Below are 72,089 nucleotides of genomic sequence, written 5' to 3'. Positions count from 1 at the left end.
GATGTAGAAATATTTTTTTCACATTTTATTTCCTTGTAAAAACAGGTAAATCAATAGGGATTTTCGTACGGATAAGTACCCAGTGAACGGCTCGTTTAGCTTTATATATTGATCCGGGTGGGCGTTGTATTGGTTTTTCGGAAGTGCTAGCCCTGTAATAGAAAAATTTAAATGGTTGGGAAAGGCCATGGGATGTAGAAATATTTTTTTCACATTTTATTTCCTTGTAAAAACAGGTAAATCAATAGGGATTTTCGTACGTATAAGTACCCAGTGAACGGCTCGTTTAGCTTTATATATTGTTCTGGGTGGGCGTTGTATTGGTTTTTTGGAAGTGATAGACTTGTAAGAGAAAAATTTAAATGGTTGGGAAAGGCCATGGGATGCAGAAATATTTTTTTCACATTTTATTTCCTTGTAAAAACAGGTAAATCAATAGGGATTTTCGTACGTATAAGTACCCAGTGGACGGCTCGTTTAGCTTTATATATTGGTCCGGGTGGGCGTTGTATTGGTTTTTCGGAAGTTTTAGCCCTGTAAGAGAAAAATTTAAATGGTTGGGAAAGGCCATGGGATGCAGAAATATTTTTTTCACATTTTATTTCCGTGTATAAACAGGTAAATCAATAGGGATTTTCGTACGTATAAGTACCCAGTGAACGGCTCGTTTAGCTTTATATATTGTTCCGGGTGGGTGTTGTATTGGTTTTTCGGAAGTGATAGACCTGTAAGAGAAAAATTTAAATGGTTGGGAAAGGCCATGGGATGTAGAAATATTTTTTTCACATTTTATTTCCTTGTAAAAACAGGTAAATCAATAGGGATTTTCGTACGTATAAGTACCCAGTGAACGGCTTGTTTAGCTTTATATATTGGTCCGGGTGGGCGTTGTATTGGTTTTTCGGAAGTGTTAGCCCTGTAAGAGAAAAATTTAAATGGTTGGGAAAGGCCATGGGATGTAGAAATATTTTTTTCACATTTTATTTCCTTGTAAAAACAGGTAAATCAATAGGGATTTTCGTACGTATAAGTACCCAGTGAACGGCTCGTTAAGCTTTATATATTGTTCCGGGTGGGCGTTGTATTGGTTTTTCGGAAGTGATAGACCTGTAAGAGAAAAATTTAAATGGTTGGGAAAGGCCATGGGATGCAGAAATATTTTTTTCACATTTTATTTCCTTGTAAAAACAGGTAGATCAATAGGGATTTTCGTACGTATAAGTACCCAGTGAACGGCTCGTTTAGCTTTATATATTGTTCCGGGTGGGCGTTGTATTGTTTTTTCGGAAGTGATAGACCTGTAAGAGAAAAATTTAAATGGTTGGGAAAGGCCATGGGATGTAGAAATATTTTTTCACCTTTTATTTCCTTGTAAAAACAGGTAAATCAATAGGGATTTTCGTACGTATAAGTACCCTGTGAACGGCTCGTTTAGCTTTATATATTGATCCGGGTGGGCGTTGTATTGGTTTTTCGGAAGTGTTAGACCTGTAAGAGAAAAATTTAAATGGTTGGGAAAGGCCATGGGATGTAGAAATATTATTTTCACATTTTGTTTCCTAGTAAAAACAGGTAAATCAATAGGGATTTTCGTACGGATAAGTACCCAGTGAACAGTTCGTTTAGCTTTATATATTGTTCTGGGTGGGCGTTGTATTGGTTTTTCGGAAGTGTTAGACCTGTAAGCGAAAAATTTAAATCTTTGGGAAAGGCCATGGGATGTAGAAATATTTTTTTCACATTTTATTTCCTTGTAAAAACAGGAAAATCAATAGGGTTTTTCGTACGTATAAGTACCCAGTGAACGGTTCGTTTAGCTTTATATATTGGTCCGGGTGGGCGTTGTATTGGTTTTTCGGAAGTGTTAGCCCTGTAAGAGAAAAATTTAAATGGTTGGGAAAGGCCATGGGATGTAGAAATATTTTTTTCACATTTTATTTCCTTGTAAAAACAGGTAAATCAATAGGGATTTTCGTACGGATAAGTACCCAGTGAACGGCTCGTTTAGCATTATATATTGTTCCGGGTGGGCGTTGTATTGGTTTTTCGGAAGTGATAGACCTGTAAGAGAAAAATTTAAATGGTTGGGAATGGCCATGGGATGCAGAAATATTTTTTTCACATTTTATTTCCTTGTAAAAACAGGTAAATCAATAGGGATTTTCGTACGTATAAGTACCCAGTGAACGGCTCGTTTAGCTTTATATATTGGTCCGGGTGGGCGTTGTATTGGTTTTTCGGATGTGTTAGCCCTGTAAGAGCAAAATTTAAATGGTTGGGAAAGGCCATGGGATGTAGAAATATTTTTTTCACATTTTATTTCCTTGTAAAAACAGGTAAATCAATAGGGATTTTCGTACGGATAAGTACCCAGTGAACGGTTCGTTTAGCTTTATATATTGTTCCGGGTGGGCATTGTATTTGTTTTTTGGAAGTGTTAGCTCTGTAAGAGAAAAATTTAAATGGTTGGGAAAGGCCATGGGATGTAGAAATATTCTTTTCACATTTTATTTCCTTGTAAAAACAGGTAAATCAATAGGGATTTTCGTACATATAAGTACCCAGTTAACGGTTCGTTTAGCTTAATATATTGATCCGGGTTGGCGTTGTATTGGTTTTTCGGAAGTGTTAGCCCTGTAAGAGAAAAATTTAAATGGTTGGGAAAGGCCATGGGATGTAGAAATATTTTTTTCACATTTTATTTCCTTGTAAAAACAGGTAAATCAATAGGGATTTTCGTACGTATAAGTACCCAGTGAACGGTTCGTTTAGCTTTATATATTGGTCCGGGTGGGCGTTGTATTGGTTTTTCGGAAGTGTTAGCCCTGTAAGAGAAAAATTTAAATGGTTGGGAAAGGCCATGGGATGTAGAAATTTTTTTTTCACATTTTATTTCCTTGTAAAAACAGGTAAATCAATAGGGATTTTCGTACATATAAGTACCCAGTGAACGGTTCGTTTAGCTTTATATATTGTTCCGGGTGGGCGTTGTATTGGTTTTTCGGAAGTGTTAGACCTGTAAGAGAAAAATTTAAATGGTTGGGAAAGGCCATGGGGTGTAGAAATATTTTTTTCACATTTTATTTCCTTGTAAAAACAGGTAAATCAATAGGGTTTTTCGTACGTATAAGTACCCAGTGAACGGTTCGTTTAGCTTTATATATTGGTCCGGGTGGGCGTTGTATTGGTTTTTCGGAAGTGTTAGCCCTGTAAGAGAAAAATTTAAATGGTTGGGAAAGGCCATGGGATGTAGAAATATTTTTTTCACATTTTATTTCCTTGTAAAAACAGGTAAATCAATAGGGATTTTCGTACGGATAAGTACCCAGTGAACGGCTCGTTTAGCTTTATATATTGTTCCGGGTGGGCGTTGTATTGGTTTTTCGGAAGTGATAGACCAGTAAGAGAAAAATTTAAATGGTTGGGAATGGCCATGGGATGCAGAAATATTTTTTTCACATTTTATTTCCTTGTAAAAACAGGTAAATCAATAGGGATTTTCGTACGTATAAGTACCCAGTGAACGGCTCGTTTAGCTTTATATATTGGTCCGGGTGGGCGTTGTATTGGTTTTTCGGATGTGTTAGCCCTGTAAGAGAAAAATTTAAATGGTTGGGAAAGGCCATGGGATGTAGAAATATTTTTTTCACATTTTATTTCCTTGTAAAAACAGGTAAATCAATAGGGATTTTCGTACGGATAAGTACCCAGTGAACGGTTCGTTTAGCTTTATCTATTGTTCCGGGTGGGCATTGTATTGGTTTTTTGGAAGTTTTAGCCCTGTAAGAGAAAAATTTAAATGGTTGGGAAAGGCCATGGGATGTAGAAATATTCTTTTCACATTTTATTTCCTTCTAAAAACAGGTAAATCAATAGGGATTTTCGTACATATAAGTACCCAGTTAACGGTTCGTTTAGCTTAATATATTGATCCGGGTGGGCGTTGTATTGGTTTTTCGGAAGTGTTAGCCCTGTAAGAGAAAAATTTAAATGGTTGGGAAAGGCCATGGGATGTAGAAATATTTTTTTCACATTTTATTTCCTTGTAAAAACAGGTAAATCAATAGGGATTTTCGTACGTATAAGTACCCAGTGAACGGCTTGTTTAGCTTTATATATTGTTCCGGGTGGGCGTTGTATTGGTTTTTCGGAAGTGATAGACTTGTAAGAGAAAAATTTAAATGGTTGGGAAAGGCCATGGGATGCAGAAATATTTTTTTCATATTTTATTTCCTTGTAAAAACAGGTAAATCAATAGGGATTTTCGTACGTATAAGTACCCAGTGAATGGCTCGTTTAGCTTTATATATTGTTCCGGGTGGGCGTTGTATTGGTTTTTCGGAAGTGTTAGACCTGTAAGAGAAAAATTTAAATGGGAAAGGCCATGGGATGTAGGGAAAGGCCATGGGATGTAGAAATATTTTTTTCACATTTTATTTCCTTGTAAAAAAAGGTAAATCAATAGGGATTTTCGTACGGATAAGTACCCAGTGAACGGTTCGTTTAGCTTTATATATTGGTCCGGGTGGGCGTTGTATTGGTTTTTCGGAAGTGTTAGCCCTGTAAGAGAAAAATTTAAATGGTTGGGAAAGGCCATGGGATGTAGAAATATTTTTTTCACATTTTATTTCCTTGTAAAAACAGGTAAATCAATAGGGATTTTCGTACGGATAAGTACCCAGTGAACGGTTCGTTTAGCTTAATATATTGATCCGGGTGGGCGTTGTATTGGTTTTTCGGAAGTGTTAGCCCTGTAAGAGAAAAATTTAAATGGTTGGGAAAGGCCATGGGATGTAGAAATATTTTTTTCACATTTTATTTCCTTGTAAAAACAGGTAAATCAATAGGGATTTTCGTACGTATAAGTACCCAGTGAACGGCTCGTTTAGCTGTATATATTGTTCCGGGTGGGCGTTGTATTGGTTTTTCGGAAGTGACAGACCTGTAAGAGAAAAATTTAAATGGTTGGGAAAGGCCATGGGATGCAGAAATATTTTTTTCACATTTTATTTCCTTGTAAAAACAGGTAAATCAATAGGGATTTTCGTACGGATAAGTACCCAGTTAACGGTTCGTTTAGCTTTATATATTGATCCGGGTGGGCGTTGTATTAGTTTTTCGGAAGTGTTAGCCCTGTAAGAGAAAAATTTAAATGGTTGGGAAAGGCCATGGGATGTAGAAATATTTTTTTCACATTTTATTTCCTTGTAAAAACAGGTAAATCAATAGGGATTTTCGTACGTATAAGTACCCAGTGAACGGCTCGTTTAGCTTTATATATTGTTCCGGGTGGGCGTTGTATTGGTTTTTCGGAAGTGATAGACCTGTAAGAGAAAAATTTAAATGGTTGGGAAAGGCCATGGGATGCAGAAATATTTTTTTCACATTTTATTTCCTTGTAAAAACAGGTAAATCAATAGGGATTTTCGTACGTATAAGTACCCAGTGAACGGCTCGTTTAGCTTTATATATTGTTCCGGGTGGGCGTTGTATTGGTTTTTCGGAAGTGATAGACCTGTAAGAGAAAAATTTAAATGGTTGGGAAAGGCCATGGGATGCAGAAATATTTTTTTCACATTTTATTTCCTTGTAAAAACAGGTAAATCAATAGGGATGTTCGTACGTATAAGTACCCAGTGAACGGCTCGTTTAGCTTTATATATTGGTCCGGGTGGGCGTTGTATTGGTTTTTCGGGAGTGTTAGCCCTGTAAGAGAAAAATTTAAATGGTTGGGAAAGGCCATGGGATGTAGAAATATTTTTTTCACATTTTATTTCCTTGTAAAAACAGGTAAATCAATAGGGATTTTCGTACGGATAAGTACCCAGTGAACGGTTCGTTTAGCTTTATATATTGTTCCGGGTGGGCATTGTATTGGTTTTTCGGAAGTGTTAGACCTGTAAGAGAAAAATTTAAATCGTTGGGAAAGGCCATGGGATGTAGAAATATTTTTTTCACATTTTATTTCCTTGTAAAAACAGGTAAATCAATAGGGATTTTCGTACGTATAAGTACCCAGGGAACGGCTCGTTTAGCTTTATATATTGTTCCGGGTGGGCGTTGTATTGGTTTTTCAGAAGTGATAGACCTGTAAGAGAAAAATTTAAATGGTTGGGAAAGGCCATGGGATGCAGAAATATTTTTTTCACATTTTATTTCCTTGTAAAAACAGGTAAATCAATAGGGATTTTCATACGGATAAGTACCCAGTGAACGGTTCGTTTAGCTTAATATATTGATCCGGGTGGGCGTTGTATTGGTTTTTCGGAAGTGTTAGCCCTGCAAGAGAAAAATTTAAATGGTTGGGAAAGGCCATGGGATGTAGAAATATTTTTTTCACATTTTATTTCCTTGTAAAAACAGGTAAATCAATAGGGATTTTCGTACGTATAAGTACCCAGTGAACGGCTCGTTTAGCTTTATATATTGTTCCGGGTGGGCGTTGTATTGGTTTTTCGGAAGTGATAGACGTGTAAGAGAAAAATTTAAATGGTTGGGAAAGGCCATGGGATGCAGAAATATTTTTTCACCTTTTATTTCCTTGTAAAAACAGGTAAATCAATAGGGATTTTCATACGGATAAGTACCCAGTGAACGGTTCGTTTAGCTTTATATATTGATCCGGGTGGGCGTTGTATTGGTTTTTCGGAAGTGTTAGCCCTGTAAGAGAAAAATTTAAATGGTTGGGAAAGGCCATGGGATGTAGAAATATTTTTTCAACATTTTATTTCCTTGTAAAAACAGGTAAATCAATAGGGATTTTCGTACGGATAAGTACCCAGTGAACGGCTCGTTTAGCTTTATATATTGTTCCGGGTGGGCGTTGTATTGGTTTTTCGGAAGTGATAGACCTGTAAGAGAAAAATTTAAATGTTTGGGAAAGGCCATGGGATGCAGAAATATTTTTTTCACATTTTATTTCCTTGTAAGAACAGGTAAATCAATAGGGATTTTCGTACGTATAAGTACCCAGTGAACTGCTAGTTTAGCTTTATATATTGGTCCGGGTGGGCGTTGTATTGGTTTTTCGGAAGGGTTAGCCCTGTAAGAGAAAAATTTAAATGGTTGGGAAAGGCCATGGGATGTAGAAATATTTTTTTCACATTTTGTTTCCTTGTAAAAACAGGTAAATCAATAGGGATTTTCGTACGGATAAGTACCCAGTTAACGGTTCGTTTAGCTTTATATATTGATCCGGGTGGGCGTTGTATTAGTTTTTCGGAAGTGTTAGCCCTGTAAGAGAAAAATTTAAATGGTTGGGAAAGGCCATGGGATGTAGAAATATTTTTTTCACATTTTATTTCCTTGTAAAAACAGGTAAATCAATAGGGATTTTCGTACGTATAAGTACCCAGTGAACGGCTCGTTTAGCTTTATATATTGTTCCGGGTGGGCGTTGTATTGGTTTTTCGGAAGTGATAGACCTGTAAGAGAAAAATTTAAATGGTTGGGAAAGGCCATGGGATGCAGAAATATTTTTTTCACATTTTATTTCCTTGTAAAAACAGGTAAATCAATAGGGATTTTCGTACGTATAAGTACCCAGTGAACGGCTCGGTTAGCTTTATATATTGTTCCGGGTGGGCGTTGTATTGGTTTTTCGGAAGTGATAGACCTGCAAGAGAAAAATTTAAATGGTTGGGAAAAGCCATGGGATGCAGAAATATTTTTTTCACATTTTATTTCCTTGTAAAAACAGGTAAATCAATAGGGATGTTCGTACGTATAAGTACCCAGTGAACGGCTCGTTTAGCTTTATATATTGGTCCGGGTGGGCGTTGTATTGGTTTTTCGGGAGTGTTAGCCCTGTAAGAGAAAAATTTAAATGGTTGGGAAAGGCCATGGGATGTAGAAATATTTTTTTCACATTTTATTTCCTTGTAAAAACAGGTAAATCAATAGGGATTTCCGTACGTATAAGTACCCAGTGAACGGTACGTTTAGCTTTATATATTGGTCTGGGTGGGCGTTGTATTGGTTTTTCGGAAGTGTTAGCCCTGTAAGAGAAAAATTTAAAAGGTTGGGAAAGGCCATGGGATGTAGAAATATTTTTTTCACATTTTATTTCCTTGTACTAACAGGTAAATCAATAGGGATTTTCGTACGGATAAGTACCCAGTGAACGGTTCGTTTCGCTTTATATATTGGTCCGGGTGGGGGTTGTATTGGTTTTTCGGAAGTGTCAGCCCTGTAAGAGAAAAATTTAAATGGTTGGGAAAGGCCATGGGATGTAGAAATATTTTTTTCACATTTTATTTCCTTGTAAAAACAGGTAAATCAATAGGGATTTTCGTACGTATAAGTACCCAGTGAACGGTTCGTTTAGATTTATATATTGTTTCGGGTGGGTGTTGTATTGGTTTTTCGGAAGTGTTAGCCCTGTAAGAGAAAAATTTAAATGGTTGGGAAAGGCTATGGGATATAGAAATATTTTTTTCACATTTTATTTCCTTGTAAAAACAGGTAAATCAATAGGGATTTTCGTACGTATAAGTACCCAGTGAACGGTTCGTTTAGCTTTATATATTGTTTCGGGTGGGTGTTGTATTGGTTTTTCGGAAGTGCTAGACTTGTAAGAGAAAAATTTAAATGGTTGGGAAAGGCCATGGGATGTAGAAATATTTTTTTCACATTTTATTTCCTTGTAAAAACAGGTAAATCAATAGGGATTTTCGTACGGATAAGTACCCAGTGAACGGTTCGTTTAGCTTTATATATTGGTCCGGGTGGGCGTTGTATTGGTTTTTCGGAAGTGTTAGCCCTGTAAGAGAAAAATTTAAATGGTTGGGAAAGGCCATGGGATGTAGAAATATTTTTTTCACATTTTATTTCCTTGTAAAAACAGGTAAATCAATAGGGATTTTCGTACGGATAAGTACCCAGTGAACGGTTCGTTTAGCTTAATATATTGATCCGGGTGGGCGTTGTATTGGTTTTTCGGAAGTGTTAGCCCTGTAAGAGAAAAATTTAAATGGTTGGGAAAGGCCATGGGATGTAGAAATATTTTTTTCACATTTTATTTCCTTGTAAAAACAGGTAAATCAATAGGGATTTTCGTACGTATAAGTACCCAGTGAACGGCTCGTTTAGCTGTATATATTGTTCCGGGTGGGCGTTGTATTGGTTTTTCGGAAGTGACAGACCTGTAAGAGAAAAATTTAAATGGTTGGGAAAGGCCATGGGATGCAGAAATATTTTTTTCACATTTTATTTCCTTGTAAAAACAGGTAAATCAATAGGGATTTTCGTACGGATAAGTACCCAGTTAACGGTTCGTTTAGCTTTATATATTGATCCGGGTGGGCGTTGTATTAGTTTTTCGGAAGTGTTAGCCCTGTAAGAGAAAAATTTAAATGGTTGGGAAAGGCCATGGGATGTAGAAATATTTTTTTCACATTTTATTTCCTTGTAAAAACAGGTAAATCAATAGGGATTTTCGTACGTATAAGTACCCAGTGAACGGCTCGTTTAGCTTTATATATTGTTCCGGGTGGGCGTTGTATTGGTTTTTCGGAAGTGATAGACCTGTAAGAGAAAAATTTAAATGGTTGGGAAAGGCCATGGGATGCAGAAATATTTTTTTCACATTTTATTTCCTTGTAAAAACAGGTAAATCAATAGGGATTTTCGTACGTATAAGTACCCAGTGAACGGCTCGTTTAGCTTTATATATTGTTCCGGGTGGGCGTTGTATTGGTTTTTCGGAAGTGATAGACCTGTAAGAGAAAAATTTAAATGGTTGGGAAAGGCCATGGGATGCAGAAATATTTTTTTCACATTTTATTTCCTTGTAAAAACAGGTAAATCAATAGGGATGTTCGTACGTATAAGTACCCAGTGAACGGCTCGTTTAGCTTTATATATTGGTCCGGGTGGGCGTTGTATTGGTTTTTCGGGAGTGTTAGCCCTGTAAGAGAAAAATTTAAATGGTTGGGAAAGGCCATGGGATGTAGAAATATTTTTTTCACATTTTATTTCCTTGTAAAAACAGGTAAATCAATAGGGATTTTCGTACGGATAAGTACCCAGTGAACGGTTCGTTTAGCTTTATATATTGTTCCGGGTGGGCATTGTATTGGTTTTTCGGAAGTGTTAGACCTGTAAGAGAAAAATTTAAATCGTTGGGAAAGGCCATGGGATGTAGAAATATTTTTTTCACATTTTATTTCCTTGTAAAAACAGGTAAATCAATAGGGATTTTCGTACGTATAAGTACCCAGGGAACGGCTCGTTTAGCTTTATATATTGTTCCGGGTGGGCGTTGTATTGGTTTTTCAGAAGTGATAGACCTGTAAGAGAAAAATTTAAATGGTTGGGAAAGGCCATGGGATGCAGAAATATTTTTTTCACATTTTATTTCCTTGTAAAAACAGGTAAATCAATAGGGATTTTCATACGGATAAGTACCCAGTGAACGGTTCGTTTAGCTTAATATATTGATCCGGGTGGGCGTTGTATTGGTTTTTCGGAAGTGTTAGCCCTGCAAGAGAAAAATTTAAATGGTTGGGAAAGGCCATGGGATGTAGAAATATTTTTTTCACATTTTATTTCCTTGTAAAAACAGGTAAATCAATAGGGATTTTCGTACGTATAAGTACCCAGTGAACGGCTCGTTTAGCTTTATATATTGTTCCGGGTGGGCGTTGTATTGGTTTTTCGGAAGTGATAGACGTGTAAGAGAAAAATTTAAATGGTTGGGAAAGGCCATGGGATGCAGAAATATTTTTTCACCTTTTATTTCCTTGTAAAAACAGGTAAATCAATAGGGATTTTCATACGGATAAGTACCCAGTGAACGGTTCGTTTAGCTTTATATATTGATCCGGGTGGGCGTTGTATTGGTTTTTCGGAAGTGTTAGCCCTGTAAGAGAAAAATTTAAATGGTTGGGAAAGGCCATGGGATGTAGAAATATTTTTTCAACATTTTATTTCCTTGTAAAAACAGGTAAATCAATAGGGATTTTCGTACGGATAAGTACCCAGTGAACGGCTCGTTTAGCTTTATATATTGTTCCGGGTGGGCGTTGTATTGGTTTTTCGGAAGTGATAGACCTGTAAGAGAAAAATTTAAATGTTTGGGAAAGGCCATGGGATGCAGAAATATTTTTTTCACATTTTATTTCCTTGTAAGAACAGGTAAATCAATAGGGATTTTCGTACGTATAAGTACCCAGTGAACTGCTAGTTTAGCTTTATATATTGGTCCGGGTGGGCGTTGTATTGGTTTTTCGGAAGGGTTAGCCCTGTAAGAGAAAAATTTAAATGGTTGGGAAAGGCCATGGGATGTAGAAATATTTTTTTCACATTTTGTTTCCTTGTAAAAACAGGTAAATCAATAGGGATTTTCGTACGGATAAGTACCCAGTTAACGGTTCGTTTAGCTTTATATATTGATCCGGGTGGGCGTTGTATTAGTTTTTCGGAAGTGTTAGCCCTGTAAGAGAAAAATTTAAATGGTTGGGAAAGGCCATGGGATGTAGAAATATTTTTTTCACATTTTATTTCCTTGTAAAAACAGGTAAATCAATAGGGATTTTCGTACGTATAAGTACCCAGTGAACGGCTCGTTTAGCTTTATATATTGTTCCGGGTGGGCGTTGTATTGGTTTTTCGGAAGTGATAGACCTGTAAGAGAAAAATTTAAATGGTTGGGAAAGGCCATGGGATGCAGAAATATTTTTTTCACATTTTATTTCCTTGTAAAAACAGGTAAATCAATAGGGATTTTCGTACGTATAAGTACCCAGTGAACGGCTCGGTTAGCTTTATATATTGTTCCGGGTGGGCGTTGTATTGGTTTTTCGGAAGTGATAGACCTGCAAGAGAAAAATTTAAATGGTTGGGAAAAGCCATGGGATGCAGAAATATTTTTTTCACATTTTATTTCCTTGTAAAAACAGGTAAATCAATAGGGATGTTCGTACGTATAAGTACCCAGTGAACGGCTCGTTTAGCTTTATATATTGGTCCGGGTGGGCGTTGTATTGGTTTTTCGGGAGTGTTAGCCCTGTAAGAGAAAAATTTAAATGGTTGGGAAAGGCCATGGGATGTAGAAATATTTTTTTCACATTTTATTTCCTTGTAAAAACAGGTAAATCAATAGGGATTTCCGTACGTATAAGTACCCAGTGAACGGTACGTTTAGCTTTATATATTGGTCTGGGTGGGCGTTGTATTGGTTTTTCGGAAGTGTTAGCCCTGTAAGAGAAAAATTTAAAAGGTTGGGAAAGGCCATGGGATGTAGAAATATTTTTTTCACATTTTATTTCCTTGTACTAACAGGTAAATCAATAGGGATTTTCGTACGGATAAGTACCCAGTGAACGGTTCGTTTCGCTTTATATATTGGTCCGGGTGGGGGTTGTATTGGTTTTTCGGAAGTGTCAGCCCTGTAAGAGAAAAATTTAAATGGTTGGGAAAGGCCATGGGATGTAGAAATATTTTTTTCACATTTTATTTCCTTGTAAAAACAGGTAAATCAATAGGGATTTTCGTACGTATAAGTACCCAGTGAACGGTTCGTTTAGATTTATATATTGTTTCGGGTGGGTGTTGTATTGGTTTTTCGGAAGTGTTAGCCCTGTAAGAGAAAAATTTAAATGGTTGGGAAAGGCTATGGGATATAGAAATATTTTTTTCACATTTTATTTCCTTGTAAAAACAGGTAAATCAATAGGGATTTTCGTACGTATAAGTACCCAGTGAACGGTTCGTTTAGCTTTATATATTGTTTCGGGTGGGTGTTGTATTGGTTTTTCGGAAGTGCTAGACTTGTAAGAGAAAAATTTAAATGGTTGGGAAAGGCCATGGGATGTAGAAATATTTTTTTCACATTTTATTTCCTTGTAAAAACAGGTAAATCAATAGGGATTTTCGTACGGATAAGTACCCAGTGAACGGTTCGTTTAACTTTATATATTGTTCCGGGTGGGCGTCTTATTGGTTTTTCGGAAGTGTTAGACCTGTGGGAGAAAAGCTGAAGAGGCTGGGAATGGCCATGGGATGTAGAAATAATTTTTTCACATTTTGTTTCCTTGTAAAAACAGGTAAATCAATAGGGATTTTCGTACGGATAAGTACCCAGTGAACGGTTCGTTTAGCTTTATATATTGTTCCGGGTGGGCGTCTTATTGGTTTTTCGGAAGTGTTAGACCTGTGGGAGAAAAGCTGAAGAGGCTGGGAAAGGCCATGGGATGTAGAAATAATTTTTCCACATTTTGTTTCCTTGTAAAAACAGGTAAATCAATAGGGATTTTCGTACGGATAAGTACCCAGTGAACGGTTCGTTTAGCTTTATATATTGTTCCGGGTGGGCGTCTTATTGGTTTTTCGGAAATGTTAGACCTGTGGGAGAAAAGCTGAAGAGGCTGGGAATGGCCATGGGATGTAGAAATAATTTTTTCACATTTTGTTTCCTTGTAAAAACAGGTAAATCAATAGGGATTTTCGTACGGATAAGTACCCAGTGAACGGTTCGTTTAGCTTTTTATAGTGTTCCGAAAGGGCGTTGTATTGGTTTTTCGGAAGTGTTAGACCTGTGGGAGAAAAACGGAAGTGACTGGGAAAGGCCAAGGGATGTAGAAATATTATTTCACATTTTATTTCCTTGTAAAAACATGTAAATCAATAGGGATTTTCGGAAGGAATAAGTACCCAGTGAACGGTTCTTTTAGCTTTTTATATTGTTCCGGGAGGGCGTTGTATAGGTTTTTCGGAAGTGTTAGACCTGTAAGAGAAAAACTGATGTAGCTGGGAAAGGCCATGGAATGTAGAAATATTTTTTGCACATTTTATTTCCTTGTAAAGGCAGGTAAATCAATAGGGATTTTCGTACGTATAAGTACCCAGTGAACGGTTCATTTAGCCATATATATTGTTCCGGGTCCGCATTCTGTTGGTTTTTGGAAGTGTTAGACCTGTGGGAGAAAAATTTAAATGGTTGGGAAAGGCCATGGGATGTAGAAATATTTTTTTCACATTTTATTTCCTTGTAAAAACAGGTAAATCAATAGGGATTTTCGTACGGATAAGTACCCAGTGACCGGTTCGTTTAGCTTTATATATTGTTCCGGGTGGGCATTGTTTTGGTTTTTCGGAAGTGTTAGACCTATGGGAGAAAAACTCAAGTGGCTGGGTATGGCCATGGGATGTAGAAATATTTTTTTCACATTTTATTTCCTTGTAAAACAGGTAAATCTATAGGGATTTTCGTACGGATAAGTACCCAGTTAACGGTTCGTTTAGCTTTATATATTGGTCCGGGTGGGCGTTGTATTTGTTTTTCGGAAGTGTTAGCCCTATAAGAGAAAAATTTAAATGGTTGGGAAAGGCCATGGGATGTTGAAATATTTTTTTCACATTTTATTTCCTTGTAAAAACAGGTAAATCAATAGGGATTTTTGTACGTATAAGTACCCAGTGAACGGTTCGTTTAGCTTTATATATTGTTCCGGGTGGGCGTTGTATTGGTTTGTCGGAAGTGTTAGCCGTGTAAGAGAAAAAATTAAATGGTTGGGAAAGGCCATGGGATGTAGAAATATTTTTTTCACATTTTATTTCCTTGTACAAACTGGTAAATCAATAGTGATTTTCGTACGGATAAGTACCCAGTGAACGGTACGTTTAGCTTTATATATTGGTCTGGGTGGGCGTTGTATTGGTTTTTCGGAAGTGTTAGCCCTGTAAGAGAAAAATTTAAAAGGTTGGGAAAGGCCATGGGATGTAGAAATATTTTTTTCACATTTTATTTCCTTGTACAAACAGGTCAATCAATAGGGATTTTCGTACGGATAAGTACCCAGTGAACGGTTCGTTTCGCTTTATATATTGGTCCGGGTGGGGGTTGTATTGGTTTTTCGGAAGTGTCAGCCCTGTAAGAGAAAAATTTAAATGGTTGGGAAAGGCCATGGGATGTAGAAATATTTTTTTCACATTTTATTTCCTTGTAAAAACAGGTAAATCAATAGGGATTTTCGTACGTATAAGTACCCAGTGAACGGTTCGTTTAGCTTTATATATTGTTTCGGGTGGGTGTTGTATTGGTTTTTCGGAAGTGTTAGCCCTGTAAGAGAAAAATTTAAATGGTTGGGAAAGGCTATGGGATATAGAAATATTTTTTTCACATTTTATTTCCTTGTAAAAACAGGTGAATCAATAGGGATTTTCGTACGTATAAGTACCCAGTGAACGGTTCGTTTAGCTTTATATATTGTTTCGGGTGGGTGTTGTATTGGTTTTTCGGAAGTGCTAGACTTGTAAGAGAAAAATTTAAATGGTTGGGAAAGGCCATGGGATGTAGAAATATTTTTTTCACATTTTATTTCCTTGTAAAAACAGGTAAATCAATAGGGATTTTCGTACGGATAAGTACCCAGTGAACGGTTCGTTTAGCTTTATATATTGTTCCGGGTGGGCGTCTTATTGGTTTTTCGGAAGTGTTAGACCTGTGGGAGAAAAGCTGAAGAGGCTGGGAATGGCCATGGGATGTAGAAATAATTTTTTCACATTTTGTTTCCTTGTAAAAACAGGTAAATCAATAGGGATTTTCGTACGGATAAGTACCCAGTGAACGGTTCGTTTAGCTTTATATATTGTTCCGGGTGGGCGTCTTATTGGTTTTTCGGAAGTGTTAGACCTGTGGGAGAAAAGCTGAAGAGGCTGGGAAAGGCCATGGGATGTAGAAATAATTTTTCCACATTTTGTTTCCTTGTAAAAACAGGTAAATCAATAGGGATTTTCGTACGGATAAGTACCCAGTGAACGGTTCGTTTAGCTTTATATATTGTTCCGGGTGGGCGTCTTATTGGTTTTTCGGAAATGTTAGACCTGTGGGAGAAAAGCTGAAGAGGCTGGGAATGGCCATGGGATGTAGAAATAATTTTTTCACATTTTGTTTCCTTGTAAAAACAGGTAAATCAATAGGGATTTTCGTACGGATAAGTACCCAGTGAACGGTTCGTTTAGCTTTTTATAGTGTTCCGGAAGGGCGTTGTATTGGTTTTTCGGAAGTGTTAGACCTGTGGGAGAAAAACGGAAGTGACTGGGAAAGGCCAAGGGATGTAGAAATATTATTTCACATTTTATTTCCTTGTAAAAACATGTAAATCAATAGGGATTTTCGGAAGGAATAAGTACCCAGTGAACGGTTCTTTTAGCTTTTTATATTGTTCCGGGAGGGCGTTGTATAGGTTTTTCGGAAGTGTTAGACCTGTAAGAGAAAAACTGATGTAGCTGGGAAAGGCCATGGAATGTAGAAATATTTTTTGCACATTTTATTTCCTTGTAAAGGCAGGTAAATCAATAGGGATTTTCGTACGTATAAGTACCCAGTGAACGGTTCATTTAGCCATATATATTGTTCCGGGTCCGCATTCTTTTGGTTTTTGGAAGTGTTAGACCTGTGGGAGAAAAATTTAAATGGTTGGGAAAGGCCATGGGATGTAGAAATATTTTTTTCACATTTTATTTCCTTGTAAAAACAGGTAAATCAATAGGGATTTTCGTACGGATAAGTACCCAGTGACCGGTTCGTTTAGCTTTATATATTGTTCCGGGTGGGCATTGTTTTGGTTTTTCGGAAGTGTTAGACCTATGGGAGAAAAACTCAAGTGGCTGGGTATGGCCATGGGATGTAGAAATATTTTTTTCACATTTTATTTCCTTGTAAAACAGGTAAATCTATAGGGATTTTCGTACGGATAAGTACCCAGTTAACGGTTCGTTTAGCTTTATATATTGGTCCGGGTGGGCGTTGTATTTGTTTTTCGGAAGTGTTAGCCCTATAAGAGAAAAATTTAAATGGTTGGGAAAGGCCATGGGATGTTGAAATATTTTTTTCACATTTTATTTCCTTGTAAAAACAGGTAAATCAATAGGGATTTTCGTACGTATAAGTACCCAGTGAACGGTTCGTTTAGCTTTATATATTGTTCCGGGTGGGCATTGTATTGGTTTGTCGGAAGTGTTAGCCGTGTAAGAGAAAAAATTAAATGGTTGGGAAAGGCCATGGGATGTAGAAATATTTTTTTCACTTTTTATTTCCTTGTACAAACAGGTAAATCAATAGGGATTTTCGTACGGATAAGTACCCAGTGAACGGTTCGTTTACCTTTATATATTGGTCCGGGTGGGCGTTGTATTGGTTTTTCGGAAGTGTCAGCCCTGTAAGAGAAAAATTTAAATGGTTGGGAAAGGCCATGGGATGTAGAAATATTTTTTTCACATTTTATTTCCTTGTAAAAACAGGTAAATCAATAGGGATTTTCGTACGTATAAGTACCCAGTGAACGGTTCGTTTAGCTTTATATATTGTTTCGGGTGGGTGTTGTATTGGTTTTTCGGAAGTGTTAGCCCTGTAAGAGAAAAATTTAAATGGTTGGGAAAGGCTATGGGATATAGAAATATTTTTTTCACATTTTATTTCCTTGTAAAAACAGGTAAATCAATAGGGATTTTCGTACGTATAAGTACCCAGTGAACGGTTCGTTTAGCTTTATATATTGTTTCGGGTGGGTGTTGTATTGGTTTTTCGGAAGTGCTAGACTTGTAAGAGAAAAATTTAAATGGTTGGGAAAGGCCATGGGATGTAGAAATATTTTTTTCACATTTTATTTCCTTGTAAAAACAGGTAAATCAATAGGGATTTTCGTACGGATAAGTACCCAGTGAACGGTTCGTTTAGCTTTATATATTGTTCCGTGTGGGCGTCTTATTGGTTTTTCGGAAGTGTTAGACCTGTGGGAGAAAAGCTGAAGAGGCTGGGAAAGGCCATGGGATGTAGAAATAATTTTTTCACATTTTATTTCCTTGTAAAAACAGGTAAATCTATACGGATTTTCATACGTCTAAGTACCCAGTGAACGGTTCGTTTAGCTTTATATATTATTCCGGGTGCGCATTCTGTTGGTTTTTCGGAAGTATTAGACCTGTAAGAGAAATATTTAAATGGTTGGGAAAGGCCATGGGATGTAGAAATAATTTTTTCACATTTTGTTTCCTTGTAAAAACAGGTAAATCAATAGGGATTTTCTTACGTCTAAGTACCCATTGAACGGTTCGTTTAGCTTTTTATATTGTTCCGGGAGGGCGTTGTACTGGTTTTTCGGAAGTGTTAGACCTGTGGGGAAAAAACCCAAGTGGCTGGGAAAGGCCATGGGATGTAGAAATATTTTTTTCACCTTTTATTTCCTTGTAAAAACAGGAAAATCAATAGCGATTTTCGTACGGATAAGTACCCAGTGAACGGTTCGTTTAGCTTAATTTATTGTTCTGGGTGGGCGTTGTATGGGTTTTTCGGATGTGTTAGACCTGTGGGACAAAAATTTAAATGGTTGGGAAAGGCCATGGGATGTAGAAATATTTTTTCACATTTTATTTCCTTGTAAAAACAGGTAAATCAATAGGGATTTTCTTACATCTAAGTACCCAGTGAACGGTTCGTTTAGCTTTATATATTGTTCCGGGTGCGCATTCTGTTGTTTTTTCGGAAGTGTTAGACCTGTAAGAGAAAAATTTAAAAGGTTGGGAAAGGCCATGGGATGTAGAAATATTTTTTTCCCATTTTATTTCCTTGTACAAACAGGTAAATCAATAGGGATTTTCGTACGGATAAGTACCCAGTGAACGGTTTGTTTACCTTTATATATTGGTCCGGGTGGGCGTTGTATTGGTTTTTCGGAAGTGTCAGCCCTGTAAGAGAAAAATTTAAATGGTTGGGAAAGGCCATGGGATGTAGAAATATTATTTTCACATTTTATTTCCTTGTAAAAACAGGTAAATCAATAGGGATTTTCGTACGTATAAGTACCCAGTGAACGGTTCGTTTAGCTTTATATATTGTTTCGGGTGGGTGTTGTATTGGTTTTTCGGAAGTGTTAGCCCTGTAAGAGAAAAATTTAAATGGTTGGGAAAGGCTATGGGATATAGAAATATTTTTTTCACATTTTATTTCCTTGTAAAAACAGGTAAATCTATAGGGATTTTCGTACGTATAAGTACCCAGTGAACGGTTCGTTTAGCTTTATATATTGTTTCGGGTGGGTGTTGTATTGGTTTTTCGGAAGTGCTAGACTTGTAAGAGAAAAATTTAAATGGTTGGGAAAGGCCATGGGATGTAGAAATATTTTTTTCACATTTTATTTCCTTGTAAAAACAGGTAAATCTATACGGATTTTCATACGTCTAAGTACCCAGTGAACGGTTCGTTTAGCTTTATATATTATTCCGGGTGCGCATTCTGTTGGTTTTTCGGAAGTGTTATACCTGTAAGAGAAATATTTAAATGGTTGGGAAAGGCCATGGGATGTAGAAATAATTTTTTCACATTTTGTTTCCTTGTAAAAACAGGTAAATCAATAGGGATTTTCTTACGTCTAAGTACCCATTGAACGGTTCGTTTAGCTTTTTATATTGTTCCGGGAGGGCGTTGTACTGGTTTTTCGGAAGTGTTAGACCTGTGGGGAAAAAACCCAAGTGGCTGGGAAAGGCCATGGGATGTAGAAATATTTTTTTCACCTTTTATTTCCTTGTAAAAACAGGAAAATCAATAGCGATTTTCGTACGGATAAGTACCCAGTGAACGGTTCGTTTAGCTTAATTTATTGTTCTGGGTGGGCGTTGTATGGGTTTTTCGGATGTGTTAGACCTGTGGGACAAAAATTTAAATGGTTGGGAAAGGCCATGGGATGTAGAAATATTTTTTCACATTTTATTTCCTTGTAAAAACAGGTAAATCAATAGGGATTTTCTTACATCTAAGTACCCAGTGAACGGTTCGTTTAGCTTTATATATTGTTCCGGGTGCGCATTCTGTTGTTTTTTTGGAAGTGTTAGACCTGTAAGAGAAATATTTAAATGGTTGGGAAAGGCCATGGGATGTAGAAATAATTTTTTCACATTTTGTTTACTTGTAAAAACAGGTAAATCAATAGGGATTTTCTTACGTCTAGGTACCCAGTGAACTATTCGTTTAGCTTTTTATATTGTTCCTGGAGGGCGTTGTATGGGTTTTTTGGAAGTGGTAGACCTGTGGGAGAAAAACGGAAAGGCCAAGGGATGTAGAAATATTTTTTCACATTTTATTTCCTTGTAAAACCAGGAAAATCAATAGCGATTTTCGTACGGATAAGCACCCAGTGAACGGTTCGTTTAAATTTTTATATTGTTCCGGGAGGGCGTTGTATTGGTTTTTCGGATGTATTAGAGCTATGGGAGAAAAACTCTAGTACCTGGGAAAGGCCATGGGATGTAGAAATATTTTTTGCACATTTTATTTCCTTGTAAAGGCAGGTAAATCAATAGGGATTTTCGTACGGATAAGTACCCAGTGAACGGTTCATTTAGCCATATATATTGTTCCGGGTCCGCATTCTGTTGGTTTTTCGGAAGTGTTAGACCTGTGGGAGAAAAACTCAAGTGGCTGGGTATGGCCATGGGATGTAGAAATAATTTTTTCACATTTTGTTTCCTTGTAAAAACAGTTAAATCAATAGGGATTTTCCTACGGATAAGTACCCCGTGACCGGTTCGTTTAGCTTTATATATTGTTCCGGGTGGGCGTTTTATTGGTTTTTCGGAAGTGTTAGACCTGTGGGAGAAAAACTGAAGTGGCTGGGATAGGCCATGGGATGTAGAAATATTTTTTTCACATTTTATTTCCTTGTAAAAACCGATAAATCAATAGGGATTTTCGTACGGATAAGTACCCAGTGAACGGTTCGTTTAGCTTTTTATATTGTTCCGGGAGGGCGTTGTATTGGTTTTTCGGAAGTGTTAGACCTATTGGAGAAAAACGGAAGTGGCTGGGAAAGGCCATGGGATGTAGAAATATTTTTTTCACATTTCTTTCCTTTTAAAAACCGGTAAATAATAGGGATTTTCGTACGGTTCAGTACCCACTGAACGGTTCGGTTAGCTTTGTATATTGATCCGGGTGGGCGTTGTATTGGTTTTTCGGAAGTTTTAAACCAGTGGGAAAAAAAATTAAATGGTTGGGAAAGGCCATGGGATGTAGAAATTTTTTTTCCATATTTTATTCTTTGTAAAAATTGGTCAATCAATAGTTATTTTCGTAAGTTTAAGTACCAAGTGAACGGTTCGTTTACCTTTATATATAGTTCCGGGTGGGCGTTGTATTGGTTTTTCGGAAGTGTTAGACCTGTGGGGGAAAAACTGAAGTGGCTGGGAAAGGCCATGGGATGTAGAAATATTTTTTTCACATTTTATTTACTTGTAAAAACAGGCAAATCAATAAATATTTTCTTACGGATAAGTACCCAGTGAACGGTTCGTTTAGAATCATAGAATCATAGAGTTGGAAGGGGCCATACAGGCCATCTAGTCCAACCCCCTGCTCAACGCAGGACTAGCCCTAAGCATCCTAAAGCATCCAAGAAAAGTGTGTATCCAACCTTTGCTTGAAGACTTCCAGTGAGGGGGCGCTCACCACCTCCTTAGGCAGCCTATTCCACTGTTGAACTACTCTGACTGTGAAAAACATTTTCCTGATATCTAGCCTATATTGTTGTACTTGAAGTTTAAACCCATTACTGCGTGTCCTCTCCTCTGCAGCCAGCAGAAACAGCATCCTGCCCTCCTCCAAGTGACAACCTTTCAAATACTTAAAGAGGGCTATCATGTCCCCTCTCAACCTCCTTTTCTCCAGGCTGAACATTCCCAAGTCCCTCAACCTATCTTCATAGGGCTTGGTCCCTTGGCCCCAGATCATCTTCGTCGCTCTCCTCTGTACCCTTTCAATTTTATCGATGTCCTTCTTGAAGTGAGGCCTCCAGAACTGCACACAGTACTCCAGGTGTGGTCTGACCAGTGCCGTATACAATGGGACTATGACATCTTGTGATTTTGATGTGATGCCTCTGTTGATACAGCCCAAAATGGCATTTGCCTTTTTTACCGCTGCATCACACTGCCTGCTCATGTTTAGTTTACAATCCACAAGTACCCCAAGGTCTCGTTCACATACAGTGCTACCTAGAAGCGTATCCCCCATCCAGTAGGCATGCTTTTCATTTTTCTGACCCAGATGCAGAACTTTACACTTATCTTTATTAAATTGCATCTTGTTCTCATTTGCCCATTTTTCCATTGTGTTCAGATCTCGTTGAACTCTGTCTCTATCTTCCGGAGTATTTGCCAGTCCTCCCAATTTGGTGTCATCTGCAAACTTGATGAGTAGTCCCTCCACCCCCTCATCTAGATCATTAATAAATATGTTAAAAAGTACCGGGCCGAGCACCGAACCCTGAGGTACCCCGCTACTCACCTCTCTCCAGTCTGATGAAACACCATTGACAACAACTCTTTGAGTGCGGTTCTCTAACCAATTCCCTATCCACCTAACGATCTGAAAATCCAGATTGCAGTCCTTCAACTTATCCATCAGAACATCATGGGGAACCTTGTCAAAAGCTTTACTAAAATCCAAGTAAATGACATCAACCAAATTTCCCCGATCCAGCAAACCTGTTACTTGGTCAAAAAAAGAAACTAGGTTAGTATGGCAGGACCTGTTGGAGACAAATCCATGCTGACTTCCTTGGATCACCAAATTGTCCTCCAGATGTTTGCAGATCGCTCCCTTTAATATCTGCTCCATTATCTTCCCCACAACAGAGGTCAGACTCACTGGTCTGTAGTTTCCCGGGTCATCCTTCCTCCCTTTTTTGAAGATCGGAATATCGTTTGCTCTTTTCCAGTCTTCTGGGACATCTCCAGTCCTTAAAGAGGTTCCGAAGATGATGGACAAGGGCTGTGCAAGTTCTCTGGAAAGTTCTTTGAGTACTCTCGGGTGCATTTCATCTGGACCAGGGGATTTGAACTCATCCAGTGCAGCTAAATGCCTCTCGACAACCTCTCTATCCATGTTAACCTGCCACCCAGACACTATCCTTTGGCTACAGCCATCTCTAGATGTGCCTAAACACTTTGACCTGTGGGAAAAAACAGATGTAAAATAGGCACTAAGCCTTTCTGCTTTCTCTGCATCTTTCGTTAGAGTTTGTCCATCCGCACCCAACAGCGGGCCTATTGCCTCCTTTACTTTACGTTTGCTCCTCACGTAACTGAAAAATCTTTTCTTGTTACAATGTGCTTCCCTGGCCAATCTTAGCTCACTCTCAGCTTTGGCCTTTCTGATGATTGATCTACAGTGCCTAGTAACCTGTAGGTACTCTTCTTTAGAGCTCTGTCCTTCCCTCCATTTCCTGAACATTTTCCTTTTCTTTCTTAGTTCCTCTTGAAGTTCTCTGTTCATCCAAATAGGCTTCTTAGAGCTCCTGCAATGTTTTCGTATTTCTGGAATAGTCATTGATTGAGCATGCAATAGCTCTTGTTTGAGTAGCGCCCACCCTTCACATGCTCCCTTCCCTTCCAGCATTCTCGTCCATGGTACGACACTCATCATGTCTCTGAGTTTATTAAAGTTTGCCCTACGAAAATCCAACATCCGCGTCTGGCTACAAGCTTCCTTGGCTCCCCATCTCAAAAGGAATTCTATGAGGACGTGGTCACTTCCCCCTAGGGTCCCCGCCTCCTTCACCTCATCCACCAACTCTTGCCTGTTGGTCAGTATTAAGTCCAGTATGGCTGAACCTCTTGTGGGTTCATCTACCATTTGATAAATGAAATTGTCAGCCAGGCAGGTCAGAAACTTGCATGACTGAGGACGCTTTGCAGAGTTTGTTTCCCAGCACACATCTGGGAAATTGAAGTCACCCATGATGACAAGGTCCTGCCGTTTGGATATTTTCTCAAGCTGCTCACAAAGTGCAGCATCCACATCCTCTCGTTGGTCAGGCGGTCGGTAGCAGACACCAACCACCACACTGTTTGTTTTCCCCTCGCTTATTTTCACCCAGATGCTTTCCACTGCAGATATGCTCTCCTTCACTAGAATTTCCTGACAGGTAAGCCCTTTCCTCACATACAGTGCCACTCCTCCACCTCTTCGATCTATTCTGTTTTTTCTGAACAGTTCATATCCATCCACCATTACATTCCAGTCATGAGAATCATTCCACCAAGTTTCTGTGATGCCTACTATATCATACCTTTCCATCAGCATCAGAAGTTCCAGCTCTTCCTTTTTATTGCCCATGCTTCGGGCGTTAGTATAAAGACATCTGAATCCTTTTACTTTTGGTTCCCTATGAGTTTAGCTTTATATATTGTTCCGGGTGGGCGTTGTATCGGTTTTTCGGAAGTGTTAGACCTGTGGGAGACCTGTGGGAGAAATATTTAAATGGTTGGGAAAGGCTATGATATGTAGAAATATTTTTCCACAATTTTTTCCTTGTAAAAACAGGTAAATCAATAGGGATTTTCGTACGGATAAGTACCCAGTGAACGGTTCGTTTCGATTTATATATTGTTCCGGTTCGGCATTCTATTGGTTTTTCGGGAGTGCTCATGGCAGCCATTTTGTAGCTGACTCCTACCTTTCTCATGGCATCCATTTTGTAGCTGACTCCTACTCTTCTCATGGCAGCCATTTTGTAGCTGACTCCTACCCTTCTCACGGCAGCCATTTTGTAGATGACTCCTACCCTTCTCATGGCAGCCATTTTGTAGCTGACTCCTCTTCTTCTCATAGCAGTCATATTGCAGATGACTCATGGCAGCCATTTTGTAGCTGACTTAGTTGACTCCTCCCCCTTCTTTGGCAGTCATTTTGTAGCAGATTCCTCCCCTTTCTATGGCAGTCATTTTGTAGCTGACTCCTCCCCTTCTAATGTCAGACATTTTGTAGCTGACTCCTCCCCTTCCCTGGGCAGCCATTTTGTAGCTGACTCCTCCCCTTCTCATGGCAGCCATTTTGTAGCTGACTCCTACCCTTCTCACGGCAGCCATTTTGTAGATGACTCCTACCCTTCTCATGGCAGCCATTTTGTAGCTGACTCCTCTTCTTCTCATAGCAGTCATATTGCAGATGACTCATGGCAGCCATTTTGTAGCTGACTTAGTTGACTCCTCCCCCTTCTTTGGCAGTCATTTTGTAGCAGATTCCTCCCCTTTCTATGGCAGTCATTTTGTAGCTGACTCCTCCCCTTCTAATGTCAGACATTTTGTAGCTGACTCCTCCCCTTCCCTGGGCAGCCATTTTGTAGCTGACTCCTCCCCTTCTCTTGGCAGAAATGTTGTAACGGACTCCTCCCTTTCTCATGGCATCAATTTTGTAGCTGATTCCTCCCCTTCATTAGGCAATCATTTTGTATGAGACTCCTCCACTTCGTATGGCAGCTATTTTGTAGTTGACTCCTCACTTTATCATGACGGCCATTTTTATCTGACTTAATTGACTCCTCCCTTTCCCTAGTCAGCCATTTTGGAGCTGACTCCTCCCCTTCCTATGGCAGCCATTTTGTATGAGACTCCACCCCTTCTCAAGGCAGCCATTTTGTAGCTGACTCCTACACTTCTCATGGCAGCCATTTTGTAGCTGACTCCTCCCCTTCTCATGGCAGCCATTTTGTAACTCACTCCTCCCTTTCTCATGGCATCCATTTTGTAGCTGACTCCTCCCCTTCACTAGACAGCCATTTTGTAGCTGACTCCTCCCCTTTCTATGGCAGATATTTTGTACCTGACACATGGCAACTATTTTGTAGCTGACTCCTACCCTACAATTGGCAGGCATTTTGTACCTGATTCCTCCCCTTCCTATGGCATCCATTTTGTATGAGACTCCACCCCTTCTCATGGCAGCCATTTTGTAGCTGACTCCTCCCCTTCCCTAAGCAGCCTTTTTGTAGCTGAATCCTCCCCTCCACTAGGCAGCCATTTTGTAGCTGAATCCTCCACTTCTCATGGCAGCCATGTTGTAACTGACTCCTCCCTTTCTCATGGCATCCATTTTGTAGCTGACTCCTCCCATTCATTAGGCAGCCATTTTGTAGCTGACTCTTCCCCTTTGTATGGTAGCCATTTTGTAGCTGACTCCTCCCCTTCTCATGGCAGCTATTTTGTAGCTGACTCCTCCTCTTCTCATAGCAATCATTTTGTATCTGACTCCACCCCTTTGTATGGCAGCCATTTTGTAGTTGATTCGTCCCGTTTTCATGGCAGCCATTTTTATATGACATAGTTGACTCCTCCCCTTCCCTCGGCAGCCATTTTGGAGCTGAGTCCTCCCCTTCCTATGGCATCCATTTTGTAGTTGACTCCTCCCCTTCTCATGGCAGCCATTTTGTAACTGACTCCTACCGTTCTCATTGCAGCCATTTTATAGATGACTCCTACCCTTCTCATGGCAGCCATTTTGTAGCTGACTACTCTTCTTCTCATAGCAGCCATATTGCAGATGACTCATGGCAGCCATTTTGTAGCTGACTTAGGTGACTCCTCCCCTTTCTTTGGCAGTCATCTTGTAGCTGACTACTCCCCTTTCTATGGCAGTCATTTTGTAGCTGACTCCTCCCCTTCTAATGGCAGCCATATTGTAGCTGACTCCTCCCCTTTGTATAGTAGCCATTATGTAGCTGACCCCTCCCCTAATGGCAGCCATTTTTAGCTGACTCCTCCTCTTCTCATAGCAGGCATTTTGTATCTGACTCTTCCCCTTTCTATTGCAGCCATTTTGAAGTCGACTCCTCCTTTTCTCATGGCAGCCATTTTAGATGACTTAGTTGACTCCTCCCCTTTCCTAGCCAGCCATTTTGGAGCTGACTCCTCCCCTTCTCATGGCATCCATTTTGTAGCTGACTCCTACCCTTCTCATGGCATCCATTTTGTAGCTGACTCCTACCCTTCTCATGGCATCCATTTTGTAGCTGACTCCTACCCTTCTCATGGCAGCCATTTTGTAAATGATTCCTACCCTTCTCATGTCAGCCATTTTGTAGCTGAATCCTCATCTTCTCATAGCAACCATATTGCAGATGACTCATGGCAGCCATTTTGTAGCTAACTTAGTTGAGTCCTCCCCTTTCTTTGGCAGTCATTTTGTAGCTGACTCCTCCCCTTTCTATGGCAGTCATTTGATAGCTGACTCCTCCCCTTCTCATGGCAGCCATTTTGTATGAGAATCCACCCCTTCTCATGGCAGCCATTTTGTAGCTGACTCTTCCCCTTCCGTAGGCAGCCATTTTGTAGCTGACTCCTCCCCTTCTCATGGCAGCCATGTTGTAACTGACTCCTCCCTTTTCATGGCATGCATTTTGTATCTGACTCCACCCCTTTGTATGGCAGCCATTTTGTAGTTGACTCCTCCCTTTCTAATGGCAGCCATTTTGAGATATCTTAGTTGACTCCTCCCCTTCCCTAGGCAGCCATTTTGGAGCTTACTCCTCCCCTTTCTATGCAGCCATTTTGTAGTTGACTCCTCTTTTTCTCATGGCAGCCATTTTTAGATATCTTAGTTGACTCCTCCCATTCATTAGGCAACCATTTTGTAGATGACTCCTCCCCTTTGTATGGGAGCCATTTTGTAGCTGACTCCTCCCCTTCTCATGGCAGCCATTTTGTAGCTGACTCCTCCTCTTCTCATAGCACTCATTTTGTATCTGACTCCACCCCTTCCTATGGCAGCCATTTTGTATGAGACTCCACCCCTTCTCATGGCAGCAATTTTGTAGCTGACTCCTCCCCTTGCCTTAGCAGCCTTTTTGTAGCTGACTCCTCCCCTCCCCTAGGCAGCCATTTTGTAGCTGAATCCTCTCCTTCTTATGGCAGCCATGTTGTAACTGACTCCTCCCTTTCTCATGGCATCCATTTTGTAGCTGACTCCTCCCATTCATTAGGCAGCCATTTTGTAGCTGACTCTTCCCCTTTGTATGGTAGCCATTTTGTAGCTGACTCCTCCCCTTCTCATAGCAATCATTTTGTATCTGACTCCACCCATTTGTATGGCAGCCATTTTGTAGTTGACTCCTCCCATTCTCATGGCAGCCATTTTTATATGTCTTAGTTGACTCCCCCCCTTCCCTAGGCAGCCATTTTGGAGCTGAGTCCTCCCCTTCCTATGGCATCCATTTTGTAGCTGACTCCTACTCTTCTCATGGCAGCCATTTTGTAGCTGACTCCTACCCATCTCAGGGCAGCCATTTTGTAGATGACTCCTACCCTTCTCATGGCAGCCATTTTGTAGCTGACTCCTCTTCTTCACATAGCAGCCATATTGTAGATGACTCATGGCAGCCATTTTGTAGCTGACATAGTTGACTCCTCCCCCTTCCTTGGCAGTCATTTTGTAGCAGATTCCTCCCCTTTCTATGGCAGTCATTTTGTAGGTGACTCCTCCCCTTCTAATGTCAGACATTTTGTAGCTGACTCCTCCCCTTCCCTGGGCAGCCATTTTGTAGCTGACTCCTCCCCTTCTCTTGGCAGAAATGTTGTAACGGACTCCTCCCTTTCTCATGGCATCAATTTTGTAGCTGACTCCTCCCCTTCATTAGGCAATCATTTTGTATGAGACTCCTCCACTTCGTATGGCAGCCATTTTGTAGTTGACTCCTCACTTTATCATGGCGGCCATTTTTAGCTGACTTAATTGACTCCTCCCTTTCCCTAGTCAGCCATTTTAGAGCTGACTCCTCCCCTTCCTATGGCAGCCATTTTGTATGAGACTCCACCCCTTCTCATGGCAGCCATTTTGTAGCTGACTCCTACACTTCTCATGGCAGCCATTTTGTAGCTGACTCCTCCCCTTCTCATGGCAGCCATTTTGTAACTCACTCCTCCCTTTCTCATGGCATCCATTTTGTAGCTGACTCCTCCCCTTCACTAGACAGCCATTTTGTAGCTGACTCCTCCCCTTTCTATGGCAGACATTTTGTACCTGACACATGGCAACTATTTTGTAGCTGACTCCTACCCTACAATTGGCAGGCATTTTGTACCTGATTCCTCCCCTTCCTATGGCAGCCATTTTGTATGAGACTCCACCCCTTCTCATGGCAGCCATTTTGTAGCTGACTCCTCCCCTTCCCTAAGCAGCCTTTTTGTAGCTGATTCCTCCCCTCCCCTAGGCAGCCATTTTGTAGCTGAATCCTCCACTTCTCATGGCTGCCATGTTGTAACTGACTCCTCCCTTTCTCATGGCATCCATTTTGTAGCTGACTCCTCCCATTCATTAGGCAGCTATTTTGTAGCTGACTCTTCCCCTTTGTATGGTAGCCATTTTGTAGCTGACTCCTCCCCTTCTCATGGCAGCCATTTTGTAACTGACACCTCCCGTTCTCATGGCAGCCATTTTTATATGAATTAGTTGACTCCTCCCCTTCCCTAGGCAGCCAATTTGGAGCTGAGTCCCCACCTTCCTATGGCATCCATTTTGTAGTTGACTCCTCCCCTTCTCATGGCATCCATTTTGTAGCTGACTCCTACCCTTCTCATGGCATCCATTTTGTAGCTGACTCCTACCCTTCTCATGGCAGCCATTTTGTAAATGATTCCTACCCTTCTCATGTCAGCCATTTTGTAGCTGAATCCTCATCTTCTCATAGCAACCATATTGCAGATGACTCATGGCAGCCATTTTGTAGCTAACTTAGTTGAGTCCTCCCCTTTCTTTGGCAGTCATTTTGTAGCTGACTCCTCCCCTTTCTATGGCAGTCATTTGATAGCTGACTCCTCCCCTTCTCATGGCAGCCATTTTGTATGAGAATCCACCCCTTCTCATGGCAGCCATTTTGTAGCTGACTCTTCCCCTTCCGTAGGCAGCCATTTTGTAGCTGACTCCTCCCCTTCTCATGGCAGCCATGTTGTAACTGACTCCTCCCTTTCTCATGGCATGCATTTTGTATCTGACTCCACCCCTTTGTATGGCAGCCATTTTGTAGTTGACTCCTCCCTTTCTAATGGCAGCCATTTTGAGATATCTTAGTTGACTCCTCCCCTTCCCTAGGCAGCCATTTTGGAGCTTACTCCTCCCCTTTCTATGCAGCCATTTTGTAGCTGACTCCTCCCCTTCCCTAAGAAGCCTTTTTGTAGCTGACTCCTCCCCTCCCCTAGGCAGCCATTTTGTAGCTAAATCCTCCCCTTCCCTGGGCAGCCATTTTGTGGCTGACTCCTCCCCTTCTCTTGGCAGAAATGTAGTAACGGACTCCTCCCTTTCTCATGGCATGAATTTTGTAGCTGACTCCTCCCCTTCATTAGGCAATCATATTGTATGGGACTCCTCCACTTCGTATGGCAGCCATTTTGTAGTTGACTCCTCACTTTATCATGGCGGCCATTTTTAGCTGACTTAATTGACTCCTCCCTTTCCCTAGTCAGCCATTTTGGAGCTGACTCCTCCCCTTCCTAAGGCAGCCATTTAGTATGAGACTCCACCCCTTCTCATGGCAGCCATTTTGTAGCTGACTCCTACACTTCTCATGGCAGCCATTTTGTAGCTGACTCCTCCCCTTCTCATGGCAGCCATGTTGTAACTGACTCCTCCCTTTCTCATGGCATCCATTTTGTAGCTGACTCCTCCGATTCATTAGGCAGCCATTTTGTAGCTGACTCTTCCCCTTTGTATGGTAGCCATTTTGTAGCTTACTCCTCCCCTTCTCATGGCAGCCATTTTGTAGCAGACTCCTCCCCTCCCCTAGGCAGCCATTTTGTAGCTGAATCCTCCCCTTCTCATGGCAGCCATGTTGTAACTGACTCCTCCCTTTCTCATGGCATCTGTTTTGTAGCTGACTCCTCCCATTCATTAGGCAGCCATTTTGTAGCTGACTCTTCCCCTTTGTATGGTAGCCATTTTGTAGCTGACTCCTCCCCTTCTCATGGCAGCCATGTTGTAACTGACTCCTCCCTTTCTCATGGCATGCATTTTGTATCTGACTCCACCCCTTTGTATGGCAGCCATTTTGTAGTTGACTCCTCCCTTTCTAATGGCAGCCATTTTTAGATATCTTAGATGACTCCTCCCCTTCCCTAGGCAGCCATTTTGGAGCTTACTCCTCCCCTTTCTATGCAGCCATTTTGTAGTTGACTCCTCCCTTTCTCATGGCAGCCATTTTTAGATATCTTAGTTGACTCCTCCCATTCATTAGGCAACCAATTTGTAGCTGACTCCTCCCCTTTGTATGGTAGCCATTTTGTAGCTGACTCCACCCCTTCTCATGGCAGCCAATTTGTAGCTGACTCCTCCCCTTCCCTAAGCAGCCTTTTTGTAGCTGACTCCTCCCCTCCCCTAGGCAGCCATTTTGTAGCTGAATCCTCCCCTTCTCATTGCAGCCATGTTGTTACTGACTCCTCCCTTTCTGATGGCATCCATTTTGTAGATGACTCCTCCCATTCATTAGGCAGCCATTTTGTAGCTGACTCTTCCCCTTTGTATGGTAGCCATTTTGTAGCTGACTCCTCCCCTTCTCATGGCAGCTATTTTGTAGCTGACTCCTCCTCTTCTCATAGCAATCATTTTGTATCTGACTCCACCCCTTTGTATGGCAGCCATTTTGTAGTTGACTCCTCCCGTTCTCATGGCAGCCATTTTTATATGACTTAGTTGACTCCTCCCCTTCCTATGGCATCCATTTTGTAGTTGACACCTCCCCTTCTCATGGCAGCCATTTTGTAACTGACTCCTACCGTTCTCATTGCAGCCATTTTATCGCTGACTCCTACCCTTTTCATGGCAGCCATTTTGTAGCTTACTCCTACCTTTCTCATGGCATCCATTTTGTAGATGACACCTACCCTTCTCATGGCAGCCATTTTTTAGCTGACTCCTCCCCTTCCCTAGGCAGCCATTTTGTAGCTGACTCCTACCCTTCTCATGGCAGCCATGTTGTAACTGACTCCTCCCTTTCTCATGGCATGCATTTTGTATCTGACTCCACCCCTTTGTATGGCAGCCATTTTGTAGTTGACTCCTCCCTTTCTCATTGCAGCCATTTTTAGATATCTTAGTTGACTCCTCCCATTCATTAGGCAACCAATTTGTAGCTGACTCCTCCCCTTTGTATGGTAGCCATTTTGTAGCTGACTCCTCCCCTTCTCATGGCAGCCATTTTGTAGCTGACTCCTCCTCTTCTCATTGCACTCATTTTGTATCTGACTCCACCCCTTTGTATGGCAGCCATTTTGTAGTTGACTCCTCCCTTTCTAATGGCAGCCATTTTTAGATATCTAAGTTGACTCCTCCTCTTCCCTAGGGAGCCATTTTGGAGCTGACTCCTCCCCTTTCTATGCAGCCATTTTGTAGTTGACTCCTCCCTTTCTCATGGCAGCCGTTTTTAGACGGCTTAGTTGACTCCTCCCCTTCCCTAGGCAGCCATTTTGTAGCTGACCCCTCCCCTTCTAATGGCAGCCATATTGTAGCTGACACCTCCCCTTTGTATAGTAGCCATTTTGTAGCTGACTCCTCCCCTCATGGCAGCCATTTTGTAGCTGACTCTTCCCCTTTCTATGGCAGCCATTTTGTAGTCGAATCCTCCCTCTCTCATGGCAGCCATTTTAGATGACTTAGTTGACTCCTCCCCTTCCTATGGCAGACATTTTGTATGAGACTCCACCCCTTCTCATGGCAGCCATTTTGTAGCTGACTCCTCCCCTTCCCTAGGCAGCTTTTTTGTAGCTGACTCCACCCCTTCCCTAGGCAGCCATTTTTTAGCTGACTCCTCACCTTCTCATGGCAGACATGTTGTAACTGACTCCTCCCTTTCTCATGGCATCGATTTTGTAGCTGATTCCTCCCATTCATTAGGCAACCATTTTGTAGCTGACTCCTCCCCTTTGTATGGCAGCGATTTTGTAGCTGACTCCTCCCGTTCTCATGGAAGCCATTTTGTAGCTGACTCCACCCCTTCTCATAGCAGGCATTTTGTATCTGACTCCTCCCCTTTGTATGGCAGCCATTTTGTAGTTGACTCCTCCCTTTCCCATGGCAGCCATTATTAGTTGACGTAGTTCACTCCTCCCCTTCCCTAGGGAGCCATTTTGTAGCTGATGTCTTCCCTTCCTATGGCAGCCATTTTGTAGCTGACTCATCCCCTTTTCATCGCAACCATTTTGTAGCTGACTCCTCCCTTTCTAATGGCATCCATTTTGTAGCTGACTCCTCCCCTTCACTAGGCAGCCTTTTTGTAGCTGACTGCTCCCCTTTCTATGGCAGACATTTTGTACCTGACACATGGAAACTATTTTGTAGCTGACTCCTACCCTACAATTGGAAGACATTTTGTACCTGATTCCTCCCCTTCCTATGGCAGCCATTTTGTATGAAACTCCAACCCTTCTCATGGCAGCCATTTTGTAGCTGACTCCTCCCCTTCCCTAAGAAGCCTTTTTGTAGCTGACTCCTCCCCTCCCCTAGGCAGCCATTTTGTAGCTAAATCCTCCCCTTCCCTGGGCAGCCATTTTGTGGCTGACTCCTCCCCTTCTCTTGGCAGAAATGTGGTAACGGACTCCTCCCTTTCTCATGGCATCAATTTTGTAGCTGACTCCTCCCCTTCATTAGGCAATCATATTGTATGGGACTCCTCCACTTCGTATGGCAGCCATTTTGTAGTTGACTCCTCACTTTATCATGGCGGCCATTTTTAGCTGACTTAATTGACTCCTCCCTTTCCCTAGTCAGCCATTTTGGAGCTGACTCCTCCCCTTCCTAAGGCAGCCATTTAGTATGAGACTCCACCCCTTCTCATGGCAGCCATTTTGTAGCTGACTCCTACACTTCTCATGGCAGCCATTTTGTAGCTGACTCCTCCCCTTCTCATGGCAGCCATGTTGTAACTGACTCCTCCCTTTCTCATGGCATCCATTTTGTAGCTGACTCCTCCCATTCATTAGGCAGCCATTTTGTAGCTGACTCTTCCCCTTTGTATGGTAGCCATTTTGTAGCTGACTCCTCCCCTTCTCATGGCAGCCATTTTGTAGCAGACTCCTCCCCTCCCCTAGGCAGCCATTTTGTAGCTGAATCCTCCCCTTCTCATGGCAGCCATGTTTTAACTGACTCCTCCCTTTCTCATGGCATCTGTTTTGTAGCTGACTCCTCCCATTCATTAGGCAGCCATTTTGTAGCTGACTCTTCCCCTTTGTATGGTAGCCATTTTGTAGCTGACTCCTCCCCTTCTCATGGCAGCTATTTTGTAGCTGACTCCTCCTCTTCTCATAGCAATCATTTTGTATCTGACTCCACCCCTTTGTATGGCAGCCATTTTGTAGTGGACTCCTCCCGTTCTCATGGCATCCATTTTTATATGACTTAGTTGACTCCTCCCCTTCCTATGGCATCCATTTTGTAGTTGACACCTCCCCTTCTCATGGCAGCCATTTTGTAACTGACTCCTACCGTTCTCATTGCAGCCATTTTATAGCTGATTCCTACCCTTTTCATGGCAGCCATTTTGTAGCTTACTCCTACCTTTCTCATGGCATCCATTTTGTAGATGACTCCTACCCTTCTCATGGGAGCCATTTTGTAGCTGACTCTTCCCCTTCCCAAGGCAGCCATTTTGTTGCTGACTCCTCCCCTTCTCATGGCAGCCATGTTGTAACTGACTCCTCCCTTTCTCATGGCATGCATTTTGTATCTGACTCCACCCCTTTGTATGGCAGCCATTTTGTAGTTGACTCCTCCCTTTCTAATGGCAGCCATTTTTAGATATCTTAGATGACTCCTCCCCTTCCCTAGGCAGCCATTTTGGAGCTTACTCCTCCCCTTTCTATGCAGCCATTTTGTAGTTGACTCCTCCCTTTCTCATGGCAGCCATTTTTAGATATCTTAGTTGACTCCTCCCATTCATTAGGCAACCAATTTGTAGCTGACTCCTCCCCTTTGTATGGTAGCCATTTTGTAGCTGACTCCACCCCTTCTCATGGCAGCCAATTTGTAGCTGACTCCTCCCCTTCCCTAAGCAGCCTTTTTGTAGCTGACTCCTCCCCTCCCCTAGGCAGCCATTTTGTAGCTGAATCCTCCCCTTCTCATTGCAGCCATGTTGTTACTGACTCCTCCCTTTCTGATGGCATCCATTTTGTAGATGACTCCTCCCATTCATTAGGCAGCCATTTTGTAGCTGACTCTTCCCCTTTGTATGGTAGCCATTTTGTAGCTGACTCCTCCCGTTCTCATGGCAGCTATTTTGTAGCTGACTCCTCCTCTTCTCATAGCAATCATTTTGTATCTGACTCCACCCCTTTGTATGGCAGCCATTTTGTAGTTGACTCCTCCCGTTCTCATGGCAGCCATTTTTATATGACTTAGTTGACTCCTCCCCTTCCTATGGCATCCATTTTGTAGTTGACACCTCCCCTTCTCATGGCAGCCATTTTGTAACTGACTCCTACCGTTCTCATTGCAGCCATTTTATCGCTGACTCCTACCCTTTTCATGGCAGCCATTTTGTAGCTTACTCCTACCTTTCTCATGGCATCCATTTTGTAGATGACACCTACCCTTCTCATGGCAGCCATTTTTTAGCTGACTCCTCCCCTTCCCTAGGCAGCCATTTTGTAGCTGACTCCTACCCTTCTCATGGCAGCCATGTTGTAACTGACTCCTCCCTTTCTCATGGCATGCATTTTGTATCTGACTCCACCCCTTTGTATGGCAGCCATTTTGTAGTTGACTCCTCCCTTTCTCATTGCAGCCATTTTTAGATATCTTAGTTGACTCCTCCCATTCATTAGGCAACCAATTTGTAGCTGACTCCTCCCCTTTGTATGGTAGCCATTTTGTAGCTGACTCCTCCCCTTCTCATGGCAGCCATTTTGTAGCTGACTCCTCCTCTTCTCATTGCACTCATTTTGTATCTGACTCCACCCCTTTGTATGGCAGCCATTTTGTAGTTGACTCCTCCCTTTCTAATGGCAGCCATTTTTAGATATCTAAGTTGACTCCTCCTCTTCCCTAGGGAGCCATTTTGGAGCTGACTCCTCCCCTTTCTATGCAGCCATTTTGTAGTTGACTCCTCCCTTTCTCATGGCAGCTGTTTTTAGACGGCTTAGTTGACTCCTCCCCTTCCCTAGGCAGCCATTTTGTAGCTGACTCCTCCCCTTCTAATGGCAGCCATATTGTAGCTGACACCTCCCCTTTGTATAGTAGCCATTTTGTAGCTGACTCCTCCCCTCATGGCAGCCATTTTGTAGCTGACTCTTCCCCTTTCTATGGCAGCCATTTTGTAGTCGAATCCTCCCTCTCTCATGGCAGCCATTTTAGATGACTTAGTTGACTCCTCCCCTTCCTATGGCAGACATTTTGTATGAGACTCCACCCCTTCTCATGGCAGCCATTTTGTAGCTGACTCCTCCCCTTCCCTAGGCAGCTTTTTTGTAGCTGACTCCACCCCTTCCCTAGGCAGCCATTTTTTAGCTGACTCCTCACCTTCTCATGGCAGACATGTTGTAACTGACTCCTCCCTTTCTCATGGCATCGATTTTGTAGCTGATTCCTCCCATTCATTAGGCAACCATTTTGTAGCTGACTCCTCCCCTTTGTATGGCAGCGATTTTGTAGCTGACTCCTCCCGTTCTCATGGAAGCCATTTTGTAGCTGACTCCACCCCTTCTCATAGCAGGCATTTTGTATCTGACTCCTCCCCTTTGTATGGCAGCCATTTTGTAGTTGACTCCTCCCTTTCCCATGGCAGCCATTATTAGTTGACGTAGTTCACTCCTCCCCTTCCCTAGGGAGCCATTTTGTAGCTGATGTCTTCCCTTCCTATGGCAGCCATTTTGTAGCTGACTCATCCCCTTTTCATCGCAACCATTTTGTAGCTGACTCCTCCCTTTCTAATGGCATCCATTTTGTAGCTGACTCCTCCCCTTCACTAGGCAGCCATTTTGTAGCTGACTCTACCCATTTCTATGGCAAACATTTTGTAGCTGACACATGGCAACTATTTTGTAGCTGACTCCTACCCGACAATTCGCAGACATTTTGTACCTGATTCCTCCCCTTCCTATGGCAGCCATTTTGTATGAGACTCCACCCCTTCTCATGGCAGCCATTTTGTAGCTGACTCCTACCCTTCTCATGGCAGCCATTTTGTAGCTGAGTCCTCCCCTTCCCTAGGCAGCATTTTTGTAGCTGACTCCTCCCCTTACCTAGGAAGCCATTTTGTAGCTGACTCCTCCCCTTCTCATGGCAGCCATTTTGTAACTGACTCCTCCCCTTCTCATGGCAGCCATTTTGTAGCCGACACCTACCCTTCTCATGGCAGCCATTTTGTAGCTGACTCTACACGTTTCTATGGCAGACATTTTGTAGCTGACACATGGCAACTATTTTGTAGCTGACACTTACCCTACAATTCGCAGACATTTTGTACCTGATTCCTCCCCTTCCTATGGCAGCCATTTTGTATGAGACGCCAACCCTTCTCATGGTAGCCATTTTGTAGCTGACTCCTCCCCTTCCCTAGGCAGCCATTCTGTAGCTGACTCCTCCCCTTCTCATGGCAGCCATTTTGCAGTTGACTCCTACCCTTCTCATGGCAGCCATTTTGTAGCTGACTCCTACCCTTCTCATGGCAGCCATTTTGTAGCTGACTCCTCCCCTTCTCATGGCAGCCATGTTGTAACTGACTCCTCCCTTTCTCATGGCATCCATTTTGTAGCTGACTCCTCCCATTCATTAGGCAGCCATTTTGTAGCTGACTCTTCCCCTTTGTATGGTAGCCATTTTGTAGCTGACTCCTCCCCTTCTCATGGCAGCCATTTTGTAGCAGACTCCTCCCCTCCCCTAGGCAGCCATTTTGTAGCTGAATCCTCCCCTTCTCATGGCAGCCATGTTTTAACTGACTCCTCCCTTTCTCATGGCATCTGTTTTGTAGCTGACTCCTCCCATTCATTAGGCAGCCATTTTGTAGCTGACTCTTCCCCTTTGTATGGTAGCCATTTTGTAGCTGACTCCTCCCCTTCTCATGGCAGCTATTTTGTAGCTGACTCCTCCTCTTCTCATAGCAATCATTTTGTATCTGACTCCACCCCTTTGTATGGCAGCCATTTTGTAGTGGACTCCTCCCGTTCTCATGGCATCCATTTTTATATGACTTAGTTGACTCCTCCCCTTCCTATGGCATCCATTTTGTAGTTGACACCTCCCCTTCTCATGGCAGCCATTTTGTAACTGACTCCTACCGTTCTCATTGCAGCCATTTTATAGCTGATTCCTACCCTTTTCATGGCAGCCATTTTGTAGCTTACTCCTACCTTTCTCATGGCATCCATTTTGTAGATGACTCCTACCCTTCTCATGGGAGCCATTTTGTAGCTGACGCTTCCCCTTCCCAAGGCAGCCATTTTGTTGCTGACTCCTCCCCTTCTCATGGCAGCCATGTTGTAACTGACTCCTCCCTTTCTCATGGCATGCATTTTGTATCTGACTCCACCCCTTTGTATGGCAGCCATTTTGTAGTTGACTCCTCCCTTTCTAATGGCAGCCATTTTTAGATATCTTAGATGACTCCTCCCCTTCCCTAGGCAGCCATTTTGGAGCTTACTCCTCCCCTTTCTATGCAGCCATTTTGTAGTTGACTCCTCCCTTTCTCATGGCAGCCATTTTTAGATATCTTAGTTGACTCCTCCCATTCATTAGGCAACCAATTTGTAGCTGACTCCTCCCCTTTGTATGGTAGCCATTTTGTAGCTGACTCCACCCCTTCTCATGGCAGCCAATTTGTAGCTGACTCCTCCCCTTCCCTAAGCAGCCTTTTTGTAGCTGACTCCTCCCCTCCCCTAGGCAGCCATTTTGTAGCTGAATCCTCCCCTTCTCATTGCAGCCATGTTGTTACTGACTCCTCCCTTTCTGATGGCATCCATTTTGTAGATGACTCCTCCCATTCATTAGGCAGCCATTTTGTAGCTGACTCTTCCCCTTTGTATGGTAGCCATTTTGTAGCTGACTCCTCCCCTTCTCATGGCAGCTATTTTGTAGCTGACTCCTCCTCTTCTCATAGCAATCATTTTGTATCTGACTCCACCCCTTTGTATGGCAGCCATTTTGTAGTTGACTCCTCCCGTTCTCATGGCAGCCATTTTTATATGACTTAGTTGACTCCTCCCCTTCCTATGGCATCCATTTTGTAGTTGACACCTCCCCTTCTCATGGCAGCCATTTTGTAACTGACTCCTACCGTTCTCATTGCAGCCATTTTATCGCTGACTCCTACCCTTTTCATGGCAGCCATTTTGTAGCTTACTCCTACCTTTCTCATGGCATCCATTTTGTAGATGACACCTACCCTTCTCATGGCAGCCATTTTTTAGCTGACTCCTCCCCTTCCCTAGGAGGCCATTTTGTAGCTGACTCCTACCCTTCTCATGGCAGCCATGTTGTAACTGACTCCTCCCTTTCTCATGGCATGCATTTTGTATCTGACTCCACCCCTTTGTATGGCAGCCATTTTGTAGTTGACTCCTCCCTTTCTCATTGCAGCCATTTTTATATGACTTAGTTGACTCCTCCCCTTCCTATGGCATCCATTTTGTAGTTGACACCTCCCCTTCTCATGGCAGCCATTTTGTAACTGACTCCTACCGTTCTCATTGCAGCCATTTTATCGCTGACTCCTACCCTTTTCATGGCAGCCATTTTGTAGCTTACTCCTACCTTTCTCATGGCATCCATTTTGTAGATGACACCTACCCTTCTCATGGCAGCCATTTTTTAGCTGACTCCTCCCCTTCCCTAGGAGGCCATTTTGTAGCTGACTCCTACCCTTCTCATGGCAGCCATGTTGTAACTGACTCCTCCCTTTCTCATGGCATGCATTTTGTATCTGACTCCACCCCTTTGTATGGCAGCCATTTTGTAGTTGACTCCTCCCTTTCTCATTGCAGCCATTTTTAGATATCTTAGTTGACTCCTCCCATTCATTAGGCAACCAATTTGTAGCTGACTCCTCCCCTTTGTATGGTAGCCATTTTGTAGCTGACTCCTCCCCTTCTCATGGCAGCCATTTTGTAGCTGACTCCTCCTCTTCTCATTGCACTCATTTTGTATCTGACTCCACCCCTTTGTATGGCAGCCATTTTGTAGTTGACTCCTCCCTTTCTAATGGCAGCCATTTTTAGATATCTAAGTTGACTCCTCCTCTTCCCTAGGGAGCCATTTTGGAGCTGACTCCTCCCCTTTCTATGCAGCCATTTTGTAGTTGACTCCTCCCTTTCTCATGGCAGCTGTTTTTAGACGGCTTAGTTGACTCCTCCCCTTCCCTAGGCAGCCATTTTGTAGCTGACTCCTCCCCTTCTAATGGCAGCCATATTGTAGCTGACACCTCCCCTTTGTATAGTAGCCATTTTGTAGCTGACTCCTCCCCTCATGGCAGCCATTTTGTAGCTGACTCTTCCCCTTTCTATGGCAGCCATTTTGTAGTCGAATCCTCCCTCTCTCATGGCAGCCATTTTAGATGACTTAGTTGACTCCTCCCCTTCCTATGGCAGACATTTTGTATGAGACTCCACCCCTTCTCATGGCAGCCATTTTGTAGCTGACTCCTCCCCTTCCCTAGGCAGCTTTTTTGTAGCTGACTCCACCCCTTCCCTAGGCAGCCATTTTTTAGCTGACTCCTCACCTTCTCATGGCAGACATGTTGTAACTGACTCCTCCCTTTCTCATGGCATCGATTTTGTAGCTGATTCCTCCCATTCATTAGGCAACCATTTTGTAGCTGACTCCTCCCCTTTGTATGGCAGCGATTTTGTAGCTGACTCCTCCCGTTCTCATGGAAGCCATTTTGTAGCTGACTCCACCCCTTCTCATAGCAGGCATTTTGTATCTGACTCCTCCCCTTTGTATGGCAGCCATTTTGTAGTTGACTCCTCCCTTTCCCATGGCAGCCATTATTAGTTGACGTAGTTCACTCCTCCCCTTCCCTAGGGAGCCATTTTGTAGCTGATGTCTTCCCTTCCTATGGCAGCCATTTTGTAGCTGACTCATCCCCTTTTCATCGCAACCATTTTGTAGCTGACTCCTCCCTTTCTAATGGCATCCATTTTGTAGCTGACTCCTCCCCTTCACTAGGCAGCCATTTTGTAGCTGACTCTACCCATTTCTATGGCAAACATTTTGTAGCTGACACATGGCAACTATTTTGTAGCTGACTCCTACCCGACAATTCGCAGACATTTTGTACCTGATTCCTCCCCTTCCTATGGCAGCCATTTTGTATGAGACTCCACCCCTTCTCATGGCAGCCATTTTGTAGCTGACTCCTACCCTTCTCATGGCAGCCATTTTGTAGCTGAGTCCTCCCCTTCCCTAGGCAGCATTTTTGTAGCTGACTCCTCCCCTTACCTAGGAAGCCATTTTGTAGCTGACTCCTCCCCTTCTCATGGCAGCCATTTTGTAACTGACTCCTCCCCTTCTCATGGCAGCCATTTTGTAGCCGACACCTACCCTTCTCATGGCAGCCATTTTGTAGCTGACTCTACACGTTTCTATGGCAGACATTTTGTAGCTGACACATGGCAACTATTTTGTAGCTGACACTTACCCTACAATTCGCAGACATTTTGTACCTGATTCCTCCCCTTCCTATGGCAGCCATTTTGTATGAGACGCCAACCCTTCTCATGGTAGCCATTTTGTAGCTGACTCCTCCCCTTCCCTAGGCAGCCATTCTGTAGCTGACTCCTCCCCTTCTCATGGCAGCCATTTTGCAGTTGACTCCTACCCTTCTCATGGCAGCCATTTTGTAGCTGACTCCTACCCTTCTCATGGCAGCCATTTTGTAGCTGACTTAGTTGACTCCTTCCCTTTCTAGGCAGTCATTTTGAAGCTGACTCCTCCTTCTATGGCAGTCTCTTTGTAGCTTACTCCGCCCCTTCTCGTGGCAGCCATTTTGTAGCTGACCCTTTCACTAGCAGCCATTTTGTAGCTGACTCCTCACCTTTGTATGGCAGCCATTTTGTATGAGACTTCACCCCTTCTCATTGGAGCCATTTTGTAGCTGACTCCTCCCCTTCCCGAGGCAGCCTTTTTGTAGCTGACTCCTCCCCTTCACTTGGCAGCCATTTTGTAGCTGACTCCTCCCTTTCTCATGGCAGCCATTTTGTAGCTACCTCCTCCCCTTCTCATGGCAGCCATTTTGTAGCTGACTCCTCCTCTTCTCATAGCATGCATTTTGTATCTGACTCCTCCCTTTCTCATGGCAGCCATTTTTAGATGACTTAGTTAACTCCTCCCCTTCACTAGGCAGCCATTTTGTAGCTGACTCTACCCATTTCTATGGCAAACATTTTGTAGCTGACACATGGCAACTATTTTGTAGCTGACTCCTACCCGACAATTCGCAGACATTTTGTACCTGATTCCTCCCCTTCCTATGGCAGCCATTTTGCATGAGACTCCACCCCTTCTCATGGCAGCCATTTTGTAGCTGATTCCTACCCTTCTCATGGCAGCCATTTTGTAGCTGAGTCCTCCCCTTCCCTAGGCAGCATTTTTGTATCTGACTCCTCCCCTTACCTAAGAAGCCATTTTGTAGCTGACTCCTCCCCTTCTCATGGCAGCCATTTTGTAACTGACTCCTCCCCTTCTCATGGCAGCCATTTTGTAGCCGCCACCTACCCTTCTCATGGCAGCCATTTTGTAGCTGACTCTACACGTTTCTATGGCAGCCATTTTGTAGCTGATTCCTACCCTTCTCATGGCAGCCATTTTGTAGCTGAGTCCTCCCCTTCCCTAGGCAGCATTTTTGTATCTGACTCCTCCCCTTACCTAAGAAGCCATTTTGTAGCTGACTCCTCCCCTTCTCATGGCAGCCATTTTGTAGCTGACTCCTACCCTTCTCATGGCAGCCATTTTGTAGCTGACTCCTCCTCTTCTCATAGCATGCATTTTGTATCTGACTCCTCCCTTTCTCATGGCAGCCATTTTTAGATGACTTAGTTAACTCCTCCCCTTCACTAGGCAGCCAGTTTGTAGCTGACTCTACCCATTTCTATGGCAAACATTTTGTAGCTGACACATGGCAACTATTTTGTAGCTGACTCCTACCCGACAATTCGCAGACATTTTGTACCTGATTCCTCCCCTTCCTATGGCAGCCATTTTGCATGAGACTCCACCCCTTCTCATGGCAGCCATTTTGTAGCTGATTCCTACCCTTCTCATGGCAGCCATTTTGTAGCTGAGTCCTCCCCTTCCCTAGGCAGCATTTTTGTATCTGACTCCTCCCCTTACCTAAGAAGCCATTTTGTAGCTGACTCCTCCCCTTCTCATGGCAGCCATTTTGTAACTGACTCCTCCCCTTCTCATGGCAGCCATTTTGTAGCCGCCACCTACCCTTCTCATGTCAGCCATTTTGTAGCTGACTCTACACGTTTCTATGGCAGCCATTTTGTAGCTGATTCCTACCCTTCTCATGGCAGCCATTTTGTAGCTGAGTCCTCCCCTTCCCTAGGCAGCATTTTTGTATCTGACTCCTCCACTTACCTAAGAAGCCATTTTGTAGCTGACTCCTCCCCTTCTCATGGCAGCCATTTTGTAGCTGACTCCTACCCTTCTCATGGCAGCCATTTTGTAGCAGAGTCCTCCCCTTCCCTAGGCAGCATTTTTGTAGCTGACTCCTCCCCTTCTCATGGCAGCCATTTTGTAACTGACTCCTCCCCTTCTCATGGCAGCCATTTTGTAGCCGACACCTACCCTTCTCATGGCAGCCATTTTGTAGCTGACTCTACACGTTTCTATGGCAGACATTTTGTAGCTGACACATGGCAACTATTTTGTAGCTGACACTTACCCTACAATTCGCAGACATTTTGTACCTGATTCCTCCCCTTCCTATGGCAGCCATTTTGTATGAGACGCCAACCCTTCTCATGGTAGCCATTTTGTAGCTGAATCCTCCCCTTCCCTAGGCAGCCATTCTGTAGCTGACTCCTCCCCTTCTCATGGCAGCCATTTTGCAGTTGACTCCTACCCTTCTCATGGCAGCCATTTTGTAGCTGACTCCTACCCTTCTCATGGCAGCCATTTTGTAGCTGACTTAGTTGACTCCTCCCCTTTCTAGGCAGTCATTTTGAAGCTGACTCCTCCTTCTATGGCAGTCATTTTGTAGCTGACTCCGCCCCTTCTCGTGGCAGCCATTTTGTAGCTGACCCCTTCCCTAGCAGCCATTTTGTAGCTGACTCCTCACCTTTGTATGGCAGCCATTTTGTATGAGACTTCACCCCTTCTCATTGGAGCCATTTTGTAGCTGACTCCTCCCCTTCCCGAGGCAGCCTTTTTGTAGCTGACTCCTCCCCTTCCCTTGGCAGCCATTTTGTAGCTGACTCCTCCCTTTCTCATGGCAGCCATTTTGTAGCTACCTCCTCCCCTTCTCATGGCAGCCATTTTGTAGCTACCTCCTCCCCTTCTCATGGCAGCCATTTTGTAGCTGACTCTACACGTTTCTATGGCAGACATTTTGTAGCTGACACATGGCAACTATTTTGTAGCTGACACTTACCCTACAATTCGCAGACATTTTGTACCTGATTCCTCCCCTTCCTATGGCAGCCATTTTGTATGAGACGCCAACCCTTCTCATGGTAGCCATTTTGTAGCTGACTCCTCCCCTTCCCTAGGCAGCCATTCTGTAGCTGACTCCTCCCCGTCTCATGGCAGCCATTTTGCAGTTGACTCCTACCCTTCTCATGGCAGCCATTTTGTAGCTGACTCCTACCCTTCTCATGGCAGCCATTTTGTAGCTGACTTAGTTGACTCCTCCCCTTTCTAGGCAGTCATTTTGAAGCTGACTCCTCCTTCTATGGCAGTCATTTTGTAGCTGACTCCGCCCCTTCTCGTGGCAGCCATTTTGTAGCTGACCCCTTCCCTAGCAGCCATTTTGTAGCTGACTCCTCACCTTTGTATGGCAGCCATTTTGTATGAGACTTCACCCCTTCTCATTGGAGCCATTTTGTAGCTGACTCCTCCCCTTCCCGAGGCAGCCTTTTTGTAGCTGACTCCTCCCCTTCCCTTGGCAGCCATTTTGTAGCTGACTCCTCCCTTTCTCATGGCAGCCATTTTGTAGCTACCTCCTCCCCTTCTCATGGCAGCCATTTTGTAGCTACCTCCTCCCCTTCTCATGGCAGCCATTTTGTAGCTGACTCTACACGTTTCTATGGCAGACATTTTGTAGCTGACACATGGCAACTATTTTGTAGCTGACTCCTACCCGACAATTCGCAGACATTTTGTACCTGATTCCTCCCCTTCCTATGGCAGCCATTTTGTATGAGACTCCACCCCTCCCTTTCTCATGGCAGCCATTTTGTAGCTGACTCCTCCCCTTCCCTAGGCAGCCATTCTGTAGCTGACTCTACCAATTTCTATGGCAAACATTTTGTAGCTGACACATGGCAACTATTTTGTAGCTGACTCCTACCCGACAATTCGCAGACATTTTGTACCTGATTCCTCCCCTTCCTATGGCAGCCATTTTGCATGAGACTCCTCCCCTTCTCATGGCAGCCATTTTGTAGCCGCCACCTACCCTTCTCATTGCAGCCATTTTGTAGCTGACTCTACACGTTTCTATGGCAGCCATTTTGTAGCTGATTCCTACCCTTCTCATGGCAGCCATTTTGTAGCTGAGTCCTCCCCTTCCCTAGGCAGCATTTTTGTATCTGACTCCTCCCCTTACCTAAGAAGCCATTTTGTAGCTGACTCCTCCCCTTCTCATGGCAGCCATTTTGTAGCTGACTCCTACCCTTCTCATGGCAGCCATTTTGTAGCAGAGTCCTCCCCTTCCCTAGGCAGCATTTTTGTAGCTGACTCCTCCCCTTCTCATGGCAGCCATTTTGTAACTGACTCCTCCCCTTCTCATGGCAGCCATTTTGTAGCCGACACCTACCCTTCTCATGGCAGCCATTTTGTAGCTGACTCTACACGTTTCTATGGCAGACATTTTGTAGCTGACACATGGCAACAATTTTGTAGCTGACACTTACCCTACAATTCGCAGACATTTTGTACCTGATTCCTCCCCTTCCTATGGCAGCCATTTTGTATGAGACGCCAACCCTTCTCATGGTAGCCATTTTGTAGCTGAATCCTCCCCTTCCCTAGGCAGCCATTCTGTAGCTGACTCCTCCCCTTCTCATGGCAGCCATTTTGCAGTTGACTCCTACCCTTCTCATGGCAGCCATTTTGTAGCTGACTCCTACCCTTCTCATGGCAGCCATTTTGTACCTGACTTAGTTGACTCCTCCCCTTTCTAGGCATTCATTTTGAAGCTGACTCCTCCTTCTATGGCAGTCATTTTGTAGCTGACTCCGCCCCTTCTCGTGGCAGCCATTTTGTAGCTGACCCCTTCCCTAGCAGCCATTTTGTAGCTGACTCCTCACCTTTGTATGGCAGCCATTTTGTATGAGACTTCACCCCTTCTCATTGGAGCCATTTTGTAGCTGACTCCTCCCCTTCCTGAGGCAGCCTTTTTGTAGCTGACTCCTCCCCTTCCCTTGGCAGCCATTTTGTAGCTGACTCCTCCCTTTCTCATGGCAGCCATTTTGTAGCTACCTCCTCCCCTTCTCATGGCAGCCATTTTGTAGCTACCTCCTCCCCTTCTCATGGCAGCCATTTTGTAGCTGACTCTACACGTTTCTATGGCAGACATTTTGTAGCTGACACATGGCAACTATTTTGTAGCTGACTCCTACCCGACAATTCGCAGACATTTTGTACCTGATTCCTCCCCTTCCTATGGCAGCCATTTTGCATGAGACTCCACCCCTTCTCATGGCAGCCATTTTGTAGCTGATTCCTACCCTTCTCATGGCAGCCATTTTGTAGCTGAGTCCTCCCCTTCCCTAGGCAGCATTTTTGTAGCTGACTCCTCCCCTTACCTAGGAAGCCATTTTGTAGCTGACTCCTCCCCTTCTCATGGCAGCCATTTTGTAACTGACTCCTCCCCTTCTCATGGCAGCCATTTTGTAGCCACCACCTACCCTTCTCATGGCAGCCATTTTGTAGCTGACTCTACACGTTTCTATGGCAGACATTTTGTAGCTGACACATGGCAACAATTTTGTAGCTGACACTTACCCTACAATTCGCAGACATTTTGTACCTGATTCCTCCCCTTCCTATGGCAGCCATTTTGTATGAGACGCCAACCCTTCTCATGGTAGCCATTTTGTAGCTGACTCCTCCCCTTCCCTAGGCAGCCATTCTGTAGCTGACTCCTCCCCGTCTCATGGCAGCCATTTTGCAGTTGACTCCTACCCTTCTCATGGCAGCCATTTTGTAGCTGACTCCTACCCTTCTCATGGCAGCCATTTTGTAGCTGACTTAGTTGACTCCTCCCCTTTCTAGGCAGTCATTTTGAAGCTGACTCCTCCTTCTATGGCAGTCATTTTGTAGCTGACTCCGCCCCTTCTCGTGGCAGCCATTTTGTAGCTGTCCCCTTCCCTAGCAGCCATTTTGTAGCTGACTCCTCACCTTTGTATGGCAACCATTTTGTATGAGACTTCACCCCTTCTCATTGGAGCCATTTTGTAGCTGACTCCTCCCCTTCCCGAGGCAGCCTTTTTGTAGCTGACTCCTCCCCTTCCCTTGGCAGCCATTTTGTAGCTGACTCCTCCCTTTCTCATGGCAGCCATTTTGTAGCTACCTCCTCCCCTTCTCATGGCAGCCATTTTGTAGCTGACTCCTCCTCTTCTCATAGCAGGCATTTTGTATCTGACTCCTCCCTTTCTCATGGCAGCCATTTTTAGATGACTTAGTTAACTCCTCCCCTTCCCTAGGCAGCCATTTTGGAGCTATCTCCTTCCCTTCCTATGGCAGCCGTTTTGTAGCTGACTCCTCCCCTTCTCATGGCAGCCATTTTATAGCTGACTCCTCCCCTTCTCATGGCAGCCATTTTGTAGCTGACTCCTACCTTTCTCATGGCATCCATTTTGTAGCTGACTCATCCCATTCATTAGGCAACCATTTGTAGCTGACGCCTCCCCTTCTCATGGCAGCCATTTTGTATCTGACTCCTCCCCTTTGTATGGCAGCCATTTTGGAGTTGACTCCTCCTTTTCTCGTGGCAGCCATTTTTATATGACTTAGTTCACTCCTCCCCTTCCCTAGGCAGCCATTTTGGAGCTGACTCCTTCCCTTCCTATGGCAGACATTTTGTAGCTGACTCCTCCGCTTCTCATGGTAGCCATTTTGTAGCTGACTCTTCCCGTTCTCATGGAAGCCATTTTGTAGCCGACACCTACCCTTCTCCTGGCAGCCATTTTGTAGCTGACTCCTACCCTTCTCATGGCAGCCATTTTGTAGCTGACTTAGATGACTCCTTCCCTTCCTATGGCAGCCATTTTGTAGTTGACTCCTCCCCTTCTCATGGCAGCCATTTTGTAGCTGACTTAGTTGACTCCTCCCCTTTCTAGGCAGTGAACGGTTCGTTTAGCTTTATATATTGGTCCGGGTGGGCGTTGTATTGGTTTTTCGGAAGTGTTAGACCTGTAAGAGAAAAATTTAAAAGGTTGGGAAAGGCCATGGGATATAGAAATATTTTTTTCACATTTTATTCCCTTGTAAAAACAGGTAAATCAATAGGGATTTTCATACGGATAAGTACCCAGTGAACGGTTCGTTTAGCTTTATATATTGGTCCGGGTGGGTGTTGTATTGGTTTTTCGGAAGTGTTAGCCCTGTAAGAGAAAAATTTAAATGGTTGGAAAAGGCCATGGGATGTAGAAATATTTTTTTCACATTTTATTTCCTTGTAAAAACAGGTAAATCAATAGGGATTTTCGTACAGATAAGTACCCAGTGAACGGTTCATTTAGTTTTATATATTGGTCCGGGTGGGCGTTGTATTGGTTTTTCAGAAGTGTTAGTCCTGTAAGAGAAAAATTTAAATGGTTGGGAAAGGCCATGGGATGTAGAAATATTTTTTCACATTTTATTTTCTTGTAAAAACAGGTAAATCAATAGGGATTTTCGTACGTATAAGTACCCAGTGAACGGTTCCTTTAGCTTTATATATTGTTCCGGGTGGGCGTTGTATTGGTTTTTCGGAAGTGTTAGACCTGTAAGAGAAAAAATTAAAGGGTTGGGAAAGGCCATGGGATGTAGAAATATTTTTTTCACATTTTATTTCCTTGTAAAAACAGGTAAATCAATAGGGATTTTCGTACATATAAGTACCCAGTGAACGGTTCGTTTAGCTTTATATATTGTTCCGGGTGGGCATTGTATTGGTTTTTCGGAAGTGTTAGACCTGTAAGAGAAAAATTTAAATGGTTGGGAAAGGCCATGGGATATAGAAATATTTTTTTCACATTTTATTTCCTTGTAAAAACAGGTAAATCAATAGGGATTTTCGTACGGATAAGTACCCAGTGAACGGTTCGTTTAGCTTTATATATTGATCCAGGTGGGCGTTGTATTGGTTTTTCGGAAGTGTTAGACCTGTAAGAGAAAAATTTAAATGGTTGGGAAAGGCCATGGGATGTAGAAATATTTTTTTCATATTTTATTTCCTTGTAAAAACAGGTAAATCAATAGGGATTTTCGTACGGATAAGTACCCAGTGAACGGTTCGTTTAGCTTTATATATTGTTCCGGGTGGGCGTTGTATTGGTTTTTCGGAAGTGTTAGACCTGTAAGAGAAAAATTTAAATGGTTGGGAAAGGCCATGGGATATAGAAATATTTTTTTCACATTTTATTTCCTTGTAAAAACAGGTAAATAAAGAGGGATTTTCGTACGGATAAGTACCCAGTGAACGGTTCGTTTAGCTTTATATATTGATCCGGGTGGGCGTTGTATTGGTTTTTCAGAAGTGTTAGACCTGTAAGAGAAAAATTTAAATGGTTGGGAAAGGCCATGGGATGTAGAAATATTTTTTTCATATTTTATTTCCTTGTAAAAACAGGTAAATCAATAGGGATTTTCGTACGGTTAAGTACCCAGTGAACGGTTCGTTTAGCTTTATATATTGTTCCGGGTGGGCGTTGTATTGGTTTTTCGGAAGTGTTAGCCCTGTAAGAGAAAAATTTAAATGGTTGGGAAAGGCCATGGGATGTAGAAATATTTTTTTCACATTTTATTTCCTTGTAAAAACAGGTAAATCAAGAGGGATTTTCGTAAGTATAAGTACCCAGTGAACGGTTCGTTTAGCTTTATATATTGTTCCGGGTGGGCGTTGTATTGGTTTTTCGGAAGTGTTAGCCCTGTAAGAGAAAAATTTAAATGGTTGGGAAAGGCCATGGGATGTAGAAATATTTTTTTCACATTTTATTTCCTTGTAAAAACAGGTAAATCAAGAGGGATTTTCGTACGGATAAGTACCCAGTGAACGGTTCGTTTAGCTTTATATATTGGTCCGGGTGGGCGTTGTATTGGTTTTTCGGAAGTGTTAGCCCTGTAAGAGAAAAATTTAAATGGTTGGGAAAGGCCATGGGATGTAGAAATATTTTTTTCACATTTTATTTCCTTGTGAAAACAGGTAAATTAATACGGATTTTCGTACGTATAAGTACCCAGTGAACGGTTCGTTTAGCTTTATATATTGTTCCGGGTGGGCGTTGTATTGTTTTTTCAGAAGTGTTAGCCCTGTAAGAGAAAAATTTAAATGGTTGGGAAAGGCCATGGGATGTAGAAATATTTTTTTCACATTTTATTTCCTTGTAAAAACAGGTAAATCAATAGGGATTTTCGTACGGTTAAGTACCCAGTGAACGGTTCGTTTAGCTTTATATATTGTTCCGGGTGGGCGTTGTATTGGTTTTTCGGAAGTGTTAGACCTGTAAGAGAAAAATGTAAATGGTTGGGAAAGGCCATGGGATGTAGAAATATTTTTTTCATATTTTATTTCCTTGTAAAAACAGGTAAATCAATAGGGATTTTCATACGGTTAAGTACCCAGTGAACGGTTCGTTTAGCTTTATATATTGTTCCGGGTGGGCGTTGTATTGGTTTTTCGGAAGTGTTAGCCCTGTAAGAGAAAAATTTAAATGGTTGGGAAAGGCCATGGGATGTAGAAATATTTTTTTCACATTTTATTTCCTTGTAAAAACAGGTAAATCAAGACGGATTTTCGTACGTATAAGTACCCAGTGAACGGTTCGTTTAGCTTTATATATTGTTCCGGGTGGGTGTTGTATTGGTTTTTCAGAAGTGTTAGCCCTGTAAAGGAAAAATTTAAATGGTTGGGAAAGACCATGGGATGTAGAAATATTTTTATCACATTTTATTTCCTTGTAAAAACAGGTAAATCAAGAGGGATTTTCGTACGGATAAGTACCCAGTGAACGGTTCGTTTAGCTTTATATATTGGTCCGGGTGGGCGTTGTATTGGTTTTTCGGAAGTGTTAGCCCTGTAAGAGAAAAATTTAAATGGTTGGGAAAGGCCATGGGATGTAGAAATATTGTTTTCACATATTATTTCCTTGTAAAAACAGGTAAATCAATAGGGATTTTTGTATATATAAGTACCCAGTGAACAGTTCGTTTAGCTTTATATATTGATCCGGGTGGGCGTTGTATTGGATTTTCGGAAGTGTTAGACCTGTAAGAGAAAAAATTAAATGGTTGGGAAAGGCCATGGGATGTAGAAATATTTTTTTCACATTTTATTTCCTTGTAAAAACAGGTAAATCAATAGGGATTTTCGTACGGATAAGTACCCAGTGAACGGTTCGTTTAGCTTTATGTATTGTTCCGGGTGGGCGTTGTATTGGTTTTTCGGAAGTGTTAGACCTGTAAGAGAAAAATTTAAATGGTTGGGAAAGGCCATGGGATGTAGAAATATTTTTTTCACATTTTATTTCCTTGTAAAAACAGGTAAATCAAGAGGGATTTTCGTACGGATAAGTACCCAGTGAACGGTTCGTTTAGCTTTATATATTGGTCCGGGTGGGCGTTGTATTGGTTTTTCGGAAGTGTTAGCCCTGTAAGAGAAAAATTTAAATGGTTGGGAAAGGCCATGGGATGTAGAAATATTTTTTTCACATTTTATTTCCTTGTAAAAACAGGTAAATCAATAGGGATTTTCGTACATATAAGTACCCAGTGAACGGTTCGTTTAGCTTTATATATTGTTCTGGGTGGGCATTGTATTGGTTTTTCGGAAGTGTTAGACCTGTAAGAGAAAAATTTAAATGGTTGGGAAAGGCCATGGGATATAGAAATATTTTTTTCACATTTTATTTCCTTGTAAAAACAGGTAAATCAAGAGGGATTTTCGTACGTATAAGTACCCAGTGAACGGTTCGTTTAGCTTTATATATTGTTCCGGGTGGGTGTTGTATTGGTTTTTCAGAAGTGTTAGCCCTGTAAAGGAAAAATTTAAATGGTTGGGAAAGGCCATGGGATGTAGAAATATTTTTTTCACATTTTATTTCCTTGTAAAAACAGGTAAATCAAGAGGGATTTTCGTACGGATAAGTACCCAGTGAACGGTTCGTTTAGCTTTATATATTGGTCCGGGTGGGCGTTGTATTGGTTTTTCGGAAGTGTTAGCCCTGTAAGAGAAAAATTTAAATGGTTGGGAAAGGCCATGGGATGTAGAAATATTGTTTTCACATATTATTTCCTTGTAAAAACAGGTAAATCAATAGGGATTTTTGTATATATAAGTACCCAGTGAACAGTTCGTTTAGCTTTATATATTGATCCGGGTGGGCGTTGTATTGGATTTTCGGAAGTGTTAGACCTGTAAGAGAAAAAATTAAATGGTTGGGAAAGGCCATGGGATGTAGAAATATTTTTTTCACATTTTATTTCCTTGTAAAAACAGGTAAATCAATAGGGATTTTCGTACGGATAAGTACCCAGTGAACGGTTCGTTTAGCTTTATGTATTGTTCCGGGTGGGCGTTGTATTGGTTTTTCGGAAGTGTTAGACCTGTAAGAGAAAAATTTAAATGGTTGGCAAAGGCCATGGGATGTAGAAATATTTTTTTCACATTTTATTTCCTTGTGAAAACAGGTAAATTAATAGGGATTTTCGTACGTATAAGTACCCAGTGAACGGTTCGTTTAGCTTTATATATTGTTCCGGGTGGGCGTTGTATTGGTTTTTCGGAAGTGTTAGCCCTGTAAGAGAAAAATTTAAATGGTTGGGAAAGGCCATGGGATGTAGAAATATTGTTTTCACATTTTATTTCCTTGTAAAAACAGGTAAATCAAGAGGGATTTTCGTACGGATAAGTACCCAGTGAACGGTTCGTTTAGCTTTATATATTGGTCCGGGTGGGCGTTGTATTGGTTTTTCGGAAGTGTTAGCCCTGTAAGAGAAAAATTTAAATGGTTGGGAAAGGCCATGGGATGTAGAAATATTTTTCTCACATTTTATTTCCTTGTAAAAACAGGTAAATCAATAGGGATTTTTGTATATATAAGTACCCAGTGAACAGTTCGTTTAGCTTTATTTATTGATCCGGGTGGGCGTTGTATTGGTTTTTCGGAAGTGTTAGACCTGTAAGAGAAAAATTTAAATGGTTGAGAAAGGCCATGGGATGTAGAAATATTTTTTTCACATTTTATTTCCTTGTAAAAACAGGTAAATCAATAGGGATTTTCGTACGGATAAGTACCCAGTGAACGGTTCGTTTAGCTTTATGTATTGTTCCGGGTGGGCGTTGTATTGGTTTTTCGGAAGTGTTAGACCTGTAAGAGAAAAATTTAAATGGTTGGCAAAGGCCATGGGATGTAGAAATATTTTTTTCACATTTTATTTCCTTGTGAAAACAGGTAAATTAATAGGGATTTTCGTACGTATAAGTACCCAGTGAACGGTTCGTTTAGCTTTATATATTGTTCCGGGTGGGCGTTGTATTGGTTTTTCGGAAGTGTTAGCCCTGTAAGAGAAAAATTTAAATGGTTGGGAAAGGCCATGGCATGTAGAAATATTGTTTTCACATTTTATTTCCTTGTAAAAACAGGTAAATCAATAGGGATTTTCATACGTATAAGTACCCAGTGAACGGTTCGTTTAGCTTTATATATTGTTCCGGGTGGGCGTTGTATTGGTTTTTCGGAAGTGTTAGCCCTGTAAGAGAAAAATTTAAATGGTTGGGAAAGGCCATGGGATGTAGAAATATTTTTTTCACATTTTATTTCCTTGTAAAAACAGGTAAATCAAGAGGGATTTTCGTACGTATAAGTACCCAGTGAACGGTTCGTTTAGCTTTATATATTGTTCCGGGTGGGCGTTGTATTGGTTTTTCGGAAGTGTTAGCCCTGTAAGAGAAAAATTTAAACGGTTGGGAAAGGCCATGGGATGTAGAAATATTTTTTTCACATTTTATTTCCTTGTAAAAAAAGGTAAATCTATAGGGATTTTCGTACGTATAAGTACCCAGTGAACTGTTCGTTTAGCTTTATATATTGTTCCGGGTGGGCGTTGTATTGGTTTTTCGGAAGTGTTAGCCCTGTAAGAGAAAAATTTTAAATGGTTGGGAAAGGCCATGGGATGTAGAAATATTTTTTTCACATTTTATTTCCTTGTAAAAACAGGTAAATCAAGAGGGATTTTCGTACGGATAAGTACCCAGTGAACGGTTCGTTTAGCTTTATATATTGGTCCGGGTGGGCGTTGTATTGGTTTTTCGGAAGTGTTAGCCCTGTAAGAGAAAAATTTAAATGGTTGGGAAAGGCCATGGGATGTAGAAATATTTTTCTCACATTTTATTTCCTTGTAAAAACAGGTAAATCAATAGGGATTTTTGTATATATAAGTACCCAGTGAACAGTTCGTTTAGCTTTATATATTGATCCGGGTGGGCGTTGTATTGGTTTTTCGGAAGTGTTAGACCTGTAAGAGAAAAATTTAAATGGTTGGGAAAGGCCATGGGATGTAGAAATATTTTTTTCACATTTTATTTCCTTGTAAAAACAGGTAAATCAATAGGGATTTTCGTACGGATAAGTACCCAGTGAACGGTTCGTTTAGCTTTATGTATTGTTCCGGGTGGGCGTTGTATTGGTTTTTCGGAAGTGTTAGACCTGTAAGAGAAAAATTTAAATGGTTGGCAAAGGCCATGGGATGTAGAAATATTTTTTTCACATTTTATTTCCTTGTGAAAACAGGTAAATTAATAGGGATTTTCGTACGTATAAGTACCCAGTGAACGGTTCGTTTAGCTTTATATATTGTTCCGGGTGGGCGTTGTATTGGTTTTTCGGAAGTGTTAGCCCTGTAAGAGAAAAATTTAAATGGTTGGGAAAGGCCATGGCATGTAGAGATATTGTTTTCACATTTTATTTCCTTGTAAAAACAGGTAAATCAATAGGGATTTTCATACGTATAAGTACCCAGTGAACGGTTCGTTTAGCTTTATATATTGTTCCGGGTGGGCGTTGTATTGGTTTTTCGGAAGTGTTAGCCCTGTAAGAGAAAAATTTAAATGGTTGGGAAAGGCCATGGGATGTAGAAATATTTTTTTCACATTTTATTTCCTTGTAAAAACAGGTAAATCAAGAGGGATTTTCGTACGTATAAGTACCCAGTGAACGGTTCGTTTAGCTTTATATATTGTTCCGGGTGGGCGTTGTATTGGTTTTTCGGAAGTGTTAGCCCTGTAAGAGAAAAATTTAAACGGTTGGGAAAGGCCATGGGATGTAGAAATATTTTTTTCACATTTTATTTCCTTGTAAAAACAGGTAAATCAAGAGGGATTTTCGTACGGATAAGTACCCAGTGAACGGTTCGTTTAGCTTTATATATTGGTCCGGGTGGGCGTTGTATTGGTTTTTCGGAAGTATTAGCCCTGTAAGAGAAAAATTTAAATGGTTGGGAAAGGCCATGGGATGTAGAAATATTTTTCTCACATTTTATTTTCTTGTAAAAACAGGTAAATCAATAGGGATTTTCGTACGTATAAGTACCCAGTGAACGGTTCGTTTAGCTTTATGTATTGTTCCGGGTGGGCGTTGTATTGGTTTTTCGGAAGTGTTAGACCTGTAAAAGAAAAATTTATATGGTTGGGAAAGGCCATGGGATGTAGAAATATTGTTTTCACATATTATTTCCTTGTAAAAACAGGTAAATCAATAGGGATTTTTGTATATATAAGTACCCAGTGAATAGTTCGTTTAGCTTTATATATTGATCCGGGTGGGCGTTGTATTGGATTTTCGGAAGTGTTAGACCTGTAAGAGAAAAAATTAAATGGTTGGGAAAGGCCATGGGATGTAGAAATATTTTTTTCACATTTTATTTCCTTGTAAAAACAGGTAAATCAATAGGGATTTTCGTACGGATAAGTACCCAGTGAACGGTTCGTTTAGCTTTATGTATTGTTCCGGGTGGGCGTTGTATTGGTTTTTCGGAAGTGTTAGACCTGTAAGAGAAAAATTTAAATGGTTGGCAAAGGCCATGGGATGTAGAAATATTTTTTTCACATTTTATTTCCTTGTGAAAACAGGTAAATTAATAGGGATTTTCGTACGTATAAGTACCCAGTGAACGGTTCGTTTAGCTTTATATATTGTTCCGCGTGGGCGTTGTATTGGTTTTTCGGAAGTGTTAGCCCTGTAAGAGAAAAATTTAAATGGTTGGGAAAGGCCATGGGATGTAGAAATATTGTTTTCACATTTTATTTCCTTGTAAAAACAGGTAAATCAATAGGGATTTTCATACGTATAAGTACCCAGTGAACGGTTCGTTTAGCTTTATATATTGTTCCGGGTGGGCGTTGTATTGGTTTTTCGGAAGTGTTAGCCCTGTAAGAGAAAAATTTAAATGGTTGGGAAAGGCCATGGGATGTAGAAATATTTTTTTCACATTTTATTTCCTTGTAAAAACAGGTAAATCAAGAGGGATTTTCGTACGTATAAGTACCCAGTGAACGGTTCGTTTAGCTTTATATATTGTTCCGGGTGGGCGTTGTATTGGTTTTTCGGAAGTGTTAGCCCTGTAAGAGAAAAATTTAAATGGTTGGGAAAGGCCATGGGATGTAGAAATATTGTTTTCACATTTTATTTCCTTGTAAAAACAGGTAAATCAATAGGGATTTTCATACGTATAAGTACCCAGTGAACGGTTCGTTTAGCTTTATATATTGGTCCGGGTGGGCGTTGTATTGGTTTTTCGGAAGTGTTAGCCCTGTAAGAGAAAAATTTAAATGGTTGGGAAAGGCCATGGGATGTAGAAATATTTTTTTCACATTTTATTTCCTTGTAAAAACAGGTAAATCAAGAGGGATTTTCGTACGTATAAGTACCCAGTGAACGGTTCGTTTAGCTTTATATATTGTTCCGGGTGGGCGTTGTATTGGTTTTTCGGAAGTGTTAGCCCTGTAAGAGAAAAATTTAAACGGTTGGGAAAGGCCATGGGATGTAGAAATATTTTTTTCACATTTTATTTCCTTGTAAAAACAGGTAAATCAAGAGGGATTTTCGTATGGATAAGTACCCAGTGAACGGTTCGTTTAGCTTTATATATTGGTCCGTGTGGGCGTTGTATTGGTTTTTCGGAAGTGTTAGACCTGTAAGAGAAAAATTTAAATGGTTGGCAAAGGCCATGGGATGTAGAAATATTTTTTTCACATTTTATTTCCTTGTGAAAACAGGTAAATTAATAGGGATTTTCGTACGTATAAGTACCCAGTGAACGGTTCGTTTAGCTTTATATATTGTTCCGGGTGGGCGTTGTATTGGTTTTTCGGAAGTGTTAGCCCTGTAAGAGAAAAATTTAAATGGTTGGGAAAGGCCATGGCATGTAGAAATATTGTTTTCACATTTTATTTCCTTGTAAAAACAGGTAAATCAATAGGGATTTTCATACGTATAAGTACCCAGTGAACGGTTCGTTTAGCTTTATATATTGTTCCGGGTGGGCGTTGTATTGGTTTTTCGGAAGTGTTAGCCCTGTAAGAGAAAAATTTAAATGGTTGGGAAAGGCCATGGGATGTAGAAATATTTTTTTCACATTTTATTTCCTTGTAAAAACAGGTAAATCAAGAGGGATTTTCGTACGTATAAGTACCCAGTGAACGGTTCGTTTAGCTTTATATATTGTTCCGGGTGGGCGTTGTATTGGTTTTTCGGAAGTGTTAGCCCTGTAAGAGAAAAATTTAAACGGTTGGGAAAGGCCATGGGATGTAGAAATATTTTTTTCACATTTTATTTCCTTGTAAAAACAGGTAAATCAAGAGGGATTTTCGTACGGATAAGTACCCAGTGAACGGTTCGTTTAGCTTTATATATTGGTCCGGGTGGGCGTTGTATTGGTTTTTCGGAAGTGTTAGCCCTGTAAGAGAAAAATTTAAAGGGTTGGGAAAGGCCATGGGATGTAGAAATATTTTTCTCACATTTTATTTTCTTGTAAAAACAGGTAAATCAATAGGGATTTTCGTACGTATAAGTACCCAGTGAACGGTTCGTTTAGCTTTATGTATTGTTCCGGGTGGGCGTTGTATTGGTTTTTCGGAAGTGTTAGACCTGTAAAAGAAAAATTTATATGGTTGGGAAAGGCCATGGGATGTAGAAATATTGTTTTCACATATTATTTCCTTGTAAAAACAGGTAAATCAATAGGGATTTTTGTATATATAAGTACCCAGTGAACAGTTCGTTTAGCTTTATATATTGATCCGGGTGGGCGTTGTATTGGATTTTCAGAAGTGTTAGACCTGTAAGAGAAAAAATTAAATGGTTGGGAAAGGCCATGGGATGTAGAAATATTTTTCTCACATTTTATTTTCTTGTAAAAACAGGTAAATCAATAGGGATTTTCGTACGTATAAGTACCCAGTGAACGGTTCGTTTAGCTTTATGTATTGTTCCGGGTGGGCGTTGTATTGGTTTTTCGGAAGTGTTAGACCTGTAAGAGAAAAATTTAAATGGTTGGCAAAGGCCATGGGATGTAGAAATATTTTTTTCACATTTTATTTCCTTGTGAAAACAGGTAAATTAATAGGGATTTTCGTACGTATAAGTACCCAGTGAACGGTTCGTTTAGCTTTATATATTGTTCCGGGTGGGCGTTGTATTGGTTTTTCGGAAGTGTTAGCCCTGTAAGAGAAAAATTTAAATGGTTGGGAAAGGCCATGGGATGTAGAAATATTGTTTTCACATATTATTTCCTTGTAAAAACAGGTAAATCAATAGGGATTTTTGTATATATAAGTACCCAGTGAACAGTTCGTTTAGCTTTATATATTGATCCGGGTGGGCGTTGTATTGGATTTTCGGAAGTGTTAGACCTGTAAGAGAAAAAATTAAATGGTTGGGAAAGGCCATGGGATGTAGAAATATTTTTTTCACATTTTATTTCCTTGTAAAAACAGGTAAATCAATAGGGATTTTCGTACGGATAAGTACCCAGTGAACGGTTCGTTTAGCTTTATGTATTGTTCCGGGTGGGCGTTGTATTGGTTTTTCGGAAGTGTTAGACCTGTAAGAGAAAAATTTAAATGGTTGGCAAAGGCCATGGGATGTAGAAATATTTTTTTCACATTTTATTTCCTTGTGAAAACAGGTAAATTAATAGGGATTTTCGTACGTATAAGTACCCAGTGAACGGTTCGTTTAGCTTTATATATTGTTCCGGGTGGGCGTTGTATTGGTTTTTCGGAAGTGTTAGCCCTGTAAGAGAAAAATTTAAATGGTTGGGAAAGGCCATGGGATGTAGAAATATTGTTTTCACATTTTATTTCCTTGTAAAAACAGGTAAATCAATAGGGATTTTCATACGTATAAGTACCCAGTGAACGGTTCGTTTAGCTTTATATATTGTTCCGGGTGGGCGTTGTATTGGTTTTTCGGAAGCGTTAGCCCTGTAAGAGAAAAATTTAAATGGTTGGGAAAGGCCATGGGATGTAGAAATATTTTTTTCACATTTTATTTCCTTGTAAAAACAGGTAAATCAAGAGGGATTTTCGTACGTATAAGTACCCAGTGAACGGTTCGTTTAGCTTTATATATTGTTCCGGGTGGGCGTTGTATTGGTTTTTCGGAAGTGTTAGCCCTGTAAGAGAAAAATTTAAATGGTTGGGAAAGGCCATGGGATGTAGAAATATTGTTTTCACATTTTATTTCCTTGTAAAAACAGGTAAATCAATAGGGATTTTCATACGTATAAGTACCCAGTGAACGGTTCGTTTAGCTTTATATATTGTTCCGGGTGGGCGTTGTATTGGTTTTTCGGAAGTGTTAGCCCTGTAAGAGAAAAATTTAAATGGTTGGGAAAGGCCATGGGATGTAGAAATATTTTTTTCACATTTTATTTCCTTGTAAAAACAGGTAAATCAAGAGGGATTTTCGTACGTATAAGTACCCAGTGAACGGTTCGTTTAGCTTTATATATTGTTCCGGGTGGGCGTTGTATTGGTTTTTCGGAAGTGTTAGCCCTGTAAGAGAAAAATTTAAACGGTTGGGAAAGGCCATGGGATGTAGAAATATTTTTTTCACATTTTATTTCCTTGTAAAAACAGGTAAATCAAGAGGGATTTTCGTATGGATAAGTACCCAGTGAACGGTTCGTTTAGCTTTATATATTGGTCCGGGTGGGCGTTGTATTGGTTTTTCGGAAGTGTTAGACCTGTAAGAGAAAAATTTAAATGGTTGGCAAAGGCCATGGGATGTAGAAATATTTTTTTCACATTTTATTTCCTTGTGAAAACAGGTAAATTAATAGGGATTTTCGTACGTATAAGTACCCAGTGAACGGTTCGTTTAGCTTTATATATTGTTCCGGGTGGGCGTTGTATTGGTTTTTCGGAAGTGTTAGCCCTGTAAGAGAAAAATTTAAATGGTTGGGAAAGGCCATGGCATGTAGAAATATTGTTTTCACATTTTATTTCCTTGTAAATACAGGTAAATCAATAGGGATTTTCATGCGTATAAGTACCCAGTGAACGGTTCGTTTAGCTTTATATATTGTTCCGGGTGGGCGTTGTATTGGTTTTTCGGAAGTGTTAGCCCTGTAAGAGAAAAATTTAAATGGTTGGGAAAGGCCATGGGATGTAGAAATATTTTTTTCACATTTTATTTCCTTGTAAAAACAGGTAAATCAAGAGGGATTTTCGTACGTATAAGTACCCAGTGAACGGTTCGTTTAGCTTTATATATTGTTCCGGGTGGGCGTTGTATTGGTTTTTCGGAAGTGTTAGCCCTGTAAGAGAAAAATTTAAACGGTTGGAAAGGCCATGGGATGTAGAAATATTTTTTTCACATTTTATTTCCTTGTAAAAACAGGTAAATCAAGAGGGATTTTCGTACGGATAAGTACCCAGTGAACGGTTCGTTTAGCTTTATATATTGGTCCGGGTGGGCGTTGTATTGGTTTTTCGGAAGTGTTAGCCCTGTAAGAGAAAAATTTAAATGGTTGGGAAAGGCCATGGGATGTAGAAATATTTTTCTCACATTTTATTTCCTTGTAAAAACAGGTAAATCAATAGGGATTTTCGTACGTATAAGTACCCAGTGAACGGTTCGTTTAGCTTTATGTATTGTTCCGGGTGGGCGTTGTATTGGTTTTTCGGAAGTGTTAGACCTGTAAAAGAAAAATTTATATGGTTGGGAAAGGCCATGGGATGTAGAAATATTGTTTTCACATATTATTTCCTTGTAAAAACAGGTAAATCAATAGGGATTTTTGTATATATAAGTACCCAGTGAACAGTTCGTTTAGCTTTATATATTGATCCGGGTGGGCGTTGTATTGGATTTTCGGAAGTGTTAGACCTGTAAGAGAAAAAATTAAATGGTTGGGAAAGGCCATGGGATGTAGAAATATTTTTCTCACATTTTATTTTCTTGTAAAAACAGGTAAATCAATAGGGATTTTCGTACGTATAAGTACCCAGTGAACGGTTCGTTTAGCTTTATGTATTGTTCCGGGTGGGCGTTGTATTGGTTTTTCGGAAGTGTTAGACCTGTAAGAGAAAAATTTAAATGGTTGGCAAAGGCCATGGGATGTAGAAATATTTTTTTCACATTTTATTTCCTTGTGAAAACAGGTAAATTAATAGGGATTTTCGTACGTATAAGTACCCAGTGAACGGTTCGTTTAGCTTTATATATTGTTCCGGGTGGGCGTTGTATTGGTTTTTCGGAAGTGTTAGCCCTGTAAGAGAAAAATTTAAATGGTTGGGAAAGGCCATGGGATGTAGAAATATTGTTTTCACATTTTATTTCCTTGTAAAAACAGGTAAATCAATAGGGATTTTCATACGTATAAGTACCCAGTGAACGGTTCGTTTAGCTTTATATATTGTTCCGGGTGGGCGTTGTATTGGTTTTTCGGAAGTGTTAGCCCTGTAAGAGAAAAATTTAAATGGTTGGGAAAGGCCATGGGATGTAGAAATATTTTTTTCACATTTTATTTCCTTGTAAAAACAGGTAAATCAAGAGGGATTTTCGTACGTATAAGTACCCAGTGAACGGTTCGTTTAGCTTTATATATTGTTCCGGGTGGGCGTTGTATTGGTTTTTCGGAAGTGTTAGCCCTGTAAGAGAAATATTTAAATGGTTGGGAAAGGCCATGGGATGTAGAAATATTGTTTTCACATTTTATTTCCTTGTAAAAACAGGTAAATCAATAGGGATTTTCATACGTATAAGTACCCAGTGAACGGTTCGTTTAGCTTTATATATTGTTCCGGGTGGGCGTTGTATTGGTTTTTCGGAAGTGTTAGCCCTGTAAGAGAAAAATTTAAATGGTTGGGAAAGGCCATGGGATGTAGAAATATTTTTTTCACATTTTATTTCCTTGTAAAAACAGGTAAATCAAGAGGGATTTTCGTACGTATAAGTACCCAGTGAACGGTTCGTTTAGCTTTATATATTGTTCCGGGTGGGCGTTGTATTGGTTTTTCGGAAGTGTTAGCCTTGTAAGAGAAAAATTTAAACGGTTGGGAAAGGCCATGGGATGTAGAAATATTTTTTTCACATTTTATTTCCTTGTAAAAACAGGTAAATCAAGAGGGATTTTCGTATGGATAAGTACCCAGTGAACGGTTCGTTTAGCTTTATATATTGGTCCGGGTGGGCGTTGTATTGGTTTTTCGGAAGTGTTAGCCCTGTAAGAGAAAAATTTAAATGGTTGGGAAAGGCCATGGGATGTAGAAATATTTTTCTCACATTTTATTTTCTTGTAAAAACAGGTAAATCAATAGGGATTTTCGTACGTATAAGTACCCAGTGAACGGTTCGTTTAGCTTTATGTATTGTTCCGGGTGGGCGTTGTATTGGTTTTTCGGAAGTGTTAGACCTGTAAAAGAAAAATTTATATGGTTGGGAAAGGCCATGGGATGTAGAAATATTGTTTTCACATATTATTTCCTTGAAAAAAAAAAGGTAAATCAATAGGGATTTTTGTATATATAAGTACCCAGTGAACAGTTCGTTTAGCTTTATATATTGATCCGGGTGGGCGTTGTATTGGATTTTCGGAAGTGTTAGACCTGTAAGAGAAAAAATTAAATGGTTGGGAAAGGCCATGGGATGTAGAAATATTTTTTTCACATTTTATTTCCTTGTAAAAACAGGTAAATCAATAGGGATTTTCGTACGGATAAGTACCCAGTGAACGGTTCGTTTAGCTTTATGTATTGTTCCGGGTGGGCGTTGTATTGGTTTTTCGGAAGTGTTAGCCCTGTAAGAGAAATATTTAAATGGTTGGGAAAGGCCATGGGATGTAGAAATATTGTTTTCACATTTTATTTCCTTGTAAAAACAGGTAAATCAATAGGGATTTTCATACGTATAAGTACCCAGTGAACGGTTCGTTTAGCTTTATATATTGTTCCGGGTGGGCGTTGTATTGGTTTTTCGGAAGTGTTAGCCCTGTAAGAGAAAAATTTAAATGGTTGGGAAAGGCCATGGGATGTAGAAATATTTTTTTCACATTTTATTTCCTTGTAAAAACAGGTAAATCAAGAGGGATTTTCGTACGTATAAGTACCCAGTGAACGGTTCGTTTAGCTTTATATATTGTTCCGGGTGGGCGTTGTATTGGTTTTTCGGAAGTGTTAGCCTTGTAAGAGAAAAATTTAAACGGTTGGGAAAGGCCATGGGATGTAGAAATATTTTTTTCACATTTTATTTCCTTGTAAAAACAGGTAAATCAAGAGGGATTTTCGTATGGATAAGTACCCAGTGAACGGTTCGTTTAGCTTTATATATTGGTCCGGGTGGGCGTTGTATTGGTTTTTCGGAAGTGTTAGCCCTGTAAGAGAAAAATTTAAATGGTTGGGAAAGGCCATGGGATGTAGAAATATTTTTCTCACATTTTATTTTCTTGTAAAAACAGGTAAATCAATAGGGATTTTCGTACGTATAAGTACCCAGTGAACGGTTCGTTTAGCTTTATGTATTGTTCCGGGTGGGCGTTGTATTGGTTTTTCGGAAGTGTTAGACCTGTAAAAGAAAAATTTATATGGTTGGGAAAGGCCATGGGATGTAGAAATATTGTTTTCACATATTATTTCCTTGAAAAAAAAAAGGTAAATCAATAGGGATTTTTGTATATATAAGTACCCAGTGAACAGTTCGTTTAGCTTTATATATTGATCCGGGTGGGCGTTGTATTGGATTTTCGGAAGTGTTAGACCTGTAAGAGAAAAAATTAAATGGTTGGGAAAGGCCATGGGATGTAGAAATATTTTTTTCACATTTTATTTCCTTGTAAAAACAGGTAAATCAATAGGGATTTTCGTACGGATAAGTACCCAGTGAACGGTTCGTTTAGCTTTATGTATTGTTCCGGGTGGGCGTTGTATTGGTTTTTCGGAAGTGTTAGACCTGTAAGAGAAAAATTTAAATGGTTGGCAAAGGCCATGGGATGTAGAAATATTTTTTTCACATTTTATTTCCTTGTGAAAACAGGTAAATTAATAGGGATTTTCGTACGTATAAGTACCCAGTGAACGGTTCGTTTAGCTTTATATATTGTTCCGGGTGGGCGTTGTATTGGTTTTTCGGAAGTGTTAGCCCTGTAAGAGAAAAATTTAAATGGTTGGGAAAGGCCATGGGATGTAGAAATATTGTTTTCACATTTTATTTCCTTGTAAAAACAGGTAAATCAATAGGGATTTTCATACGTATAAGTACCCAGTGAACGGTTCGTTTAGCTTTATATATTGTTCCGGGTGGGCGTTGTATTGGTTTTTCGGAATTGTTAGCCCTGTAAGAGAAAAATTTAAATGGTTGGGAAAGGCCATGGGATGTAGAAATATTTTTTTCACATTTTATTTCCTTGTAAAAACAGGTAAATCAAGAGGGATTTTCGTACGTATAAGTACCCAGTGAACGGTTCGTTTAGCTTTATATATTGTTCCGGGTGGGCGTTGTATTGGTTTTTCGGAAGTGTTAGCCCTGTAAGAGAAAAATTTAAACGGTTGGGAAAGGCCATGGGATGTAGAAATATTTTTTTCACATTTTATTTCCTTGTAAAAACAGGTAAATCTATAGGGATTTTCGTACGTATAAGTTCCCAGTGAACTGTTCGTTTAGCTTTATATATTGTTCCGGGTGGGCGTTGTATTGGTTTTTCGGAAGTGTTAGCCCTGTAAGAGAAAAATTTAAATGGTTGGGAAAGGCCATGGGATGTAGAAATATTTTTTTCACATTTTATTTCCTTGTAAAAACAGGTAAATCAAGAGGGATTTTCGTACGGATAAGTACCCAGTGAACGGTTCGTTTAGCTTTATATATTGGTCCGGGTGGGCGTTGTATTGGTTTTTCGGAAGTGTTAGCCCTGTAAGAGAAAAATTTAAATGGTTGGGAAAGGCCATGGGATGTAGAAATATTTTTTTCACATTTTATTTCCTTGTAAAAACAGGTAAATCAATAGGGATTTTCGTACGGATAAGTACCCAGTGAACGGTTCGTTTAGCTTTATGTATTGTTCCGGGTGGGCGTTGTATTGGTTTTTCGGAAGTGTTAGACCTGTAAGAGAAAAATTTAAATGGTTGGCAAAGGCCATGGGATGTAGAAATATTTTTTTCACATTTTATTTCCTTGTGAAAACAGGTAAATTAATAGGGATTTTCGTACGTATAAGTACCCAGTGAACGGTTCGTTTAGCTTTATATATTGTTCCGGGTGGGCGTTGTATTGGTTTTTCGGAAGTGTTAGCCCTGTAAGAGAAAAATTTAAATGGTTGGGAAAGGCCATGGCATGTAGAAATATTGTTTTCACATTTTATTTCCTTGTAAAAACAGGTAAATCAATAGGGATTTTCATACGTATAAGTACCCAGTGAACGGTTCGTTTAGCTTTATATATTGTTCCGGGTGGGCGTTGTATTGGTTTTTCGGAAGTGTTAGCCCTGTAAGAGAAAAATTTAAATGGTTGGGAAAGGCCATGGGATGTAGAAATATTTTTTTCACATTTTATTTCCTTGTAAAAACAGGTAAATCAAGAGGGATTTTCGTACGTATAAGTACCCAGTGAACGGTTCGTTTAGCTTTATATATTGTTCCGGGTGGGCGTTGTATTGGTTTTTCGGAAGTGTTAGCCCTGTAAGAGAAAAATTTAAACGGTTGGGAAAGGCCATGGGATGTAGAAATATTTTTTTCACATTTTATTTCCTTGTAAAAACAGGTAAATCTATAGGGATTTTCGTACGTATAAGTACCCAGTGAACTGTTCGTTTAGCTTTATATATTGTTCCGGGTGGGCGTTGTATTGCTTTTTCGGAAGTGTTAGCCCTGTAAGAGAAAAATTTAAATGGTTGGGAAAGGCCATGGGATGTAGAAATATTTTTTTCACATTTTATTTCCTTGTAAAAACAGGTAAATCAAGAGGGATTTTCGTACGGATAAGTACCCAGTGAACGGTTCGTTTAGCTTTATATATTGGTCCGGGTGGGCGTTGTATTGGTTTTTCGGAAGTGTTAGCCCTGTAAGAGAAAAATTTAAATGGTTGGGAAAGGCCATGGGATGTAGAAATATTTTTCTCACATTTTATTTTCTTGTAAAAACAGGTAAATCAATAGGGATTTTCGTACGTATAAGTACCCAGTGAACGGTTCGTTTAGCTTTATGTATTGTTCCGGGTGGGCGTTGTATTGGTTTTTCGGAAGTGTTAGACCTGTAAGAGAAAAATTTAAATGGTTGGGAAAGGCCATGGGATGTAGAAATATTTTTTTCACATTTTATTTCCTTGTAAAAACAGGTAAATCAAGCGGGATTTTCGTACATATAAGTACCCAGTGAACGGTTCGTTTAGCTTTATATATTGATCCGGGTGGGCATTGTATTGGTTTTTCGGAAGTGTTAGACCTCTAAGAGAAAAATTTAAATGGTTGGGAAAGGCCATGGGATGTAGAAATATTTTTTTCACATTTTATTTCCTTGTAAAAACAGGTAAATCAAGAGGGATTTTCGTACGTATAAGTACCCAGTGAACGGTTCGTTTAGCTTTATATATTGTTCCGGGTGGGCATTGTATTGGTTTTTCGGAAGTGTTAGCCCACTAAGAGAAAAATTTAAATGGTTGGGAAAGGCCATGGGATGTAGAAATATTTTTTTCACATTTTATTTCCTTGTAAAAACAGGTAAATCAAGAGGGATTTTCGTACGGATAAGTACCCAGTGAACGGTTCGTTTAGCTTTATATATTGGTCTGGGTGGGCGTTGTATTGGTTTTTCGGAAGTGTTAGCCCTGTAAGAGAAAAATTTAAATGGTTGGGAAAGGCCATGGGATGTAGAAATATTTTTTTCACATTTTATTTCCTTGTAAAAACAGGTAAATCAATAGGGATTTTCGTACGGATAAGTACCCAGTGAACGGTTCGTTTAGCTTTATGTATTGTTCCGGGTGGGCGTTGTATTGGTTTTTCGGAAGTGTTAGACCTGTAAGAGAAAAATTTTAATGGTTGGCAAAGGCCATGGGATGTAGAAATATTTTTTTCACATTTTATTTCCTTGTGAAAACAGGTAAATTAATAGGGATTTTCGTACGTATAAGTACCCAGTGAACGGTTCGTTTAGCTTTATATATTGTTCCGGGTGGGCGTTGTATTGGTTTTTCGGAAGTGTTAGCCCTGTAAGAGAAAAATTTAAATGGTTGGGAAAGGCCATGGGATGTAGAAATATTGTTTTCACATTTTATTTCCTTGTAAAAACAGGTAAATCAATAGGGATTTTCGTACGTATAAGTACCCAGTGAACGGTTCGTTTAGCTTTATATATTGTTCCGGGTGGGTGTTGTATTGGTTTTTCGGAAGTGTTAGCCCTGTAAGAGAAAAATTTAAATGGTTGGGAAAGGCCATGGGATGTAGAAATATTTTTTTCACATTTTATTTCCTTGTAAAAAAAGGTAAATCAAGAGGGATTTTCGTACGTATAAGTACCCAGTGAACGGTTCGTTTAGCTTTATATATTGTTCCGGGTGGGCGTTGTATTGGTTTTTCGGAAGTGTTAGCCCTGTAAGAGAAAAATTTAAATGGTTGGGAAAGGCCATGGGATGTAGAAATATTTTTTTCACATTTTATTTCCTTGTAAAAACAGGTAAATCTATAGGGATTTTCGTACGTATAAGTACCCAGTGAACGGTTCGTTTAGCTTTATATATTGTTCCGGGTGGGCGTTGTATTGGTTTTTCGGAAGTGTTAGCCCTGTAAGAGAAAAATTTAAATGGTTGGGAAAGGCCATGGGATGTAGAAATATTTTTTTCACATTTTATTTCCTTGTAAAAACAGGTAAATCAAGAGGGATTTTCGTACGGATAAGTACCCAGTGAACGGTTCGTTTAGCTTTATATATTGGTCCGGGTGGGCGTTGTATTGGTTTTTCGGAAGTGTTAGCCCTGTAAGAGAAAAATTTAAATGGTTGGGAAAGGCCATGGGATGTAGAAATATTTTTCTCACATTTTATTTTCTTGTAAAAACAGGTAAATCAATAGGGATTTTCGTACGTATAAGTACCCAGTGAACGGTTCGTTTAGCTTTATGTATTGTTCCGGGTGGGCGTTGTATTGGTTTTTCGGAAGTGTTAGCCCTGTAAGAGAACAATTTAAATGGTTGGGAAAGGCCATGGGATGTAGAAATATTTTTTTCACATTTTATTTCCTTGTAAAAACAGGTAAATCTATAGGGATTTTCGTACGTATAAGTACCCAGTGAACGGTTCGTTTAGCTTTATATATTGTTCCGGGTGGGCGTTGTATTGGTTTTTCGGAAGTGTTAGCCCTATAAGAGAAAAATTTAAATGGTTGGGAAAGGCCATGGGATGTAGAAATATTTTTTTCACATTTTATTTCCTTGTAAAAACAGGTAAATCAATAGGGATTTCCGTACATATAAGTACCCAGTGAACGGTTCGTTTAGCTTTATATATAGATCCAGGTGGGCGTTGTATTGGTTTTTCGGAAGTGTTAGACCTGTAAGAGAAAAATTTAAATGGTTGGGAAAGGCCATGGGATGTAGAAATATTGTTTTCACATTTTATTTCCTTGTAAAAACAGGTAAATCAATAGGGATTTTCGTACGGATAAGTACCCAGTGAACGGTTCGTTTAGCTTTATATATTGTCCCGCGTGGGCGTTGTATTGGTTTTTCGGAAGTGTTAGACCTGTAAGAGAAAAATTTAAATGGTTGGGAAAGGCCATGGAATGTAGAAATATTGTTTTCACATATTATTTCCTTGTAAAAACAGGTAAATCAATAGGAATTTTCGTACATATAAGTACCCAGTGAACGGTTCGTTTAGCTTTATATATTGATCCGGGTGGGCGTTGTATTGGTTTTTCGGAAGTGTTAGACCTGTAAGAGAAAAATTTAAATGGTTGGGAAAGGCCATGGGATGTAGAAATATTTTTTTCACATTTTATTTCCTTGTAAAAACAGGTAAATCAAGAGGGATTTTCGTACATATAAGTACCCAGTGAACGGTTCGTTTAGCTTTATGTATTGTTCCGGGTGGGCGTTGTATTGGTTTTTCGGAAGTGTTAGCCCTGTATGAGAAAAATTTAAATGGTTGGGAAAGGCCATGGGATGTAGAAATATTTTTTTCACATTTTATTTCCTTGTAAAAACAGGTAAATCAATAGCGATTTTCGTACGGATAAGTACCCAGTGAACGGTTCGTTTAGCTTTATATATTGTTCCGCGTGGGCGTTGTATTGGTTTTTCGGAAGTGTTAGACCTGTAAGAGAAAAATTTAAATGGTTAGGAAAGGCCATGGGATGTAGAAATATTGTTTTCACATATTATTTCCTTGTAAAAACAGGTACATCAATAGGGATTTTCGTACATATAAGTACCCAGTGAACGGTTCGTTTAGCTTTATATATTGATCCGGGTGGGCGTTGTATTGGTTTTTCGGAAGTGTTAGACCTTTAAGAGAAAAATTTAAATGGTTGGGAAAGGCCATGGGTTGTAGAAATATTTTTTTCACATTTTATTTCCTTGTAAAAACAGGTAAATCTATAGGGATTTTCGTACGTATAAGTACCCAGTGAACGGTTCGTTTAGCTTTATATATTGTTCCGGGTGGGCGTTGTATTGGTTTTTCGGAAGTGTTAGCCCTGTAAGAGAAAAATTTAAATGGTTGGGAAAGGCCATGGGATGTAGAAATATTGTTTTCACATTTTATTTCCTTGTAAAAACAGGTAAATCAATAGGGATTTTCGTACGGATAAGTACCCAGTGAACGGTTCGTTTAGCTTTATATATTGTTCCGCGTGGGCGTTGTATTGGTTTTTCGGAAGTGTTAGACCTGTAAGAGAAAAATTTAAATGGTTGGGAAAGGCCATGGGATGTAGAAATATTGTTTTCACATATTATTTCCTTGTAAAAACAGGTAAATCAATAGGGATTTTCGTACATATAAGTACCCAGTGAACGGTTCGTTTAGCTTTATATATTGATCCGGGTGGGCGTTGTATTGGTTTTTCGGAAGTGTTAGCCCTGTATGAGAAAAATTTAAATGGTTGGGAAAGGCCATGGGATGTAGAAATATTTTTCTCACATTTTATTTTCTTGTAAAAACAGGTAAATCAATAGGGATTTTCGTACGTATAAGTACCCAGTGAACGGTTCGTTTAGCTTTATATATTGATCCGGGTGGGCGTTGTATTGGTTTTTCGGAAGTGTTAGACCTCTAAGAGAAAAATTTAAATGGTTGGGAAAGGCCATGGGATGTAGAAATATTTTTTTCACATTTTAATTCCTTGTAAAAACAGGTAAATCAATAGGGATTTTCGTACGGATAAGTACCCAGTGAACGCTTTGTTTAGCTTTATGTATTGTTCCGGGTGGGCGTTGTATTGGTTTTTCGGAAGTGTTAGACCTGTAAGAGAAAAATTTAAATGGTTGGCAAAGGCCATGGGATGTAGAAATATTTTTTTCACATTTTATTTCCTTGTAAAAACAGGTAAATTAATAGGGATTTTCGTACGTATAAGTACCCAGTGAACGGTACGTTTAGCTTTATATATTGTTCCGGGTGGGCGTTGTATTGGTTTTTCGGAAGTGTTAGCCCTCTAAGAGAAAAATTTAAATGGTTGGGAAAGGCCATGGGATGTAGAAATATTTTTTTCACATTTTATTTCCTTGTAAAAACAGGTAAATCAATAGGGATTTTCGTACGGATAAGTACCCAGTGAACGGTTCGTTTAGCTTTATATATTGTTCCGCGTGGGCGTTGTATTGGTTTTTCGGAAGTGTTAGACCTGTAAGAGAAAAATTTAAATGGTTGGGAAAGGCCATGGGATGTAGAAATATTGTTTTCACATATTATTTCCTTGTAAAAACAGGTAAATCAATAGGGATTTTCGTACATATAAGTACCCAGTGAACGGTTCGTTTAGCTTTATATATTGTTCCACGTGGGCGTTGTATTGGTTTTTCGGAAGTGTTAGACCTGTAAGAGAAAAATTTAAATGGTTGGGAAAGGCCATGGGATGTAGAAATATTTTTTTCACATTTTATTTCCTTGTAAAAAGAGGTAAATCAAGCGGGATTTTCGTACGTATAAGTACCCAGTGAACGGTTCGTTTAGCTTTATATATTGATCCGGGTGGGCGTTGTATTGGTTTTTCGGAAGTGTTAGCCCTGTATGAGAAAAATTTAAATGGTTGGGAAAGGCCATGGGATGTAGAAATATTTTTCTCACATTTTATTTTCTTGTAAAAACAGGTAAATCAAGAGGGATTTTCGTACGGATAAGTACCCAGTGAACGCTTCATTTAGCTTTATGTATTGTTCCGGGTGGGCGTTGTATTGGTTTTTCGGAAGTGTTAGACCTGTAAGAGAAAAATTTAAATGGTTGGGAAAGGCCATGGGATGTAGAAATATTTTTTTCACATTTTATTTCCTTGTA

This window comes from Paroedura picta, chromosome 9, assembly GCF_049243985.1.
Source record: "Paroedura picta isolate Pp20150507F chromosome 9, Ppicta_v3.0, whole genome shotgun sequence".
NCBI lineage: Eukaryota > Metazoa > Chordata > Lepidosauria > Squamata > Gekkonidae > Paroedura > Paroedura picta.
The sequence above is the reverse complement of the archived record's forward strand: the minus strand, read 5'-3'. Positions refer to the sequence as shown.